The sequence below is a fragment of the Papaver somniferum genome, unplaced genomic scaffold (genome assembly GCF_003573695.1).
Source record: "Papaver somniferum cultivar HN1 unplaced genomic scaffold, ASM357369v1 unplaced-scaffold_154, whole genome shotgun sequence".
Classification (NCBI taxonomy): domain Eukaryota; kingdom Viridiplantae; phylum Streptophyta; class Magnoliopsida; order Ranunculales; family Papaveraceae; genus Papaver; species Papaver somniferum.
In genome coordinates this window covers 5,676,071-5,748,159 of record NW_020624820.1, presented here as the reverse complement: position 1 = coordinate 5,748,159, position 72,089 = coordinate 5,676,071, and the positions used below count along the sequence as shown (strand labels likewise).

The window sequence follows — 72,089 nt, the reverse complement described above, 5'->3', positions numbered from 1 at the left end:
ATGACTTAGATCGCATTTGGGACCACTAGGAAGGTACACATGTGTTCACCACCGGCTCAACGTTGGCCCCACATGATCGATCTCCAAAAAGTAGGCCCACAGCGTGCCAAACCGCTTGGCCGAAGTCGTGAAGGCGTGACTATTTCAAAACCCTAATTAGGGTTTGCGGAAATACACATCGGTCGTGACCATGCATCTTCACCAGCCTAAACGGACGGTGTAGATATAGACTCAAGAGGTCCCAAGAATTTCAACGTGTTCACTATGGGCCCACCTTTGCGTGTGACCGTCCGGCCTATGTAGACTAGGGCCCGGCGCCTCGAAACGCGCGCCCCAAAGGTGGCATGCCACACGACCTTTAAACCTCTTTGCGGAAATATGTTTCTGTCACAAATCGATCACGACCACTCATCTTTACCGGTCAAATTATGTGGCCGAGATCGAATATTTGTGGGACCGAGAGGGGCAGGCATGCACGTCAGTGAGCCATCTTCATGCACACCCGATCGGCTCACTCAAAAATAGCGCCCCTGCTTGGATTCGACCAAGCCAAAGAGGGATGTCGCGCACCTCTAAAAAAACCTTAAAATACATCAACGACATCAAATATGTGTCTTAAATCATCTCGTCCGTCCAACTTTGCCAGCTTGGTCGGACGGCTTGGATTAAAAGATAGGCGATCAATGAAGCGTCTCAATGACTACCGTCCGCCACTTTTCCACAGGGAGTGATCGACCAGATGGTGGCCCGCCCATGCGGCCTCCAAACGATCACTCGAAGACAACTGGACATGATGCCATTTTAAGACGATTAATCCGCGACTTATTCAATCAAGCTTTAAAACAGCGATGCTTCATCCATATCGATTGTCTTGAGATACTTACTTAAAAACGATGAATTACATGCATCGAGCATACACGATATTTCATGAATATCAATTCCATAAATAACTAATTATTTAACCTGATAGCACCGTATGTTATTTCTTGCGACGGGTCCCACGACTCGATCCACTCATTCGAGACATAAAACATGTCACAAACTGGGGGATGATTATTGTGGTATTGTTCTGGTGGTTTACAGCGTGTGGCGTGCAACGCGCCCATTACGAGAACGTGTCAGGAGGCATGGACGGTTAACGATGATGAGGGAAGTGGAAAAATACGTGATAGTGAGACAATCATCTACACGACCCCACTACTCCATAACTTCACTTCCTCCACTTCGTACGAGATGATGGTTTCACTCAATGACTTGTATAAATAGGTTCTTCGACCTATTTTCAAAGAACACAGAGAAACCAAGTGTTGTCACAGTATCCAGAAAACACCTAGAACTGATAGCTTACATTGTGCAAGCCAGTTCAATATTCTGATACAAGTCATAAATATCCAACGCCTTCACAATCTCAACATCTTCTTCGCTTCCCTCCCTAAGATCAACCCTTCTCCTTCACTTTGTGACCGAATTGAATCTGAAACGACCATTTCTTGGTTTAGGACAGAGTCTTACAGATTGATCTCTCGAACCTAAAAGCATTCCCGTGCAGTGCATTTGTTTAGGGTTTGAACTCGTTTCTCATCAACACACCCCAAATTACCAAAACCGGCAGAATCATTTTTTACCCATAAACAACTGACGACCTCAGTGGGAGATTAATCTCTTGGTTGCAAGATCAAATTTTTAGTTTCATTTCAATTTTTTCAAAATTCAAAATGGTGGATCTTAGGTCTGGATCGGCGACCAATTCCGATGGAACTAGCGCTGACAATACTCTCGGTGTTGATGTCCCGGATAGTGGCGCTACCATACAACATATCAATACGATCAATGCATCTCGTGGAAATACGTCCTCTACCACCAATACCAGCGGAGCAGGAGATATTACCTCGATAACACCTCCCATCACCAGGGACAGAGCAGCCGCAAACCCCAACATTTCTTCAAGTGTAACACCTCCAGTCGTCACCAGAGCAGCTCCTACTCCCACATCAGGATGAGGGGCCGGAGGAATCAGAAGATGTCAACCGCCTATCACCATTGTTGATTTGATGGAGAGGCAAGAAATTCTCGCTAAGGCTCAGACGGACATGGCTTTGACCCAGAAAGAGGTACTCACTTTCCGCAAGACATTAACAGAACGATTTCCACAAGAGTCACGATATCCCCTGGAGCCAACAAAGAGTACCTTCAACACGCCTGGCACAAGCGCTTCAGCAGGACGTGCTTACCTAGATGAAGAAGCCCGTATTTCTCCTGAACACCCATGGTAAAGGAACCAGACGCCTAACTTTATCACTCGTGAGGATCTGAAACGACTTCTCCAAAATCGAGGCAAGGAAAACCTGGTGGACCTGCACCAGCACCAACCTCCATATCCTCCTGATGTGTAGAGAGTTCCCCTACCGAGAGGATATTCCTCTCCTCAGTTTTACCTTTACAATGGTACTGGTAACGCTCGCGAACACATTTCTAATTTTCTGGAATCTTTGGGAGAACACGAATACAATCATGTCCTCCGCCTGAAAGAATTCTCAAAATCGCTTACTGGAAGAGCATACACCTGGTATAACAACATCGCGCCAAACAACATATCGAACTGGTGTGAGATGGGCACCGCCTTTTACAAGAAGTATTTCTTCGTATCCGAGAAAATCACTTTCTCGTATTTGGGAAGAATGTTTCAGCGAAATAACGAGCATCCGAACGATTACGTCAAGAGATTCAGAACTCAAGCTTTGGACTGTCACGATCCAAACGTGACCGAACAACAATTGATAGAGTCATGCATTAATGGTATGGCTCCCATATATTGTGATCTACTGGAAAACTTGCGCTTCCAGACGTTCTCTGAACTTCATGAAGCTGCTAAGCGATCGGCTATGACCGCACCAGCGCTTTTAGAAAGAACCAGACTGGCCAGGGGTGAGGATGCACGCGAAACACGAAGGAACAGGCGTCTTATCAACAAGCAATACAACAACGTTCCATCGGTAAGCATGGTAGGCGAAGGAGGGAAAAGGAAAGCTCCAACAATCGAGCAACAATCCAAACGTGCAGCGCCAACGCAGACAACCCCATCCCGGAAAGCCACATCTAAAACTCCTGAAACTGGGGATGCTTCATACTTCCAATTTCCAATATATGAAGTCATTGAACTACTGGAAGCATGGATTCAAGATGATACAATAAAGCTACCTCCTCTTAGGCGTCCACCAACGGAAGAAGAAATGGCGAATCCCAAATACTGTCGTTATCATAGGTTCGTCAATCACCCAACCAGTGACTGCAACAAGTTGAAGCGCATTTTCAAAGAGAAGGTGGATACAAGAGAACTTCAACTTGGAAACGAATGAGTCAACAAAGACCCCCTTCCTGTCAGGAGTTGCATGATTTCTGGGGACTCTGTTCACAAGACTGTGCAGTCGATGATGGAACGGTTGTGTGAAATTCTGTATTTCTCTAAGGAACATCATCAAGACATCTTTGGGGCTCTTAACCGTGTCGTATCAGGTAAGCGTCTATTTCCAGTTAAGGGAGTTTCTCCTGAACCTCAATCCTTCCCAGGAGAAACGCGATATGTAACTGGGGACTCCTAACTGTCACTCGCTTGAAGGATGTTGAGTTCGACAACGTGCTGATTGATGTAGCATCCGATTTCAACATCGTCACCGTCCAGGCCTTGAAAGATGCAAAAATTTCGAAGCAGGAAGCTGTTCATTGCCCAACCATAATGAAAAACTCTGAAGGAGAGTCCAGAGACGCTTATGGGTACATCGACCTCGAAATCAAGATTGGAGATGCTCTAACACACGGTAGGTTTCATATTCATAAAGATTACGCGAACTATGACATGATTCTAGGGCTCTCGTGGGTGCATAACAATAAAGCAAAGTTAGAAGTGTGTCCCTTTCCAGTGTCTATACCTGAAAGGATTACCAACAAGCCGTCAAATCCCGAATATTATCTGTTGCCGTATCGACAGCTTGCCGATGTGATGCAATTACCTGGAGAAAGCCCATCATCATAGTCAGAAGATTTCGAACCCAAGTAAGTCTTAACGAACAACCCTTTTTGCAACCAGTCACTCCTCTTTCTGCTAAGTCCTGGGGACTTGCTCCAATCAACAAACCAACCGTCATTAGGATATGTGAATGGGATGTTGTTCCTTTCAAATGCTTTGTCAAAAGTTTAGAAGTTGTTTCGGTTAAAGATGGCAAATCCAAGGACCAAGTAGTTGCGCAACGCCCAAACCCATTTCAAATTGGAGATTTGGTAATGAAGGCGACCGCGTTTCAAGTTGGAGATGTGACAGTGAAATTCACCGCTTGGTATGATTCGCCTACAGAAGGGGAAGATAAGCCATATCTGGTGGCAGATGTTATCTTAGGCGGGTACTGCAAGCTCATCAACGCCGACGAACTAGAGGGCGTGACAATCCACTCATGATGCCTCAAGCCTTTCAATACCTAAAACGCTGTGCTACCTTTTCTTCCAGTGTTTCCTTTAATATTTATTCCAGCAATTTCCTCTTTCATGTAATGTTTGTAATTCCTCCAAAATAATTGCACTGCTTGCATTCATAATTAGGGTTTCAATTTGTTAGTTAATCGAAGTACTATTTTTTTTAGAAATCTCTTTACTCCTGAATGATGACACAAGTCTTGAAAAAAACCTAAAACCCTCACCTACCCATCAGTTCAAACCAGAAAGAAATGTCTCAGATCTTTCGAGAAACATTAAAGGATTACGCGTAGAAAGAGACGAAGGATTTGTGAAGCAAGTGCACTATGAAGGGCGTTTCATCCCAAAAAGAGGCACTTCTCCAGCATCACGTGATTAGGAGGATTGCAGCACAGGGAAAACATTTTCATGGTTAATGACTCCATCCTTTTCGTTGTTCTTAGGGTTATGGGAAATCATCGTAAAAACAGTGCACAATCACATAACGCATCATAACTTATGAATGTTGTATTCTCTTTGTCCGGACAACGGAATGGAGAATTTCTATTATAACGTGAAAAGTAAAGAAGGGGGAACCATTGTTCAAATAAATCTAAAACTCAGTCACCGCTGAGTATAAAAGAAATGCCTACAAACTATGAAGGAGCGTTCATCTACAAAAAAAAAGATAAAGGAAGACAGGAGGAAAGTCTAATCATCAGTGAGGTCAGCCGTGTATCCACCAGAGCCATCATTGGAAACTGCTTCAACATCTTCATCACAAGATATTGTTTCCGCTCTGGAGTCTGCATCGACCTCCTTTTCTGACGACGTTTCAAAGTCTCCCTCAACAGTTGCTTCAATATTCCCCTCAAGATACACGCAGACGTCATCTTTGGGAGTTGTTTCAACATCTTCTCCAGATGCAGCTATCATGATCTCCTCAGCAGCCGCGTCATCCTTCCCTGCGAAGATTGCTTCAATACCTTTCACGAGAGCTACTTCGATCTCTCCCTCAGGAACTTCCCCAACAACCTTCTGAGGATACTCTGGCTCGTCCATGTCAGAATCGAGGATGATGACTCCACTACAAACAGGGTAATCATACTTGTTTTCACTGGAAGTCCGTTGATGCTCGATCCTTCGTCGCTTTAGATGAGCTGCAAATATTTCACCTCTCGCACTCGGCAACTGAGACGCTTCGCCGCGCCTCCATTCTTCCTCCATGCTGACCTAAGCCAAGAAAGCCTGAGAACGTTCCCGAACGAAACGTAGTTGCAGAAGAGACATACCCTTTATGGCACGATCAACTTCATGAAATGGAGGATCTATTTTGGCCATCACCTCCTCGAACGCGCTAACCTCAGGTTTGTCGACTTCGAAGCTCTTCTCTGGAGAAGTAAAAGAGTAATCATCACCAGTTCCCATCATACACTGCAAAAAGGGACGTTATGATCATACCAATAGCCGGTAAATAAAATTGTTATTATCAATCAAAAATCAAACTGCATGATGAACACGGAACAATACCTGAGACAAAGAAGAAGAGCAATTTTGCGATGGGGAGAAAGGCTCAGCGCCATTTTTATATTCCTCAAATCAGCTAGATCCCGGGAAAAGAAGAAGTCTCTACTTGTCGTGTATAAAGACTCCGTATATGGGATAACAATCAAGTAGATACTTATCCATCTGATGATAACTGACACGCAAAGGAAACGTGCTCTACTCAAGAACCGAGCCAGCCTCTACCCTGGTAATGTGCATCGAACTCCTCTTGAGAATTTCTTTATCTGTCACCATCTAGTGCTTACACCGCAAAAATGTCACTGTTACGTGCTAAGCAGGGGACTTAATGTTGATGGTGGTTTTTAGGTTTGGGGTCAAAATCGTAAAACCCTATATTTAGCGACGTGATCTTGCAAAGGAATAAAGGCCATTTGAAAGTGATGAGTGCTCAAACCTCTTTATTTACACATGTATTGAACAACTCAGTATATATGAAATTCATTCAGAATGGTGCGCACAGTAGTAATCCCAAGTATTCTGTGAATCCTATTTTACGCCAGCATTATTAACCAATGTATGACTCGCCTGATATTTTTTCGTGCTATGTTCCCAGTAGAACTCTCAATACTGACATGACATGACGATGAATGCTCACTCTCAGCAAAGTAGCATGAATCTCCCGAAGTGTTAGTATTGGGATCTGCACAAAAATACTCATACGAGTTACATCTCTCTGACAAAGAGATCGATGTGTTCACATACTTTTAATTAAAGTTGGCGTGATTGAACACACATTTATTCTTAAAGAAAATCAAGATTGTTAACATCAGTCTCAGAAACGATCGCGGCCACACAAGTTAGCCGCACAATTTAACAAGCCTAGCCAAACCCTGTCAAGAATAGGAAATTTTCGTGATGACCATCGGCGGGCCCACTTATGCCCTAGCCGGTCGGACATCACATGAACATCTCCTAGCACCATCAAATGCCAACCCTAAGTTGGGTGGCCGTGCTGCTTTGTAGAGATTCGATCGAATATAGGCTGTTCAAGGCAGTCTTAAAATGATAACGACCGTCCAACTTCACCAGCCTGGTTGGACAGATTAGATCATCCCATGAATGATTGGGGAAGCGCTAACCCACACGTTGGCGGACCCACTCTACCCTTACTCGATCGATTTGCAAACGGCATGGTCATGGAACAATGAACGTTTGCGAGCGTGATGCTTTCAAGGGTCGCGGAAGTCCATTGGCACCTTAAATCGATCACGACCATCCAACTTAGATATCCTATTTGGCTTGGATCCCATTTGGGACCACCAAGAAGGTAGACATGTGTTCACCACCGGCTCAACGTTGTCCCCACATGATCGATCTCCCCAAAGGAGGCCCACAACATGCTAAACCGCTTAGCCGAAGTCGTGAAGGCATGACTATTTCAAAACCCTAATTAGGGTTTGCAGAAATACACATCTGTCGTAAATCGGTCGTGACCATCCATCTTCACCAGCCTAAACGGATGGTGTATATATATACTCAAGAGGTCCCAAGGATGTCAACGTGTTCACCATGGGCCCACCTTTGCGTGTGACCGTCCGGCCTATGCAGACTAGGGCCTGGCGCCTCGAAACGCGCGCCCAAAAGGTGGCATGTCACACGTCCTTTAAACCTCTTTGCGGCAATATTTTGCTGTCGCAAATCGATCACGACCACTCATCTTTACCGGTCAAATTGAGTGGCCAAGATCGAATATTTGTGGGACCGAGAGGGGCAGGCATGCACGTCAGTGAGCCATATTCACGCACACCCGATCGGCTCACTCAAAAATAGCGCCCCTGCTTGGATTCGACCAAGCCAAAGAAGGATGTCGCGCACCTCTAAAAAACCCTAAAATCCATCAACGGCAGCAAATATGTGCCGTAAATCATCTCGTCCGTCCAACTTTGCCAGCTTGGTCGGACGGCTTGGATTAAAAGATAGGCGATCAATGAAGCGTCTCAATGATTACCATCCGCCACTTTGCCACAGGTAGTGATCGCCCAGATGGTGGCCCGCCCATGCGGCCTCCAAACGATCACTCGAAGATAACTGGACATGCTGCCATTTTAAGACGCTTAATCCGCGACTTATTCAATCAAGCTTTAAAACAGCGATGCTTCATGCATATCGATTGTTTTGAGCTGCTTACTTAAAAACGATACATTACATGCATCGAGCATACACGATATTTCATGAATATCAATTCCACAAACAACTTAGTTATTTGACCTGATAGCACCGTATGCTATTTCTTGCGGCGGGTCCCACGACTCGATCCACTACTTCGAGACATCAAACATGTCACAAACTGGGGGATGCTCGCTGGGGTATTGGTCTGGTGGTTTACATCGTGCGGCGTGCAACGCGCCCATTACGAGAACGTGTCAGGAGGCATGGAAGATTAACGATGATGAGGGAAGTAAGAAAATACGTGATAGTGATACAATCACCTACACGACCCCACTACTCCATCACTTCACTTCCTCCACTTCCTACGGGATGAGGGTTGCGCTCAATGACTTGTATAAATAGGTTCTTCGACCTATTTTCAAAGAACACAGAGAAACCAAGTGTTGTCACAGTATCCAGAAAACACCCAGAACTGATAGCTTACATTGTGCAAGCCAGTTCAATATTCTGATACAAGTCATAAATATCCAACGCCTTCACAATCTCAACATCTTCTTCGCTTCCCTGCCTAAGATCAACCATTCTCCTTCTCTTTGTGACCGAATTGAATCTGGAATGGACATTTCTTGGTTTAGGACAGAGTCTTACAGATTGATCTCTCGAACCTAAAAGCATTCCCGTGCAGTGTATTTGTTTAGGGTTTGAACTCGTTTCTCATCAACACACCCCAAATTACAAAACCGGCAGTATCAGTTTTTACCCATAAACAAAAACTCATAGGTATTTCTGTGGGAGACAAATTTATATATTCAATAGATTTTTCTGTGTGAGACAGATTGTTTTATCAAGTCTTCGACTTTGGGTCGTAGCAACTCTTAGTTGAGGGTGAGATTAGCTAAGGGAATCAAGTGCGTAGAGTCCTGCTGGGATTCAGAGGCATAAGGAACGCGACTGTACCTTGATCACTATGAGATTGATTAGGGATCAACTACATTATAGTCCGAAGTTAACTTGGATTAGGCTAGTGTCTGCAGCGGCTTAATACAGTGTGGTGTTCAAATCTGGACTAGGTCCCAGGGTTTTTCTGCATTTGCGGTTTCCTCATTAACAAAATTTCTGGTGTCTGTGTTATTTCTTTTCCGCATTATATTTTGCGTGTGAAATAGAATACGCGAATGTTTGAAGGTGAAAATAGTTTCCGTTGATTTTGGTAATTTCGAGTGTGTGGGTAAGAATCGAGTCTAAACCCTAAACAATGTACTGCAAGGGAGTACTTTGATTCGAGAGATCAATCTGTACAAATCCAGCCTAAACCAAGAAATGGCCGTTCCAGACTTGCTTCGGTCACAAAGTGAAGGAGAAGGGTTGGTCTAGGGAGAGAAGCGGAGAGAGTGTTGAGACCAGAATAGTTGATTCGGGAAGAGTAGTTGTTTGACGACTTGTATCAGAAAGTGGAAAGCTAACAGATGGGAAAGCTAACAAGTGATTTCTGAGTGTTGTATTCTCCTGACCAAAACTTTTCCTTTGGTGGAAATAGATGAGACCTATTTATACAAGCCGCAACAAAAACGTACCCTAGTCTCGTAAGAAGTGGAAACGGTTGAGTAAATGGAAGAAAGCGGTGACGGGTAACCTCTGGAATTGATGTTTCCATAATGAAGGAAACGTTTCACCATTACTTCCTGTATTTACTAACCTCCTCACTCTTATGACCCTTTCTTGTAACGGGCGTAGTGTACGCCGCACGCTGTAAACCGCCAGACCAATACCCTGATGAGCATCCCCCAGTTTGTGACATATTTTGATGTCTCTAGTGTTTTTGTGGAAAACGTGTAGCATGTTGCTATTGTTTGGAAAGTTAAGATTGAGAGGTTTGCCGGTTCAGTGGTGACTTTCAACGTCCGAGATTTCGCATCTTGAGAGGAAGGTTATCCGTTGATTGTGGTTACCTTCCGTTGGTAGACGGTAGCGTGGCCACGGTGCTGGCATGGCTTGCGCATGCTCTTGGCGTGGCTAAATAGGGTTTGGTGCCGTGACCAAGAGCTGGCACCGTAGCCAAGAGATTTCCACTAGTCTTTTGGTGGCAAGTTTGTATGGTTGAGATCTGCATCTCAAGAGGAAGGACAACCGTTGATTGTTGCAACCTTCCTTTTGGCAGCCAGCAGCATAGAGGCATGGACGGCATAGCTTTGGCATGGTTTAGGAGGCCAAGCTAGGATTTCGACATAGTTTTAGGAGCGGACAAAATTAGGGTTTTGGCATAATTTAGGCGCGGCCAAAATTAGGGCTTGGCATTGGGCCAAAAGTTGCCACGCATTTGGTGGCGAACTTGGACGGCTGAGATTTGCATCTCAGAGGGAAGGGTGGTCGTTGATTGTTGCAACCCTTCGTTTGGCAGCCAGTGGCATGGAGGCATGGCCGGCGTGGCTTCGGCATGGTTTAGGCGTGGCCAAGCTAGGATTTTGGCATAGTTTTAGGCGCGACCTAAGTTAGGGCTTGGCATTGGGCCAAAAGTTTCCACGCGTTCGGTGGCGAACTTGGACGGCTGAGATTTGCATCTCAGAAGGTAGGGTGGACATTGATTTTTGCAACCCTTCGTTTGGCATCCATCGTCATGGAGGCATGGCCGACATGGATTTGGTGCCAAGGTGTAGCTGGCATGGCATGCCATTGGCACGATGGTTCGGCTGGCATGGTCGGCATGCCTTTGGCGCGAAGATGTGGCTGGCATGGCATGCCATTGGTACGGTGGTGCGGCTGGAATGATTGTCATGACTTTGGCACGGATATGTGGTTGGCATGGCATGCCATTGGCACAGTGGTGCAGCTGGCATGGTTGGCATGCCTTTGGCGCGGAGATGTGGCTGGCATGGCATGCGATTGGCACGGTGGTGCGGCTGGCATGGTTGGCATGCCTTTGGCGCGGAGACGTGGCTGGCATGGCAGGACATTGGCACGGTGGTGCGGCTGGCATGGTTGGCATGCCTTTGGCGCGGAGATGTGACTGGCATGGCATGCCATTGGCACGGTGGTGCGGCTGGCATGGTCGGAATGCCTTTGGCGCGGAGATGTGGCTGGCATGGCATGCCATTGGCACGTTTGGCTAGCATGCGTGGATAGCATGTGTAGAGATGATGCCAGTCAGTACCGAGGGTTCTGCCGTGGGGCACGGTATATACATAAAAAAGGTACCTCGGTAATTTTATGCATAAATGTTGAACGGTTCAATAAATGTGCTAGTGGAGACATTATTACTCAAGTATGAAGCCAGTGTTTGACTAAGGTTTTACGATTTTAACCCGAAGCTAAAAACCACCATCAACATTAAGTCCCCTGCTTAACTCAGAACAGGGGCTTTGTTGCGAGGTAAGCATAAGATGGTGACAGACAAGGACAGAATCGAAACGGCAAGTCATGAAGAGATGGTAGGGAAGACCTGTCTAACGTTTTTCGGGAGGTAAGGAGAATTCGTGATTCTTGTGTTGGTGGCTTTGCGTAGATTCTGCTCGTGGAGTTACTAGCTAGGCCGAGGAGTGGTAGAGGTGGTTGTTGGTTGAGATGCAGAATGTTGGCATCGTCCTGGAATGGTTGTGCGCCATCTGGGCTAGAATTGTGAATGCAGAACGGATCCGTCGGCATAGACTCGGCGCTAAGTGGAGATTCTAGCATTGGATTGGCTTGGAATGAGCAGTTAGCATTGGATCGGCTTGGAATAAGCCGTTAGCATTGGTCGGCTTGGGATGAGCCGTTAGTATTGGGTCCGCTCGGATTTGGAGTGGCGCAGACTATTGGCTTGGCACGGCGTGGCGCGGACTGTTGGCACCGTGCAGACTGATATTGCGAGCTTGGTTGCCTCTTTCCATGCGTGGCTTCAAATAGGAAATCCATTCTTTATTTACATTCCAAAAGCGTTGCGGCTACAAAAGGAGACGTGATTCTTCCTCCTTATGTCATATCGCTGGTCTTGCTTCCAAGTCTCGGTGCTGGTGGTGGAGTGGTAGCAATAACGTTGGCAAGATTGTTCCCAGTACGTATCTCTATTTTTCTTTACTCTTGATTAGTGTTTTTACGGGAGATTTCACTGAGGCTGAGTTTTTGGATGTAATGTAGGCCCATCTTGCCTGCTCGGCATCCGTTTCTATTTCTCTTTAGGGTTTTCGCAGTATATATGCCGGTGAAATTATATCATCTCCCTCTTTTCAATGCAAAGGTTTCTTCTTGCCGAGTCCATCTTTATTATGTCAATCAGATTCGGATCATCCTCGAGCCAGCTAGATTCTTCAGTCAAGCGCGCGAGGTTTGAATCTCATAACAATTCTCCTACCCGGTTCGTCCGAGTCAAGAAGATTATACCGGTATGCTTTCATTGATCAATAGATGTTTCATTGTTTGCTGACGAGTGACAAAAGATTTTCTTTTGTGCAGAGATACCCTGTTAGAGCATGCGTGACTATCGTTGATGAGGATGACTTGGTTGCACCCATTCCTTCGAGTCCGATCCTGCCAACCGTTGTAGATCTGGAAAACGTTGATTTAGGCATTTCTTGTCATGAGTATCCCAATGCAGGTTTGTCGTTTGAGATCCGCATGAAGTGTTTATCTTCTAACTACCAGAACGTTGGTGGGTTTCTGGTGCGAAAAGAATTCGTGACTCTTTACACTAAGATATGGAAACGATATGACCACATCTCTACCAGGAGTGTGGTGCAACATTGCTCGTTTGCTTTGGTTTCCACAGTGAATTGTCTCTTGCCTATGGTCGCTGAAATGGAAAGTATATTCATCCATGCCGTCGTGGAACCAAATATTCAAAAGTGGGAGAACATGGTGTCTACCTGTGAATACCTAAAGTTCAACGTGAGTTGGTTGCGGCATCGTCTTGACATCGTGAAGGTCGACAAAGCCGGTATTCTCGCTGATGTCGTTCCTGCTGCAAAGGCTATTTTGGAAGAGGAGAAGGCTCTGTCCATGGAGTCACAGAAAGTGGAAGAGTCAATCCAGAACTTGAAGAACATGACTGAAAGGTATAAAAACCGGTTTAAGATGATGCTTTCGATGAAGTACAATTTGTTGGATGGGCTTTTCTGAGTTATGTAGTTGCGAGATGTTTGGTTTCTTTCTGAGTCTCGAGCGCGTGTTTTTCTCTTTTTTCTTGCATCGTTTTTTTTTGGAAGAAATAAGAGAATTTTATTGATTTTCTTCAATTAAACAAAAAAAAAAGAAACTTTATAACTGAGATGTGAAAGGAAGCGGAAAGATGCATGGCTAGTCGTGCTATGATATTGCGAGGTGTGAGGCGACGGTCAGGCGTAGTACGCCTTGAGCCACTTTCCCTTGATGACCGCTTCCATTTTACCTCCGTCTTCTTTAATGACCTTGTAGTACACACTGTTGTACGCTTTCGTGACTATATAAGGCCCCTTCCCATTTTGGGGAGAATTTTGGTGCAAACGCGTCTTGCTGGATGTGTTTGGCAGTCTTCAGTACCAAATCTCCCCCTTGAAAAACCCTATTTTTGTATGCTTGCGCGTGTTCTTCCGCTCTGGATCTTCTGGATCCACATTGTCCAACTCTGCTACACTGGCGCTTAATGCTTCAGCTTCATTCCATCAAACTCCGCTTGCTTCGGCAATCCTAGATGATGGGATTTTAACTTTTGCTGGGAGGATGGCGTCTGCGCCATAGACGAGGGAGTAGGGAGAGGCTCCAGTGGAACTTCTTGGTGATGTCCGATACTCCCAAAGTACCATTGGTAATTGTCCGTGCCATGTCCGAGGATTATCATGCACTATCCGACAGAGGATTCAGATCAAAGTTTTTTTAGTGCTTTCACCGTGTCTGTTTCCTTGGGGATAGTACACGGTGGAGAAAACTTGCTTAATTTCATATTCCTCAAGTAATTCCCGTACTTGCTTGTTGGCGAAAGGAGTGCCGTTGTCGGTGATGATATGTTTAGGCACGCCAAATCAGCAAATGATGTACTCCTTAATAAATGTCACGATTGTGGCTCTAGTAGTTCCTCGTAAAGGTATGGTTTCGACCCATTTGGTGAAATACTCGGTTTCCGTTATTATGTACTCGTGCTGTTTTGAAGACGGCGGGTTGATGTTTCCAATGATGTCGAGTCCCCATCTACAAAAGGGCCATGGACTGCTTATTGAGTGCACAGGAATCGACGGTACATGGATAAGGTTTCCGTAGATTTGACATTTTTGGCATCTCTGAACGAAAACAGCTGCATCATCCTCCATGGTTGGCCAGTAGTATTTCTCGTGTATCTGAAGAAATAACTTCCGTTTTCCTTGGTGTTCACTTTCGTGCATTTCTTTCAGCATGATCGGGACTCCGTCCTCGTTCAAACACCGTATCAAACTTCCTCGAAAGCTTTTACGATATAAGATTACTTCATGGAATATGAATCTCTTGGACCTTTGTTTTATCTTGGCTGCGTCCTTATTGTTGGTGGGGGGTACGTCGTCGCGAAGGTAGCTGATGTATGGCTCCTGCCATTCCCTGGCGTGGCCAATATTAAAGACTTCCAATTGACGCGGCGGCGCTTAACAGTTGGAATAGGTTCTTTGAAGCAACCGAGATTGAGTCTCCATTTCTGGCCAGTAGGATCCAAGGAGTTGCAAACGACGATAGAGTGTTACCCCTAGTGTTAGCCCGCAAACTTCACCATTGACGCGGTTGAGTTGTTATTGCGCCTCTTCCTCTCCGAGGCATCTTGACAAGAAACCGTATGGGTACCGATGGTACAACACTCCTCGGAGCATGAAGAAATTTTGTAAGGTTTCGAGACTGACCTTTCCCTAAGAAAGCGAGCTGTTAAGCTCTTGGATAATCGGTGTTCTCCAGTCGCCAGCTTCAGCCTCCCCGGGTTATGAAATCCATGTTGAAGCCACGGTTCGTGTCTTCACTGTCAGGGTTTCCTCAAAACCTTCGAATTGCAGTTTTGATGCTAGTGTGGCTAGACAATCAGCATGTTTTTTGCCGCTACGGCCAACATGCGTTATGGTCGCATCGGCGAAATAATTTAGTAGCTTTTGTGCCTCGGCTCTATACGGGGCCAATGTTACTTCCTTCAGTGCATATACTCCATTTACCTGGTTGACGAGTAATTTAGAATCACTTCTTATTTCCAGGCGCGTGGCTCCAGCTTGTTTAGCCAATGACAGTCCGATAAGAAATGCTTCATATTCTGCTGAATTGTTGGTGCAAGGGAAGTCTAGCTTGAAGGAGTGCGAGGAGACTTCACCGGCCGGGGATACTAGAACCACACATGCTTCGGTATCGTTGTTAGGAGTGGCGGAGCCGTCGAAAAATAGTAGCCATGTTTCTTCCTTTATGAAAGAGATTTTCGGAAAATCTCCAGGGAGGTCCTCGTGTAGTGTTATGGTATTCTCTTCCGGACCGCTGTTAGCAAATCCGCAACTGCTTTCCCTTTGATAGCTCTCGGGAAAGCGCATGTTATGTCAAATTTTGACATTTGGAGGAGCCATTTGGCTGGCCTTCCTATCAGGGCCAGTTTTGAGAGGAGGAACTTCACATGATCGGATTTAGATATCAGTACCACTTTGTTGGAAAGCAGGTAATGTCTGAATTTTTGAATGGAGTGAATCAGGGCCAAGCACGCCTTTTCTGCTTTGGGATTTCTGAGTTCGGCATCTCTTAAAGTTCGACTGAAGTAGTATATGGGATGTTCAATCCCTTCGTCATCTTCTTGGGCGAGGATAGCTCCGACGGCAGTGTCGCTAAAAGTTGTGTAGAGGAACAACTGTCTTCCCTGTACAGGAGACTTCATGATGGCTGGGGAAGACAATATTTGCTCAATCTTCCGAAACGCCTCCTGTTGTTGTGTGGTCCAGAAAAAGATCGCTCCTTTCTTCAGCAAGGGAGTAAATGAAGCAAAAAGTTGAGCCAACCCCGGTATAAAGCGGCGAATGTAGTTTATTTTACCCATGAAACTCTGGAGTTCTTTCACAGTTCACGGTGGTGGCATTGTGAGGATGGCTTGGGTTTTGACCGGGTCGACTTTAATTCCCTCGGCGGTTACCTAGGAACTTGCCCGAAGAGACACCATCAGCACACTTAAATGGATTCATCTTCAGTTTGTACTCGCGACACCTTTCAAACACCTGCCGCAGAATCTCCGCATGGGCCTCCCGAGTTTTTGATTTAACCACTATTTCATCTACATAATCTTCGACTTGCTTGTGCATAATGTTGTGAAAAATGGTAGTCATGGCGCGCTGGTAGGTGGCGCCAGCATTTTTCAAACTGAAGGGCATCACATTATAGTAAAAGTTTTCGAGAGGAGTTCGAAAATTCGTCTCACTTGCGTCGTGTTCGTACATCTTTATTTGATTGTATCCGTTGTACCCATCCATGAAAGAGAACATACCGTTTCCACTGATGGAGTCTACTAGCATGTCAATGTTAGGAAGTGGAAAATCATCTTTAGGGAAACATTTTTTCAGATCCCTAAATCGACACAGCACCTTATTTGTCCGTTCTTCTTTTTTACCGGAACTACGTTGGCCAACCAGGTAGGATGGTGAATGGGTTTGATGAAACCAGCAGCCAGTAGCTTTTGAATCTCTATCTTGATCTGTTCTTCCAGATCGTGCTTAAACTGTCTCGGGGTTTGTTTGACCGGTTTGGATCAGGGTACTATGTGTAGATGGTGAGTGACCATCTTCTCGTCCAAGCCAAGCATTTCCCCGTATGTCCATGCGAATACGTCTCGATATTCTTTGAGAAGGTCTGCCATCTTTGCGCGTTCGTATGCGCACAGAGTCGAGCTGATTGAGACGGGTCGCGGATATTCCTCACTCCCGACATTGATAACCTCAAGTTCGTCCATGGTAGAGTTGGTTCTGTATTATAGCTGTCGTGGTGCATCCGGTACTTCCTCTTTCGGATCATTACTGCGTTTGCATTCTGTTGGATGGAGAGACTTTGTGGTAGTCTCCCCTGTTAATTTCTAACAATGGCGCTGATATATGGTTTTCCCTTTTTCATCATGACTTATGATAAAATCCATATCTCGCTTGGTACGGGAGCGAGCCAAACTCTGGTTTGGCGGGTGGAGACTGGCGCGCTTCTCTTCCGTAGAGGTGGTGTGAGACCGGGTTTCTCTGTGAAACGATGCAATCCCATCGCTTCCTTCGATTGACGCCCACTTTGGAAGTGGAGAGTGGTGAGTTTTGTTGGATGCGCCCTACGGGCCCTTCTTTGGCTCAAACATCTCCATGCCACAGATCGGCTCATAGGGAGATAATGATGCAGAGATGCGGATGACTTCTCCGTTTAACATGGTTTTCAGGCACTGGTGATATGTCGAAGGAATTATTCTGTTGTCGTGGAGCCATGGCCTTCCCAGTATCATATGGTAATCTGGATCTTTTTCGATTACTTTGAACTTCATCTTTGACTGGACCGGTTCTACTGACAGATTCAGGTTGATGTATCCATACGTGCTGGTTTGGTTGCCTTCGAAATCGGTCATCGTAGTGGGCTGTCGCACGACTTCGCTTGGCCGCACCCTGTCTGTTCAGAGCGTCCTGAGGGTAACGACATTGGAGGACGCTCCTGTGTCGATGAGGGCCCTTTTGAATTCCACATCCTTGATACGGGTTGTGACGTGTAGGGCCCGGTTATGTCCTTCTTCTGCCATCATGTCGTCGTCGGTAAACGTGACATTGTTGATGGACATCTCCGGCATTCTTGACGTTTCCAAACGCGAAGGAACCAGGGATGCGTTTAACGCTATTCGATTGTTGGCAATGAACGTCTGCATCCGTTGATCCTTTGAAAGATGTAGGATTTCACATAAAGTTTCCACCAATGAGGCCGCTTCCTGACCTACTGGTTTCCGATTGGTAGTGAAGCTGTTGACTTGGGAATGATCTTCTGGGACGTTATTCCCCAGTCCCGGAGTTTCCGGGACAGGTGGGTCACTCAACTATTATGTTAAGATGATAAGGAAGTCGAGTATGCTGTTAATCGCCTCTTTCATCAGATCCATATTCCTGGTGTGGATCTCCTGAACCCGTGCCAAATCAGCTAACTTTGGAACTTCTTCGTCGATTACGTTGTTGGGTGTTGCGTTGGGAGGGGAAATATTTTCATTCGCCTGAATGGAAATTGGGGGGCATGGATTCAGCCCTAAAACCGACCATCTTCCTGAGTTGAAGTTAAAAAGCATAATATGAAATTGTTATTGCAACCAAGAGATTAATCTCCCACTATGGTCACCATTTGTTTGAAGGTGAAAACAGTTTCTGCTGATTTTGGTAATTTCGAGTGTCTGGGTGAGAAACGAGTCTAAACCCTAAACAATGTACTGCAAAGGAGTACATTGATTCGAGAGATCAATCTGTACAAATCCGGCCTAAACCAAGAAATGGTCGTTCCATATTTTCTTCAGTCACAAAGTGAAGGAGAAGGGTTGGTCTAAGGAGGGAAGCGGAGAGAGAGTTGAGACCAGAATAGTTGATTCGGGAAGAGTAGTTGTTTGACAACTTGTATCAGAAAGTGGAAAGCTAACAGATGGGAAAGCTAACAAGTGATTTCTGAGTGTTGTATTCTCCTGACCAAAACATGTCCTTTGGTGGAAATAGATGACACTTATTTACACAAGTAGCAACAAAAACGTATCTTGTTCTCGTAAGAAGTGGAAACGGTTGAGTAAATGGAAGAAAGAGGTAACGGGTAACGCCTGGAAATGATGTTTCCATAATGAAGTAAACGTTTCACCATTACTTCTTGTATTTACTAACCGCCTCACTCTTATGACCCTTTCTTGTAACGGGCGTAGTGTACGCCGCACGTTGTAAACCGCCAGACCGATACCCTGATGAGCATCCCCCAGTTTGTGACATGTTTTGATATCTCGAGTGTTTTCATGGAAAACGTGTAGCATGTTTCTATTATTTGGAAAGTTAATATTGAGAGGCTTGCCGGTTCAGTTGTGACTTTCGACGGCCGAGATTTCGCATCTTGAGAGGAAGGTTAGCTGTGGATTGTGGTTACCTTCTGTTGGTAGCCGGTGGCGTGGCCACAGTGCTGGCATGGATTGCGCATGCTCTTGGCGTGGATAATTAGGGTTTGGTGCCGTGACCAAGAGTTGACACCGTAGCCAAGAGATTGCCTCAAGTCGTTTGGTGGAAAGTTTTTATGGCTGAGATATGCATCTCAGGAGAAAGGACATCCGTTGATTGTTGCAACCTTCCGTTTGGCAGCCAGCGACATGGAGGCATGGCCGGCATGGTTTAGGCGCGACGAAGCTAGGATTTCGATATAGTTTTAGTCGCGACCAAAATTAGGGTTTTGTCATAGTTTAGGCGCGGCCAAAATTAGGGCTTGACATTGGGCCAAAAGTTGCCACGCGTTTGGTGGCGAACTCGGACGGCTGAGATAGATTTGCATCTCAGAGGGAAGGGTGTTCGTTGATTGTTGCAACTCTTCGTTTGGCAGCCAGCGGCATGGAGGCATGGCCGGCATGGCTTTGGAATGGTTTAGGCGCGACATAGTTTTAGGCGCGACCAAAATTAGGGTTTTGGCATAGTTCAGGCGCAGCCAAAATTAGGGCTTGGCATTGGGCCAAAAGTTGCCATGCGTTTGGTGGCGAACTTGGACGGCTGATATTTGCATCTCAGAGGGAAGGGTGGCCGTTGATTGTTGCAACCCTTCGTTTGTCAGCCAGCGGCATGGAGGCATGGCCGGCATGGCTTTGGCATGGTTTAGGCGCGGCCAAGCTAGGATTTTGGCATAGTTTTAGGCGCGGCCAAAATTATGGCTTTGGCATAGTTTAGGCGTGGACAAAATTAGGGCTTGACATTGGGACAAAAGTTTCCACGTGTTTGGTGGCGAACTTGGACGGCTGAGATTTGCATCTCAAAAGGAAGGGTGGTTGTTGATTATTGCAACCCTTCGTTTGGCAGCCATCGGCATGGCTTTGGTGTGGAGGTGTGGCTGGCATGGCATGCCATTGGCACGATGATGCGGCTGGCATGATCGGCATGCCTTTGGCGCAGATATGTGGCTGGAATGGCATGTCGTTGGCACGGTGGTGCGGCTGGCATGGTTTTCATGCCTTTGGCGCGGAGATGTGGTTGGTATGGCATGCCATTGGCACGGTGGTGCGGCTGGCATGGTTGGCATGCCTTTGGCGCGGAGATCTGGCTGGCATGGCATGCCATTGGCACGGTGGTGCGGCTGGCATGGTTGGCATGCCTTTGGCGTGGAGATGTGGCTGGCATGGCAGGCCATTGGCACGGTGGTGCGGCTGGCATGGTTGGCATGCCTTTGGCGCGGAGATGTGGCTGGCATGGCATGCCATTGGCGCGGTGGTGTGGCTGGCATGGTCGGCATGCCTTTGGCTCGGAGATGTGGCTGACATGGCATGCCATTGGCACGTTTGTCTAGCATGCGTGGCTAGCATGTGTAGAGATGATGCCAGTCAGTACCGAGGGCTCTGCCGTGGAGCATGGTATATACATAAAAAAGGTACCCGGTAATTTTACGCAGACATGTTGAACGGTTCAATAAATGTGCTAGTGGCGACATTATTACTCAAGTATGACATCACTATTTGACTACGGTTTTACGATTTTAACCCTAAGCTAAAAACCACCATCAACAGCGAACTACAGTTCCGTACCTTTCACGGGTAAACCCGTTCGCAAACAAGAGTTCCGGACCTGAACTAGAACTTCACAGTTCACATACCGACGATACACACTATGATATATCCAAACATTGATAGTAATTATAAACTCTCATTTAATCATTAAACATCCTTAGAAGACAACAATGGTAATCTTACACATACCACTAGCTTCAAGTAATTTTCAAGCGATTAATCAATCAATACGAAACTTCCCAAGTTAACATCAAATGATTGTCTCACACAGATCATGTAAGATGTTCAAGGTAATTTTCACATGATCATCTTGACTTAATATTTTTAGTTTTCAACAAATAAATTGTCTCCAACTAAACTCGTCAAGTAGATGATGAAGTTTAATCTAAAGATAAAAGCTTCCAACATGTATTTCGATAAATATATAAACGAGATAAACTCGGCTCGAAATTTCAAATGTGTATAATGTAAAAGTCTATATAGCTATACGATTTAGTCTCTTTTAGAAGATAGAATAGACTTCTAAGTGATAGATAAGCTTTAGTCTAACATACCTTTTGTTGATGAAGTTCCTCCAAGCTCTTCAGTAGATCTTCTTCTTCAATTGGTGAACATCGTGAAGTCTAAATCTCAACTACACACTTTTATCCCAATCTGAGAGATAGCTATAAGTAGACTAGAAATCAAGTATATATTTTTGATCAACTAAACTTGACAAACAAGCTTGTGTTAGCAACGCTTGCGAGTTCGACCGAGCAGTGCTCTAACAAAGGGGGCTTATTATAAAGGGGAGGAGCGGTCTATTTCGATTAACTAGTTTTTTGTGATGATTTTATATATGAGTTGCATAGGCCAATGAGTCTGAATTGAGGGCTTTGATGGATGGTTCACTTTAGGTATTAAGATATGGTTTGCGTGATTCATGAGTGGGTGCATGTTAAGATTATTGAAAAAACTTAGAACCATAGCTATCTTGAGGACATTTTTCCTTGTATCACTAATGGAGATTTTGATTTTATGACTAGAGTCTCATCTTATGATGAAGTTAGAATTATTATTTTAGTATACAACCTTGGACTAACCATGGTCCAGATGGCTTTCCTCGTGGATTTTATCCGGCGACGTGGAATATTATAGGTAACGATATTATAAGTATAGTTAAGTCTCTTCACTGAGTAAAAATAAGTTTTGAGGTTCTCCGGCTAACATGTGGCTGGGCCACATACAATAAGTATGTGGTCCATCTTTATTTTTTGACACGTATTTAACTTATAAAAGGTGCGTAGGTCCAATAAGAGTTGCGACTGGATGACTGAGGAAATAAAGAATTGATTTCAACAGATCCCGTAGGTTACTATTTAACACAACTACAGGGAAGGAAATCAAGCAGCAGATGGTTTAGCCAATAATGCGGAAGATGGAAGTCAAATGGGAAATTCATCAACAAAAATTTGGGACTAGGCAATCCCGATATTTATTAGTCAAATTTCATATCAGGATTTCGTGGGTACCATATATCCACATCAAATTGTAACCTAATCTTCTATTAATAAAAATGCCTGCTACAAAAAAAGAAAAAAAAATACACTTGGAAACTCGGATGATATACGGAGAGCGATTTTCTATTCTAGTATGTAGAGGACCCTTCCAAATCCCAGTATATGAATTAACTTTTGATAAAATAGGAAGTTAACAACAAAATTTGATAAACCGTTAGGTGATAAAATTGTTTTGGAATTTTATGTTGTACTTTATAAAAGTGAAAACTTTTGAGGAACCCAAGTCTGGTTTCTCTCTCTTTTAGAAACCCTTCATCAAGATGGGATGTATCTGTAACCCAAAATTCATATCCTACGATTAAGATTATTAGTTTAAACATCCTACGTGTAAACATATAAAGATGGACCACATCTTGCACAACCACATCTTAACAGCCACGATCTTAAGATCTAGTTCGGTTCATCCGTAACATTAGAATAAGTCGATATTTGCCTTTTCATGTATCAAGAAAATACCAGTTAACTTTCCCATGCCAAAATCATATATTAGTTGAGTTAGAAAAACTTTGAATTGCTTAATAAAAAAAAAAGAGAAAGAAATTTTTTGAATCGATGGACTTAACCATAAGATTGTCTGACATAGTGCAAGTTGTGGAAGGCTCGACAAACCGGCGTAAAAACTATGTTATATTTTTATGGGATACTCTCTAACCGATCCGGTACTTACTACTGGAAAAGGCTTTAGATTTGGACTTAGCCATAATAACATATTTCATCCGCGTGTCTTGCTTAATATACCTGATCATTTTGCCTAACTTCGGAGGTTTAGTATCACCATAGTACTAATTGATTGTAGTTTTTTTTCTTTACTTTATGTGTTCATGAATTTATTCTAACCCATGTTTTTTAATCACTCATTCTCATACTCTCAAGTAATCAAAGTCCTACTTTGCCATATAACATTACATTAGATTAAAACCCAAAAATAATTTAAAAAAAATAAAAAACGAACAGCGAGTCGGTAGAGACACTTGTTGATCGATGTTTAACAACTTTTTATCATTGGTGCCTATTGAAGGACATAAGAATTAGGTTTATTTAAGGTGGGGAGTTTTGGACAGGATCATGGGGTCACCTGTGTTTGGTTAAATTAGTGCCTACAACATTATAGTATTAACCCTTTTTCTTAAATTGGCATTTAAAGCAAAGAAGAAAGAAGCAAATAACTCATAATGTAGTAGCACGAGGAATGATTTTGAGTATGGTCGGGATATGGGACTTCTCAAATCATTTTGTAGGGCATTGTCGGGCCGGACGTCCTAGGATAGTACTTATATGGTCTCAAATCGCATGTGAAACCCATCAATCATATTCACTGGGGATAGAGAGCTAGAAGTGATCCAAAAGAAGCTTACATAGGGTCGGTCCCAAATCTGTAGGGTTCGTTAACAACTCCAACATGGGGCGTGGCTTGCTTCCTTATTGTGTCTAGTTTCAAAGTCATGGTACACTGAAGTAACAATGATACTCATCATGCTATTGGGTACTGAGTCAGTTTGGAAAGGGGAACGCGACAAAACTACGGCCGCTTTTACAAATCACGAACCTAGTGCGACATAAGTGCGCCAAGTAATCAAAGGGTGCAGAGAACTATTGCAAAATAGATAAGCTAGCAAGAAGAGTGGAGATGCAACAACGGAAACTACTCATGACACGAGAGACCTTTTTTATTTCTTCCAAAGTGGCTCTTTTAAAAATCAAAAAACATGCACAAACTTGCACTCCTATTTGCCATGTGTGCATTATCTTTTGTGTGCTGCGCATGCCAACATGCACACATCTACGGCGGCTTAAAAGTGCACCTGTGACTTAAACCCAAATCCCACTTACCTTTTTTCCACTGATTGCTTTTTGTTCTTCCATTTGAGGTACAGTAGGGACTCTCCTGTCCCATCCAAATTCAGGTGTGCCTATCTATGCATATGACCATATGTATTTGGTCCTAGTTGGGCTGGGGCACCATCAAGGATCCACTGGCATTTTTACGTGGTAGGATACCTATAATAAAATAAAAAAAAATTTTATTTGTTTTATATAGATTTTGCTACTCTACAAAGTAAACTGATATCTCCTACGTAAATTTGAATTTCGTAATTTCCAATAACAATCTTATTTCACCAGATTTGAAAGTTAGTGACAACTTGACCCACTGATGCATAATACTGTTTCCGTTTCTAAAAAAATGTTATTTTCACGTTTTCAATTTGGCTTATGTTTGGGCTAAAAAGGAAAAATAACACATTTTCCAGAGCAGTATATAATACAATTTAGGGATCTTGTCTACCATTCTTTGATTATTTGTTTATTTCAAGCTAATTTAGCAAGAAGCATCTTCCACATACTGTACTCAGTAGTAGCATGTAACAGTCAATGTTGTAGTTCGGATGCTTGTGTTTGGTGGTAGGCGTGCAGCACCAGAGACATGGAAGTAGTGAGAAGAATGAAATCATGATGATGAATGGAGAGGGTGAAAGAAAATCATGTCTGTGTCCTAAATTTGCAAAAATCTTTCATGAACACAGTTCTCCATCATTATATTTCTTCCAAATATGGACGTTTTGTATTTTATTAATTCTTCTCAAAGCAAGATTTTTTTCACGCAGGTTGGATCCTACGGATTGTCCCGGGTGGAGTGAGAGTGAGACAGAAGAGGTGGGACCCATACTTAATCCACCCCTGTTAAACCGCCGGGTCACAAGGGGACCATCCTTCTCCCTTGCGGTACACAAGAGAATTTTCATTTACGAGAACTTTTGCCGCACCTTAGAACAACTGAAAAGTTAATCTACGGAAGAGATCTCCCGAAATTCCGAGAACCCTTTTAAAGCTAGTGGTTTAATCTCAACTTCTATTACTGGAGACCATGGGTATGAGATCGTTAGAGCCGAACAAATTTTTATAACGTGTTCGGTATAAATCTGTTTCAGATTTCTAGAAATCGTTTTAAAATTTGGGAGCTAACAAACTTCTAGCTTTTCAATTTTTAAAATTCAAAAAGCTGGTTCTGAAGTATTATTTGAACAGGCTATTAAGGTATAATCCAAAATCCATCCACATAGATAGGTGCTAACTGCTAAGTTTATTTTATTTTATTTTTTACGGCCGGAAATGTGGACAATATACACCAACGGTGCGTCCCCCAACACTCACACCTTTGGCTGATGTCATAGAAATGTGTATGATGCCATTAATCAGGGACCAACATTGTGGATCATTGTGCTAGTCAACCCAAGTCGTTAGTTTGAGCTGACTAATTTTAAGGTCAAAATCATCTTTCCCAATAGTCCAAAACATGTGAAAAGGATTACCACTCAGTAAAGAAAACAGCATAATTATGTTTGCACTTTGTAGAAATTCAACCACAACAAGAGAAAACATGGTGAAATGGACTTGATACATTTCTTTTTCGGTATATTACATGAATTAACTTGGGTCCAATTGATAGCCATGATAATTTTTGAAAAAGCAAAGAATTGTTTAGTAAAACGGTGGCCTTTTTTTAACACAAAATTAGTTAAAAAGACCAAAATCAAAAATCCCTGGATGAAAAGGACATTTAAATTTTGATCCTGTTTAAATGGACCAAAATGTAATAATAGTCAGAATGTAAACAGTTTCATCCTACCCATTTTCAAATACTTTTTCTTATTTTTAATTTACATCAGGATGCATCCAGTTTCATCCTTGCTATTCTTTTAATTTAAATCAGGATGAATCCAGTTTCATCCTTGTTATTTTTTTGGTGTCCATTTCACCCATACTAATTTTTACTCGTCCATTTAAACCATGTTTTAAAAATATTTGGACAAATGATCCATTTTCCGTTTTTTTTTTTTAATTTAATATCAAACCCATAAAGAATATGCTCTTATTGAGCGCAGTCATCTGTTCATTACTTTGGCACGGAATTTACCTCAGATTTTTCCCCTCGGTAAATCTAGCATTTAAGAGCATCGTCATCGGCCATTTATCATGAAAAATCGTACCAAGACAATCTGAAACAGTTCGCAAGTTATCCAACAGAAAACAGTACAACTAGAAAATTTGTGCACTGTAAAAAATTTCAATTTGATAAATCAATTATCAGTGTTGTTGTTGCTGCTATTATTCAACGACAACAAAAAAACTATAATTAGTGCTCTAGTTATAGTATGTCTTCAAGTTTTAATTTATCTGCAAGTCACGTTTGTTAGGGAGTTGGGAGTTTTCCTTCTCAACAGTGCTTATTACTAGATTCTCGATTGCTACCACCTCTAAAGTATACCTAATTGCCCATAACATAATTTTTTTCTTATGCGAACTTGGTTTGAAGATAAATTGGTGTAAACTATAAATCAAGTTAAAACCAATAAAAATAATCATCTGATACGGGGGAGTTCATAAAACTATAAGATTGTAACTTAAATTATTTTGAGAAACAAATAAATATCGAATACTTCTAAATCATTTTTTATATATCTTTTTAGAATTTAAAAACATTTTCTTAAAACAATAGAAATAAATAAATAATGAACATAAAATTTCCTAAAGTTTTTAAGAAAGAAATTTCAAAAAATATCTTTTAGAAAAGAAAAAAGAAAATCGTGGACTCAATGAATCACATGTTTCGCCGAGCTGATTCATTGAGTTAATTTAGTCGGATAACGACTTCAGTAACAAGTCGAACCAAATCCGATCGTCGTATTGTATAATGATGTACGATATAATACTTTATTTAAAGAGAAAAAGAAATTAATCGAACTCAATTGATCAATTTACTAGAATTTTATAGAGGAATGTGTATTTTGGATTGTATTTGAAATAAATTGTTAATCAATCTGCTTGATTATTTCATGTTTTATTTTGAACTAATATAACAAGAAAATATTTTTTTTCTTTTCCTGAAACATTTTAGGTGATTGGCAGAAGAATAATTTTTGGTCGTATTGCAAGCCTCCTAAAATCGACCTACTTAATATATAACAAATACCATATCAATAGAATCGTAATAAATTTTATTAGATATCAGTATCGATAGCTCGAGCTTTGCCACATGTGCTTATTTAATATTTTCATGGCCTATACTCCCATGAAGTACAAACTCAGACTTATGCATATAAAAGTTTTAAATTGACGAAATTTTCTATAAGCAAACTGGAAAACACGATGTTGTATATGTTGATTTTTCGACGACCAAAATTATGAGTAAAATGGTTATTTGAAATTATCTAGCAGGTTTAAGCCTGATTAACCCGTTAAGGCATAAACGAGTTTCATGGGCGTAATCGAATTTGTGCCTCATTAGCGAGACTCAACTCCCGACCTTATGAAAGTTATTCGATCCTAAGTTTCGTGAGCAAACCTTGAGTCTCAATCTCGTGATCATGACTCAACCACGACTCATCCTCTAAAAATAAGGTTTCAACCCTACAACAACTTAACTCATGAGTTCATGCAATCTCTATAACATATATGAGCTTCACAAGGTTTAAAACTTTTCAACGTCTTTGAGTAACAAACACATCCAAATCCTATAGCACATTCGGGATTTAATGCTTGACCAAACTCAACAACGCCTTTAAGTTTACAAGTGCGTCAAATTTTACTCCCTCAGAGATCAAAAATCAATGCATCCAAAAATAAATAAAACACATCTTTTCTTTATTCCTAAAATCAAACAATCGAAGGATCCTAGTTTATTCAAACTAATTGGTTTATGTAATTTAATATATAAAATTATAACAAAGATTATAGCTAACATAATCAAACCCTGCTAAAGAGTGCCATTCATTCTCAATCGTCATTCTTGTTCACTAGAGAAATTTCAGATAATATTATATGGCTCATGAAATATCCCACACCTTTAAAAACAAAAAAAAACAGAACAGGGGGGGTTGGGGGTTAAAATAGATATGTCAAAAGCCCTCTTTAAGGTCAACTAGGAACATTTTCTAAAAAAACTCTCAAGTCTTTTGGGTAAACAAGCCTCTTATTCTCTTATGGAACATTATATCTCCACTTCTTCAATCGTTGTTCTTCACAATAGAGTGCCATAAACTGTTCCCCATCCTACTCGAGGTCTTCGCCAGGGAGATCCCTTGTCTCCTTATATTTTCGCAATATGCATGGAAAATTTCCGTAGACTCTTTATATCTCAGATAAAAATCAAAATCTTACATAGAATAAAAATATTTCAGAAAAGTAACATATTTCCCACTTAAGCTTTGCTGACAGCTACCTCCTATTTGCTAAAGTTAGCTTAATAGAATGTAAAAATCTTCTATATACTATTGAAATGTTTAGTAGGCCTTCTAGGAAATTGAAAATTTTAAAAACATCTGGACTATTCTTCAGTAAAAGAGTTCACCCAAAGCGTCGATGAACAATGTCTAAACTTCTCAAAATAAAACATATAGATTTGAAAGACTCCTATTTAGGTGTTCCTATCTTTATAGATAGATCTAAGATCAAATTTTTTTAAATAACCGTAAAAAATGGAACACAAAGTCTAGGGATGGAAAATCCAAGTTCTCCCTAGTACAAGTAAAATGGTCCTGAAGAAATCAATGCTACCAAGTATCTCTGCATTCCGAATAGGATGTTTTTTAATCCCTAACAAGATCACACATAAAATAGATGCCATTCCAAGAAACTTGTGGGGCGATAAAATCAAAAACCACAGAATACTATCCAAAAGCTTGGTCTCATCTCTGTAAACCCATTTATAAATGGAGTCTTGGATTTAGAGATGATCATAAATTTAATATGGAAATGCTTGCAAATGTGGCTTGGAGATTAATTAGTGAGCTTAACTCACTATGGGAATATTTACTCAATTCTAAATTTTTAGAAAATCTTCCGATTTGAGAGCTAAAAATTAAGATTTTAGTTCTTAGATGTTGAAATGCATAAGTCAAAGTCTGGAATCAATGATCAAAAGAACACCTGAGAAATAGGAGATGGCAAAAGTATTTGTATCTGGGAAGATAATCGGATATCAGGGCTAGGTAGTAAGCTAGCATTATATTGCAACCTTAATAACATTCATCTAACACTTGTAGATGATCTAATTGATTCAGTTAACAAAAAGAAGAATGTTAACCTCATTAGATCTCTGTTTTCTGAATTTGTAGCAGATAAAATTTTTAGGATTAACTTGTTTGTAGATAACCATAATATTCTTAAGAAAGATAAACTTAAATGAAATTTAACCACTCAATGAGAATTCACGATTAAATCAATGTATGAAAAATTAAATAAATTAGGAATCAAATTCTCTAATTTAAAATGGACGACTCTGAAAATCCTTATGGAATTTAGGAGTATCTCAAAGAATTAAACTTTTCCTCCGGAAATCTCTTCAAAATGCTTTATCAATTAATTCTAAACTTTATGAGATTGTCAAAGATGTTTCACCACTTTATACCTTCTGTGGTGAGTATGAAGAAAAATTAGAAAATTCTTTCTAGCATTGCCCCAAAGTAATTTGGGAACTATCTCTAAATCTTCTGCAAGTGCAGCTGAGCACTTCTATTAATTTTCTTTTATATTTGCAGGAATTGGATACAAAACTGTGAAATGGAATACCTATACATATAACTTAAACCAAGCTTTAACCAAAATGTGGTATATATGGAAAGAGAGACGTACAAAAGCCGTTCAAGAAATGGAAAAATTCTCAAGGAACTAGCTTTAGAAACTCAGAGTCATTTACGGTTCTGGTCTCAGAAAAAAACTATTAAAAAGGTCCCTAAACAAGACACACACACAAAAGAAAAGAATGCATTGTGGAAGCTCCAGACAAAAATAACCATAAGATAAATGTTGATGCAGAAAATAAACCTTCAAGTTTTGAACTAATACGAAGAGATAATGCAAGTACCTCTGAAAGAGGAAGAGCAGGACCAAATTCGACACAAACCTGCAAGAAACAGAAGCGGACTACTTTAAGCAGGATCATGGACAAAGGAAGAGTATTTTGGAAATTTCAGTATAGAAGGTAATTGTGAAAGTCTGGTATATAATCAAAATGGGAAAACAACATTTATCTATTTTGAAAGAAACGAATAAGATAGATAAATCTTATCCCAATTTTCTTGGTTTTTATTAGGTCCACAGAACTATAAATATTACGACACATAAATTAATTAGAAAGGCGAATTTCATGTTGTGCTATTCAGCACAATTACAGAGAAGGAAACCAAGCAGCAGATGGTCTAGCGAACTATGCGGTGGACGGTAGCCAAGCTGGAAACTACTCGACCTCAATATGGGACCGGTCGAACCCGGATTTTCTTAACCATATTCTATTAAGCGATTCCAGGGGAATCACATCCCCTCGTATAATAACAATTTAGTTTCTTTTTTAATATATGCATGCTTCAAATAAAGAAAAACCTAAAAAAACGAAATTTAACGACTTTAATCTCAATTGGAATATTACTCCCTCTCTCTGTATTACTCAAAAACTCCATTATAATATTAGAAAAGCTAATCAACTCCATCTTGTATTAGATAGCTCTGTTAATTGTTAATGATGTATTATTAATTCCGACGATTATTTAAATTTATCAAATCTATAAATAAAAAAAAATGTATATTAGAAAAAACGGGTAGCTAGTTCAGCTAGTCATTCCCGTTCCTCAAAGGTTGATGGGTTCCAGGATGTCCAAGGTTCGAGTCACCGATAGAGCAATATTCATAATTTGATATGGAAGATAGAGTTAATTTGCCCGTTTTGAGCCATAATCAGCTCCCCTATCTTGTTCGGATCCCTTAGTTGATTCCCTCATGATGCTCGCTGGTAGACTAGCACGATAACCTGTTCAACTAATTTAGTAGTACGTTATTGGGGCTTAGCTTGTTCAGCTTCCAACTGGTTTCCTGTAACAATACTATTTATCTAATAATATTAATCTCCCTGATTTCTTGTAAGTAAGTGAGATAGAGATGGGAGTTTGGATTGGAGAGAGCAGGTAGGGAAGTGAATAACATTTCCGAATAATAACTGAAATAAATAACTTGAATACACAAAAGAAAAAAACCTTACTACCCCACTAGCTATATGCGCATGGCCTTAATTTTCCATTTCTCTACGGTTGTTGTCTTTCCGTATGACATAAACATCTCACTAGTCATCACAACCTCAACTGCACAATAACTACAAAATTTCACGCATTATCATGCATCTCCTTCACTAATTATGCCTGCGATCATTCTCTCTGGTTGCCTCACACGCATGCCCTCCCCATTCTCTATCTCACTTACTTACATTCACCAATTCTCTCCTCCTATAAATTGCATTCTCGTTCTCACTACCAAACCATGCCCATCCTAGCCCTATCTCCTGCTCTCTCAGAACCATACCACAGCTCATTGCTCTACCCATCAAGTAATAAGCCAATCTCCTACTCACTCACTCTCTTTATCTATCTATCTATCTAGAATCCATGGCTGTATCGGGTTTTGAAGGTTTTGAAAAACGTTTAGAACTCCAATTCACAGGAGATGATCCAAAGACACTAAGAAACGGTTTCCGGAATCTCAATTTTCAGTCACTTGAAGAAATCTTAGATGCTGTTCAATGTACCGTTGTTTCTGCAGTTGGCAACCGTTTTTTCGATTCATACGTTTTATCGGAGTCAAGTCTTTTTGTTTATCCGACAAAGATCATCATCAAAACATGTGGGACCACCCAATTATTGAAATCTGTCCCTCTATTTCTATCTCACGCTCATCAGATGGGTCTCACTGTGATAGGGTGTAGGTACACCCGCGGTAATTTTATTTTTCCCAAGAGTCAGCTTTTCCCTCACACTAGTTTTAGAGAGGAGATTATTTACTTGGAAAATAATTTACCTGCAAATCTTTGCTTTAGAAAAGCTTCAATTATGCCTCCTCCGTCAAAGAAAACCAAGAAATCTTCTTCTCATTCATGGCATGTTTATACGGCAAGTGATGGTATTGATCATGATAACATGATGACCATACATGAGGATGATATTGATGATGATGAGGTGGTTACTGTAGAGGTTTGCATGACCGAGCTTGACAGAGTTTTGACACGTAAGTTTTTCCGGCGACCCGGAGATGATAACTGTGGGGAAGTAGTTGGAAACGAGATGACTGAAATTACTGGTATAAGAAATATTAATCCGAAGTCAATAATTTGTGATTTTGGGTTTGATCCTTGTGGGTATTCAATGAATGGTATAGATGGTGAAAATTATTCTACAATTCATGTCACACCTGAAGATGGTTTTAGTTATGCAAGCTTTGAAGGTATTGGGTTACAATCTCCATCGTCCCGAAAGAAGTACAACGATAGCTGTACAGATATTGGCAATACTTTAAGGAAAGTGGTTCAAGTTTTCCGGCCATCCACGATGTCTGTATCAATAACATCTACTTCAAATAAGGTAACAAAGTCGTCCCAAGATTTACTATGGAGACATGTTTCTGATTCAGTTGAATCACTTGGACTGAATTGTACAACCTCTTCATTCGACAAGTTCCCAGGTTTCGCTTCTGTTGTTTTTCAAACGTTTACGGCCTCGAGTCGTAAATGATTTCACCGTTATAGTGTTTAACGTTTTAGCAGCCATTGTGTGTGTTAGACAACATAAATTCTATTTGTACGATGAATCATGCATGCATGCATGGGCACAGATGTAGAGGAGCTGGAAATATATATGCATGCATGGATCATCATACATGAATGTTCGAATGGTAGGTGAAGTTAGTAGCAGATATACATGGCATATGTGTGCTTAAACAAATGCATATGTGGTCTCCTTGGAGAGAGAAGTAATTGGGGCTCGGGAGAGAGTGAGAGAGAGGGGTATTTGATGGTGGGGATGATTTCGGTAATGATATTGCACCCCACTTAGGTAATGGCATGCTTACGAAATTTGAGTTGTTCCATTGAGACTAGGATTTTATCGGTAAATTAGCGTCTTCTTATCTCTAAATTTGTGTTCCAAAATGGGTACATTATCACGAACAAATCTTAATACTTCGGAGAGAAAAGAAGAAGAAAAAAAACGAACAAATCTCCGGCATGTCTTCTCAATGTCTTCGTCTTTGTATTTTTCACTTGTCTATCCAGATAGTCATCTGGCTTAACTGGGTTTTGCAATGGCACATATTAACTAGCAGTGACAGAGATGGGACCTTTGCAGTCCTGGGCCCAAGTCCATTTTTTATCCCGTTAGCCATGATTTGTAAAGGTAAGGCGATACCAGGAGTTGAGGGGATTCTAGTACATACAAAGCAAAGTAATCTTGACAGTTGAATATATGGATTAGTATATATATAGTATCAATCCCACTAGTATATATGGATTAGTATAAAGCTGTTTGGAATTGTATTCCTGCTAGCATTTGTTGGAATGTTTGGTTAGAACGTAATGCTCGTTGCTTCAGTGATAAAAGAAGAGTTGTAGATGCTGTGATTACTGAAATTAAAGTCATCTCCTATCATTGGGCTTCGACCGATTCAATTTTTGTCAATTATGTTCTCCAGGATGTTATTGCTAACTGGAGAACGTTATTATTTGAACCTCCTTAGATTGAGCGGATTTTGGGTTTCCTTTGTTTCTCATTTTCCTCCTCTCCCTCTGTTTGGTGGCTTGCTGATGCTGCTTTTGTAATTATCCTTTTTGTTAATATATTTCCTACTTACCGAGCAAACAAAAAAAAAGTATCAATCCCACTAATATTGGTATATCAATCATGTCATTAGCTCCACAGAATTTATTTTATTCATATAAAATTTCATCCACAAAATATCAATATTACGGGAAAATTTAGTGAGCCCTATGAGTTTCACTTGCATCCATTTCCTCCGCCATTAATGTTAAAGGCTTTTTTGAACTCGATTAAATATTTTTTACCGGCGATTGTGATTAGTTTTAAACAAAGTACAAAGTCTCAATTGTCACATAGTGAAAATTCACATGGTGAAGAATTTATAAGCTAAGTTCAACACCTCCAGCTGGTATTATGAAGCTCAACTTTGATGGTGACATTGAACACAAGTTTGCGACTCTCGTTGAGTATGAATGCTGATGCTGAATTCCAAGCAATAGCCTCGACATTCATCTACCAAAGTGACTCTCTACTGGCTGAAGTAAATGTCATTCTGCTGGCTCTAAAGCTATCAAAGAGGATGCAATATGGGAACATCATAATATAGGAAAACTGCTAACAAGTGATCAAGATACTAGATCAAGAAATTTTGGGTACTCTTTGGAGGGTTAGACGATTGATCGAAGATATCATTGCGCTCTCACAACAGAGCGGTGCAATCAATTTTTGTTTTATTGAACAAGATGTTAATCATTTGGCGCATAATCTTGCAAAGTATGCAACATGTCGAGATTTAAATCTATGGTGGACTTCTTCGAGACCTCCTTCGTCCTTCCTTCTTCTCTCAACTAGTCCGGCTATAGTTTTTTCAGTTTTTGTTTCTTTTGTTTTGTTTTTTTATTTATGAATATTTAAAAAAAAAGAACTCCTAATGTATGAATTATATGGTTTGGTTTTGAATTACTCGACCCAACTCTGATCAAAAAAATAATGCATAATAAATTTTGTATATGTCAATGTAGTATAATGGTAAAGTCATTGGGTGATGATACTAGTAACCTGAGTTCGAAACTCGTTAACATCAAATCTTTTACCGATCGAAAAATAAATAATAAGTTTGAAACATAAGATTCAATATTAGGCCCCTACAGTGAGTTCGATACTTCAGTGCCTCCAAAATGAAGTGTATGCTCTCAGGATAAGTTTGTAAGAAGAACAAACTTCACTACTTATAGACCAAGGTAGATTGGACACTAAGGAATTTCTATAGCCGAAAATATTCTCAAGATATGCAATAAACCCCTAAATTCATCTTTGTCTAATTCCAACCAATATCCAACTGTCATATTGAAATCACTGTTAGATACAACTCAATATTATCTAGCACTTAACTAACATATCTTCTAGAGATATGTTTCGCTTGATGGAAAAACAAAACATATATATTATTAAATCTTAATAAAAATATTCTCAAACATTTCGGTTTGGAATCTCACTTTAAATATCAAGAAATATTTTTGAACAATACAAGATAAGATTTGTACACATGTTCAAATTACTCACTATATCGACATCTTAAATTTTCACATTTTGCAAACCCAATTTCCAAAATTACACAAATCTTAAAGTGTATGTGATAACAGAAATCGGTTTTGCATATGGTGATAGGTTCTACCATGACTCCCAATGTATGTAGGGATCGGTTATACCTTAGTTCCCTATAAAGGTATGGATCGGTTCTACCTTAGTTCCCTATAAAGGTAAGGATCGGTTCTAGTTAGTTCCCCAAGAAATTAGGGATCGTCCTTCCTTAAATCTTCAATAAAAACTGGACTACAAATCCAGTAGATTTCTTTCAACTACGAAACAAGTTTGTAAGTATAATTACTTAAACTCATGTAATTAAACATATTTTTCTAGGCATGAAATCAATCATGAGTTCACTACAAAATCTAGTAAAAAATAACAAAGATTATGTCTTTGTCGCAATCATGAAGTTTAAAAGATAAGCATTATACTTCATAATTCACTATACCTAAGTTATAAAACAACTTGTATATTCTTCCTGGAAACTTTGATCATAATAAGATGATAAAGTCTTTAACACTAGAGTTTCATGTATATAAATTTGCATGTTATGTTTTCATTCTAAATTACTTGAAAGCAACGTGATAGAATTGGAGACAAGTCAAGTCTTGTATTATTAACCTCAAGTGGAAGGATGATGTCTTCGTTGATATCAATACTTCTTAGGATTTTTCGGGTCTTCATAATAATACTTGTATGTCTCAATATTTTTAGACTTCCTAGTCTAACCTAACGAAGTTGACTAAAGTAATCAAAAGCGTAGAACATCAACAACCCTAGGCTAAGCATGCTCTATAAAAATAAATCACAATTGCTTAATAAAAATCCTCAAATCATTTTTAATCAAAGAAAATAATCATAAAAAGAATGCAATAATTGTAGGCTAGTGTCTGTAGCGGCTTAATACAGTGTGGTGTTCAAAGCTGGACTAGGTCCCAGGGATTTTTGCATTTGTGATTTCCTCGTTAACAAAAATTTTGGTGTCTGTATTATTTCTTTTCCGCATTATATTTTGTTATACAATAGAAATATCACAGGTTGTGCGTCAAGTTCAATCAGTTCTTGAATCCGACCTTTGGGTTGTTGATTGAATTGATTCACACTTGGATATTGGTTTGTGATATCGTCCAAGTTATTTCTCTTATTCAATCGGTATCGCCAATTCCTATTTGTTTGACTGCAGATTGAATTGAGAAATTGAGATATAACTCTTTAATATACTTTTCTGTAGATTGAGTCTGACTGTCTAAGTTGATTCTCTTGAAAGTATATTGGAGTTTGTCTATTCATATTTTCGAACGACATATTGGGTGTGGTTGTTAGACCCCCGCTTTTTCAAGATGTCAACATACTTTTGAACATGATCAGTAACTCTTATCTTTTATTGTTCAAAGATATTCCTTAATAACTCAAGGAGATCCCGGACCGAAATAAATTAAGAATCTTTTAATTAAGGTTGTTAATTTTATATTCTTTAATTAGTAATTAAATGCATATCTCTAGGAAATAAAAATTGGTAATGTGCATTTACTAATTGGAGATTCTCTAGTGATATTTCGGAAATATTGGACAAAGCATTTCCAGGAATTATGAAAGCCGATTTTGAGCATTTATTGCATATCTTGAGAATGTTGGGTTTTGGAAATTCCTTGATGTCCAAACATCCTTGGTATATAAATACCCAAGTGTGCATTTCTAGCAAACTATCCTAAGAGCCAGGAAAACTTCATATTTTTGTTGTTTCTGGTGGAGCCGTCTATCCGGAGAGGAAAGTACCCTAATTAGGCGAAATATATTACGACCACTCGTTTAAAGACTTTTGCAGGATCAAGAAACTCTACGAGTACCGTTGGTGAAAAACTAGATAATTGCAGTTTATTTTAGTTTTCGATTGATTTGATTGACTAACGGTTGTTGAACTTTGATTGCACCTAATTTCTTTATTCTTGAGAATCTTCTCTTCTGATTAAGATTTACTCAAACTAGATTGAAGTGTCGACGGGATCTTTAGAACTGTTTGTAGATCCAAAGACATCTTGTGATAATCCATTGTTAACAGACTTCGTTCTGTGCGTGATTGATCACAAGATATTCAAGTGGTGTTGTGCAGGTGTTTATTGAAGATTAAAGAAGATTTGAAGACAAAGAAGATTTCTGATTTGGTTTCTATATTTTTGGGTGTGCACAAACCTTGATCAGCTGGGATCCAACTAGAATCGCATTTATTCGATTGTTTAGTTGTGTAAGATCGGAATCACCTTATAGTTTCTTGTTTGCATCTATATTGATTGATTGCAAATCTAAACTATGATACTTCGGTAATTGTTGGATAGATTGATCTGACAAGGTAAAGGAGTTTATTTATTAAATAGAAGATCCTTTGCTTATGACTTGAGATATCTTATCTGAAAGAATCAAGATAGTTGTCACCAAACAAATTTTTTGTTCCTTTACTGTTTGGAATACGATCCAAAGGAATTGTTCCAGTGCATGCACTTATTGTTTTCACTTTATTTGGGTAACACCATCTTATCTTATGCACATGTAGTAATTTATTTTGATTTTGTATGTATCATGCGATGGGAGATGATCTTTGTCCCCCTTCAGTGCAATGTATGTTCGTCTGAATTTCTAATTGTTAGTTCCATTGCTGGAGCAGCTACTCAAGTGGAATGGATGATAAGGACATTCAAAAGCTTTCTAGTTGTAGGTACACATTTCATCTTCCGCCACGTGTCCACAAAGACACACGTGGAGGACATGCGGCTGAGAACATCAAGATATGATATCACACGTGGACAGCCAAGAGACACGCCTTATCAAGATAGCGTCGCCACCCACCAGATCCAACTGTAGGGGATCGAGGAAGACGGAAACACTATAACACTGCGAACCACTGAAGGATAACCCGAGATCCACTTTATCCTATCCCCAGAAAGATCTAAGATCTACGGCTGGGGATAGTCAGACTGACACAGACAAGACAGGGGCAGAGGACAACTGTCTACCACGGACAGACATCTCAACTACCCGCATTAAATACCCTCAAACAGCATAAGTGTCAGTCAGCCTGTTGAGGAAGCGCAGATAGCACTGAATATTCAGACGGAACACGCAGAGAGGACCAAGAAGACGAAGACCTCTGCGTAAGCGGCACAACACACAAGAGGATAAAGTTATAACGGGCTTCAGAAGTGAACCCCATGTAACCACCCTATAAATACCCCTCTCTCCCAAGTGAAAGGGGGGGGGGGAACATTGATAAGAGAAGAGGGGAGAGACATAGAAATAGAGAAAGTGTAAGTGAGGTTCCTCCTGCTACGCAGGCTTATATTAGTCTCAAAGTCATTCGACTATTTCGGTAATCCCCACCATATAATGAAAAACCCAATCTCAGAGACAGGGATCTGAGTGAGAATCATATAAGTTAATCGTTTCTTCTATGTTCATACATCCATACTTTATATATTCAATTCGTTACTTATAGCATATCATGTTCGTACATTTTATACTTCGTCCATTATTTATCTTATTGTATGAGCTAAGGACAATGATTGTGATTGATGAGACGAGGAAGAGTATTAGAACTCTAAGTCAAGGATTCGACATAACCAATCCGTTCCCTTCAGGCGCAGCCTATTTATTGTATTGTCATGAGTCTGCGCGCATTATTTGTGAATACTCAGATGACTTTGATCTGCATGTTCACACTAGTTCTCCGGGATTGGCAGGATCATGAAACTTGGAGATTGTTTGGGAATTTTACGTTTGTCCCAGGTTCGGGTTCCACTTTAACAAACTAAATATTTTGTAATTTAAATCCTTTCATATCATTGTGGCCTATTGAAAGAAGAACAAAGTAAGGACAAGCAAGCCAGGGTAACTGTACCCTTATTTTTGTACTTTTTATACTTTATGCAGTGCTATGAACAATTCGGGACTAGATTGCTCGACATATTTTTAATTTAAATTGTAATTATTGATTTAAATGTGATTAAAACTTTTTAAATTTAATTAGAACAGTAATCATAAATCGCAATTCGGGTTATTTTAATTAAAGGTAGCTTAGAATTGTAATTAGGATTCATTTGTTATAAAGGTACGCCAGGTAATTTGATCGTCCCCTTCTTGCTTATGTAGCAGCAACTCCCATCTCCAAAATTTACTTGTCCGTTTTCATAGTCATCTGAAGAAACATACCAGGTGAGATCACCAGTCATATGTCTGCTACATCCACTGTCAAGAAACCATTGAAAGAGTGATGTTGATTTTAAAGCAAAAGCTCCCATACTATCAGTATTTTTCTGTATAGGGTTTCCTGATAGTTTTGTGTGTCTTTTTAGAGAAGCAGTAAGTTGTTTAGTTTTCTTGTGAAGACTTGCAACTTTTAGACTCTTTTGGAAAGACACACAAGCATGTTGAAAGTGATTGGAGGAATCACAAAACAAGCATGGGCCAACACCTTTTAGATTGGCTGAGAAGTTCTGAGTCGTATCAGTTTTCACAACAGAAAATCGTTGTTGATCACTTGACTTATGACGGTTCTTCAGAGAGGAACAACTGAATTTACTCAAATCCATCAAAGGATTTATAACAGATTTCAAATCCTTAAATATTGCAATTTCAGCAACAATATCAGAATTGATCCGGATTTGTTCATCCAACTTTTTCTGGAGAATAACCAGTTTATCAGAACTTCTTCTACGATTGTCTTTTAAACCTGGTGAAGCGTTAATAGGGACTTTATCGTCCACAGAGTCAGATCGCTACAAACACAGACTTGTAAGGTCTTAAACGTGTTTGCCTGCTCTGATACCAATTGAAAAAGCGGGGGTACAACAACCACACCCAATATTTCGCTTAGCAATCTGTATGGACAAACTCCGATATACTTTCTAGAGAATCAACTAGACAGTCAGACTCAATCTAGATAAAAAGTATATCAAAGAGTTTATATCTCAATCTCTCGATTTGATCTTTACTCAAGCAAATAGAAATCTGCGAGTTTTTATCAAAGAGAGATAACTTGGATGGTACCAAAGACCAATATCCAAGTATCAATCAATTTAAATCAACAACCAAAAGGTCGGATATTCTAATTGATTGAACAAAGCACAACCTGTATATTTTAATTATATAAACAAATATAATGCGGAAATAGAAATAACACAGACACCAGAATTTTGTTAACGAGGAAACCGCAAATGCAGAAAAACCCCGGGACCTAGTCCAGATTGAACACACACTGTATTAAGCCGCTAAAGACACTAGCCTACTCCAAATTAACTTCGATTTGTACTGTAGTTGAACCCCAATCAATCTCACACTCATCCAAGGTACAATTGCGCTCCTTACGTCTCTGATCCCAGCAGGTACTACGCACTTGATTCCTTTAGCTGATCTCACCCACAACTAAGAGTTGCTACGACCCAAATTCGAAGACTTTAATAAACAAATTTGTATCACACAGAAAAGTCTATGGTAATAGATAAATCCGTCTCCCACGAATATACCTACTAGTTTTGTTCCGTCTTTTGATAAATCAAGGTGAACAGGAACCAATCAATAACCCGGACTTATATTCCTGAAGAACAGCCTAGTATTATTGATCACCTCACAATAATCTTAACCGACGCAGCGAAAAAAGATATTGCGGAATCACAAATGATGAGACGAAGATGTTTGTGACTTCTTTTTATCTTGCCTATCAGAGATAGAAATCTCAAGACAATTATTACAATTGTACTCGTACGATAGAAACAGCAAGATCAGATCACACAACTACGAGAAAGTAATATCGGTATGGCTTCACAATCCCAATGAAGTCCTTAAGTCGTTAACCTGGTTTAGAGAAGAAAACCCAAGGTTAAAGGAGAATCGACTCTAGCTAATACAACTAGTATCACACAGAAGGTGTGGGTATTAGGTTTCCCAGTTGCTAGAGTTCTCCCTTATATAGTCTTTCAAATCATGGTTTGCAATCAATGTTAGCTTGGTAACAACGCATTCAACATTCACCGGTAGATGAAAACCTGATCAGATTCAAGCTAATATTTCTCAACCGTTAGATCGAAAAATTAGCTTGTTATACACAAAAGAAATGCACGTTTCTAGGCTTGTGTAACCGTACCCAAACATGTACATTTGTTGGTTCAATAATAATTAACCAAATGGTTAGCCATATGAGAAATTTCATATCAACCATATTCTTCTTCACCATAACTATTACAAATGACTCAAATGAACAAGTTAGAGAGTTGTTCAATTTCTTAGATCTTTATGTAACTACACAAGACACAATCGAAGCAAAAACTATTTGATTCACTAGAATCGGTTCATGAACTTTATAGCCACGGTTTGCAAAAGCATTCCTTAGCTTATTTAAACATGAGTTCAAGAACAATCGTTTTTAGATATAACCAACTCAAGTTCACGGACTTAAGTTCCTGGAAGGAGTTCACAAACTCCAGCAGAAATTCTCGGGACGAGAACTTCCGCCAGTTCGTGGACTTGGCTCACGCCACATTCCAGTTCTCTAGATCAACAAAGTTCGCAAACTTTGGTTCAAGGAATAAGGACTTACACATATATGTGTTTCCACAACAATGCTTATATCCTACCAATGGTTATGTAATCTAAACTCTCATTTCAATCATTGAAACATTTTCAGAGGACGTTATATAGTTGTTATTCACAAACCATTTTTCGTCAGAGAAATTTTCAAAGTGATTGAAACATAACATGACATAAGTCACTAGGTAAAGATGAATTTGGCTAAAGAGAAAGCTTACCAACATATTTCGGGAAATAGATAGGCGAGATAAACTCGGCTCGAAATACCAAATGTGTATAGTCTAAGTCTATATAGAAAAACGACTTTGTCTCAAGATAGGAGATAAATAGGCTTTTGAGTGATAGATAAGTTCAAGTATCCACATACATTTTAGTCGATGAAGTTACATCGGTTCCTTCAGTAGTCCTTCGTTTTGTATGATGATTTCCATGGAGTTCTTGAGCTCAACTACACTTTCTATCCTAGTCCGAGACCTTAGCTATAGTATACTAGAAATCAAGACTTATAGTTTCGATCACTAATATTGACAAACATGCTTGAGGTAGCAACGCATGCGAGTTCGACCGAGAAATGCTCTAACAGTATCTAATCCAAAAAGTGAAGAGAAGAAACCATGGATACTCCCTACACTTACGATAAGGATTCTGTCATTGCTAAAGCTTGGTTGACTCTCAAAGAACACTTTGAGTATCTAGGAAATGACATTGATCAAACATCCGAACTTGGTGGAACCGTTTGTGGCGTTAGACGGAAATTATAACTCAAGGTCTTTGAAACTCGTCAAGAAAGGTTCGAGGAAATATTCAAAGAATGCGAAGCTTTCAAAAAAGAATTGAAAGCCTTGAGGGAAGCCGAACCCGATATGTTAAGTGTTAGAAGGGTTAGTATTTAAACACATGCATATCTATGCAATCCAAAGTTTTGAATGATACTAACTTACTAAATTATTTATGTTTTGCGTTCTTAGTTGGGGATGGCGTACGCTCGATATGAGACTATCCGTGGGAAAATTTTTGAGATCGAAGATTGCTACCGTATCTTGGAAGGCACTAGATATAATTACAACCTTTTTTATTAAGTGTTTAATGAACCGTAATTATCTATTTTTTTCTTCTTTTCCTTCAATGCAACGCTATGCAAGATGTACGCCTTTTATAATTCAATGAAATGATTCTATGAAATCAAAAATTATGACATTCCATGGAAAGAGTCCTAAGTGATTAAACTATCGAGCCCTAACGACTTTCACAAAAATTGTTAATGGTTGGTTAGGGTTGTTATTGCACATGAATAACCAAACGACGACCCATTAAATTTTTTAAACAGAGAGTTCTGGTTTTAGAGTCGTCTGGGTGTTAACAAAACAACATAACGATTCTAAGTGACCTAGATAAAAGGGTCGTCAATGTTTATCACACTACCATAACGATTTTTCATGACCTGGAAAAGTTGCAGGTTTTAGTCGTCATTGTTAGTGCCGATATACTGACGACCGTAAAGAGTCATTCGGGTATACATCCCACGAAAATGACGACTCTTACACTGAGCTGTTTCACAGTGTGGATGATTCGACCACTTGGAGCAACAAACAGACAAATCGAAGGGTATAAGATGTTTACCTGATTGTTTTGAGCTTCGGGTTCTTCATTTTGAGGGTTGGTTATTTCATCTTGAGCAATATGATCTTCATTAGCATCCTCATTTTGAGCTTCATCTACTAACATGTCTTCATCATACATCCAATCCAAATGGGAATGTAAGATAATCTCACCATCAACACAATCATGTTTTTTATTTGAAACTTCACCAACATTATTTCCTCCACTTGAATCACTCATTTCCAAAAACTCATCTTCTTCTTCTCAAAACACAAAAACACAACTTTCTTTTCCCCCAAAATGTTAACCTTAAATCTGATTTTTACCTAACATTACTAATTTACTTAACTTAACAAATTATTAACACTAATTATTTAAGGGTAGTTTAGCCATTTAACAAAAATTTGGTTAAAGGGTTCCGAAAATTAGGTTTTAACATCTTTTTTGTCCTGTAGTGAGAGACCCCTAATTGTTTTTTAGGCCCCCCAATTAAACTAGGTTAAATACCACTAGGGTTTTAGTTTGGCATTCGGACCTGGTGTAGTGGCAATAAGACCTTCACTTGTAATCACTTGTATAACATCCCTTAACTAGACGGAACATGAACTGAAAGAACCCAAATCAGCTAACCAATCGAGCTACATGTAGCCTAACTGCCCCTTTCTTCTCGACTATGAAACTCTCTCATGGACCATTGATAGCACTGCTCGGACCTGAGCTTGTCAGTATGAAGTAGCTTGGCATAGCTACTGATTCAGAGATAAAACCTGGCAGCAAAACTGGTTCATGCCTTCATACAAGCACTTGTTGTGCATTTTGATGTTGCCTCAGAGACGAACTCCCTGTTGGTCTAAGATCATTCAAGGGTAGTTTAGCCATTTAGTTTTTGTTTGGTAAAGGGTTCCCAAAATTAGGTTTTAACATCATTTTTGTCTTGTAGTGAGAGGCCCCCAATTAAACTAGGTTAAATACTACTATGGTTTTAGTTTGGGGATACCTAGAAGTAAATCAATCTTGTTCTTAACAACTCTAACCAGTTTCTCATCGCCGCCTCTACTAATCTGTTGGAGAAAATCTGTTCATTGTTGGGTCTATAGTTGCAGCTAGCTCGCAAACTTCATTGAACAAGTATGGTTTTAGTTTGTGTGATGCTTGTTTTAACTGATTTTTGTTATACTTATGTGGTTTATGATGCTTGTAAGTTTGTTTTTATTTGGTTGCAGGCTTTGAGATCTACAGCTTGGAGTTTCAGATCTATAGCTTGGAGTTTCACAGGCCTCTCTTGTATTGATTTTCTTGTTTTTATGATCTTCAGGTCAGGGGTGCACATACCCTACCCATATCCGCCATTTCTATCCTATCCGTCCCTGTTCTACCTGTATCCTACCCTACCCGCTGTTTGATGGGTAGGATAACGGGTAAAAAATTTCTTACCCACCGTCAGACGGGTAGGGTGGCGGGTAAAGCTCGAAATTAACCTACCCTACCCGTCTACCCATTAATTACGAAATGACTTAATTATCCTTGCGTTGTTTTTTTTTCTTTTTGTATTTTTTCGTTATTCCGAAACATATTAGGGGTAATAAATGAAGTTGTTTATTTTCTCTCTTCCTTATCTGTTTTCTCTTCTTTCTTCTTCTCCCAAAACCATATCTAAGTTCGAACAGAGAATAGCCTTCTTCCCAAATCAAACTCATTTTCAAATCTAGAAGTGGAGAACTCATTCAGTTGGATCTTTTGAAGAAACCCTTTCTACTGTTCTTGCTCCATCTCTGTCTAAAGAGGAATTTCAAAAGGTAAATTCAGGTTTGATTATTTTGTGAGGATTTTGATTGATTTCATCCTCTGCATGTTTGATTTTAGAAAAAGAAGAAAAACTAGTCCGAATCATCAAGTCGCGCTCATGATTTTACTCTTTGTGCTATGAAATCAAACCCTAATTCCTAAATAAATGAGATTTTATGAAAACTTAACATGCATGTTAACTGATTGATGAAAATTCTCAAAGGAATTTAGTTTTTCATATTATTGTTGTAAATGTTGAGGGATGACTTTCTGGATTTTCTTTTCTTAAAGGTAATGAAAAGCAATTAACAACTGGGTCAAGCAATATGAAAAAAAAAAAGAGTCCTAAATCTGTTGTTGGTGTTGAATGGTACTTCATGATGCTTCTCCATGTTAAACCACTAGCTTCCAGGTAACTACTTCTATCAGTGATGGCTTATAGTGAGAAAATAAATATTTGTTCTTAGGGGTGTTTTCTATTATTTGGGTTTCAATTGAATTGCAAATTGTGCATTTTTAATTAGGATGGTTTATTTGATGTATTCTAGTAAGTGGGTTTCAATTGAATTGCAAATTATTCATCTTTGAATTGCTATGTAGTCGATTAGAATGTATTTATTTGGTGTTATCAAAAATGGGTTTCAATTGAATTGCAAGTTATTCACTCTTTATCAATAGCTATGCTACATTATTTTGTTTCATTGTTTTAAGCAGTGTTGTTCGCAGCTTAGCAAAATAAGTACTTGAGAATATTTATTGGTATCAATGGTACGCAAAGTGTGTTGTATTTTGTTACTAGTAATTAACTTTGTAATTTATTTGATGATGTAGTATTTGATGCAGAGGTGAAGATACAAAACTGTTGTTGTAAATGTTGAAGAAAAATTGCCATGTCAAATGATGAATTTAGATGAAGATGGTGATATCGTTCTACCTAGACGTACTAGTAAGTCCTTTTAAGGTTTTCCATGGATTTTTATATGTATATGTATCTCCTACATTGTTTGATCCCCAAACAGTGAATCGGCATATTGCTAAAGCTCTAGTTTTAATGCACGACTGTCAAATTACTTGGAATGGTATTGATCTTTTCTTTAAAACAAATTTCTTATATAGTACAGTGTGTGCAGGACAGTCGAATATTATTAGAATGACTATCCAAGATAGTATCACATTATCAATTCCAAGTGTTGGACTGTAGGTAATGCATGAGTTACACTGATTCTTTGTAGTTAATTAATGCCTTAATTCTCTCACATATTTCTTCCTCTTAGGTGTGGAAAGAAGAACTTGTTTTGGCTGATTTCTTGTTGCATAGTATGTTCTCTTCATCTGACTTTGACGGAGTTGTTGCTTTAGAACTTGGTGCTGGAAATTATTTTTTGTTGCATAGTAATTTAATCATTAATGGACAAAACACTGATTAGTAGATGATAATCATTGAAATTATTTTGTTGGACTACCATGTGATACATCTAACGGAGCATATTTAATAAGAATTAGTTGTTATTGTTCCACATTTTTCTAGGTGCTGTAAGTGAGCGCAAGTCGAATGACTCTATGCTTATTGCAACCAGTGGAGGACTAAACCAACAAAGAGCGGAGGTAATTAAAGCTTTCCTATAATCGTGGATGACTAATGAAGACCAAGTTTACATGAAGAACATGGAATTATGCTGGGATTCGTCATAACGTCAATCCACTGGGGAGAGCTTTAAACCTTTAGAGATTTTTTTGTGTTGTTGGTTGGGTTCTGCTTTACCCCCTACAGATTTTGAAAAGAACGAAACTTTTGTTTCTTGAGACTACAAATGGATTTGTGCCTACCAGGATGCTTTTGTTCATTTTTACTTAGATTGGCAGTACCGTTGGGTACTTATGTAGATATACTAGCTTTTATTTTTATGTGTATTCGAAAGATTTTGTATGTAAAGTCCACAAGTTAGAAACCAGAATATCAAAAAAAGGAAAAAAAAAAAAACAAAAAAAAACGGTTATACCCGCCACCCTATCCTACCCGACCCGCCATTTGTTGGGTCGGGTAGGGTCTTACCCGTTTAATGGTGGGTAGGGTGGCGGGTATAATATTTCTTACCCGCCATTCAGCGGGTAGAGTGGCGAAATAGGCCATATCCTACCCATCCTACCCATTGTGCAACCCTAATCATACCTATTGAGATCGTGATTGTGCAGAATTAATTTTGAGAATATCGATCAAATCACACAGGGTTCTGAAATTCCGAGGTTTTTTTTCTTCTTTTTATTTTTCTGCTCTTAAGGCCTTAAGGGTCGAGTGGGAGAAGTAAATGAATCGTGGCAAAGTACGAAAGCTAATCATGTGGGGCTAAAATTAATGAAAGAGTATTTTATTTTATTTTCTTCTTCTTCTCAGCATGAAATTTATTAGATTAGACTGAAATTACACGGGATACGTAATATTCATAGAGTCTGCTATTACAATAGAACTGATAGATTGCGAATTGTATGTTCCCATACTGCTGTCGTGAATCTCCATATGGAGCAATCATCCGCTACTCGGTTTGCTAAACCATCTGCTGCTTGATTTGCTTCTCTGTAGACGTGGCTAACAGTGTGTTACTGGATTTGGGTGAGCCTTTGTTTGATCTCTGCAACCAGGTTAGATATATACCAAGGGAGGTCTGTATCTGAGGTTATAAATCTCATTAAATTTTCCGAATCCGTTTCAAATTGGACTTTTGACCATCCTCATTCCGTCGTCGTTTTAGAGGCTATGCGCATGGCCCAGGTCTTCGCTGTAAGTGCTGTGGTGATGCCTAGAGGTTGTACTTTCTAATACTCTCACATAATTATTGTTGGTTTTCCCTATTTCTCATCCCCAGTTTTCCTATTTCCTATCCTCATAAATCATATCCCCAATTATCCTAAGTACCATTCATTTTAAGTTTCACTAGTTTGAGACCCGTGCTACGCACCAGGATTACTGGAATCTCTTACACCATTGGTCATGTCCACTAAGGAGGGGCTTCTCCCCACACCCATCCCAATAAAATAAGAGTTCTTATAACCTATTATAGAACTACTATCCAACAGATTGACAATTAACATTTAAAACTTTCTAATAATCAAATATGTATCCCTATTATAATCTAAACATCTCACGTAGTTTTGAAAATTAATTTCAAGCAATCTAACAAAACAATAATAATTTTACAAATAAAATAAATAGATTTAACTAATCTCTAAAATAAAATAATATAAACTATATATATTAAAGCATAATTAGATTTTTTTTGTTAGTCTTCGTGTACGCATCTGGTACGATGAGAATTGATCCCAAATTAATGAGGCGGGGATTCACTCCGTACCGTCCAAGAAAGGGTCTTAGTTAACAATCGTAGTGCATAATGAAAACACCCATTATCATTTTGTAGTTTAACACCTGAAACCAAAGTATTCACCCGTCCAAGAAGGAGTCCCAATTAATAAATATATAGTGTATAATGAAAACACCAATTATTATTTAGTAGATTAACAGTTGGAACCAAATTATTCACCAATTACGCATTGTTTAGAGTGTTGGAGATTAAGAAATCATTTTAATGAAAATACTTTTGAAAAATTATGTCAACCTTTGAAATCATTAAGTAGTTCATTACATTGTCAATATTAGTATTATTGGTTAAATGAAAAATCATACTTGTTATACAGTTGTATCAATATTTGATATTGAAGGCACTAAAATTTTTTTAATATAAAATAGATTGCCAATTCTAAATAGCGCACAACTTATGAAGTGCTTCCCGTCAAAGAAGATATAATCAAGAAAATACATTGATATGTCTTTATTGGAAGATCTTATATTTGCGTAAGAATCAATGGACCAACTCAACTTCTCTTCCAAGGTCCAACTTCTAATAGTTTAATGAAAAATCACACTCATTATTTAGCTATTGATTTCTGATTTTAGAAAAACTAACAAAAATCACAATAATAATGTAAAATAGATTACCAACTCTAAATAGTACTAAGCATATGAAGTGATTCCCGTCCAAAAAGGGTCCAAATCAACGAATGCAGTTGTAAGGACCCTCGAGCTCGTCAACGTTATTAGACCGGTCAAGTGATGAATTAGACGATAATAACTCAATCAGCTAATATAGATGTCAATTATTAGAAATTAATCTAACAACGATCTAGGTATGAAAATAGTACCAATGGATAGATCTCGGAAAGTTATGCGGAATGGACTGCTCGAACGTGTCAATCGGATACCGTACGAAGAAGATATCATCGGAATTATGAGAAGGGCAGAATAGTCATTTTGAGGCTTAGCCGGCATGGTCTCCCCATATCATTTTGTAGAGTACCTTTGTCATTTGTCTTTGACCTTATCATACCAAGTCGAGCAGATAAGATCATTCGGTTTTATTCTTTCTCTTTCTTTCTCGTTATATCTTCTTTCTTCTTCTTCTTCTTCTTCTTCTTCTTCTTCTTCTTCTTCTTCTATTCTTTTCCCCTGTTCATCTTCCTCTGGGAGTGATGAGAGTTGTTTTGAGAGAGAGATACAATCGATGAGTTAGAGCAGATGAATTAGAAGATGTTGATGGAGAGATGAGGATGTTGTTGAGGTTTATTGAGTCCGGGAAAAGAAGAAGAGATGATATCTGAAGAAATCAGATTGGGGTTTAGGTTGGTTTTTGAGTTTGATCAATTTGATATGATAATTGAGTTCCTGATGGATGAATATTGAATGGGTAGATGGTTAATTGTAGTTTTGAAGATGAATCGGTGATGAATCAAGAATTAGGGTTTCTGTTGAACTGAGATTGAATTGATAATGGAACTTAGTAATTAAGGAGAGGGTTTGAAGTATATAGCCGTAGGAGAAGATTTCTAAGTTAATATGAGGATTCAATTACAAGTAAATATGTTAATTGAAGATTTAAGGTTTCATACAGAATTTCAGAGAAGTTGCAAAAGATGAAATTGATATCTAAGGAAGTGATTAAAGATGGTGATGAGGATCGAGGGATGTTGTGGTTAATCTTGAGGTGAGTTGATAAACTGAGTTAAGTGAAGAAGGATTTGAATCCAATTGCCAGAGAAATACATATTTGAGGTAATTGTTAATTTCAGTAAAGATTAGTTCAATTACAATCATTGTGTTTATAAGCTTCTCAGTATATTGTGAATGGAGTTTGTTATGGTTTGAAGATTTAACATTGTTGAGCATGGAATGGACAAAAGTAGATGTATGTCTAGGAGATGATTTGAGTGTTTCCCTATGAAGATGTAACTGGTGGTGATACTATTATGGCTGAATGTTGTTAGTCAGAACAGGTGGTGTTTTAGAGAAGTGAGTGCAGGTTGAATGTAATTGGGATTTGAGCTATGTATGATTGAAGATAGTTATATCTTGAGTTACAGAGAGGTTGGGTTGATAATGAAATTGAAATGAGGTTAAGGCAGGGTTGTCGGACTTAGAGTTGCAGATGGAGTTAGAGTTAAACTGGTTACGTAGTTGGAACTGAACTTGGTTGTGCAAGTATAATCTAATGATGGTGACAGTTGGATGAATCTGTAGTAGTGGTAGTTTGATTGAGTTGCATTTGAGGATAATATGTCCGGAGGTAGAAGTTGATGTCTATTTTGGAGTTAAATTATTGTATGTGAGTTATGAGTTGCCTGAGCTGGTGGTGTTGTTACTCAAGAGATTTAGAATGGTGAACATGGATGTATTAGGTAGTCCGGTGTGGTCATTGCAGTCTGATGGGAGTTGGTGGTACTGATAATGGTTGTATGGTTGAGTTGAAGTGTATTGTGATTGAACCAAGTTGAATCTGTTGTTAGTGCTGGAAGGAAATCTTGGGAAAAGCTGCAATTGCAGGTAGGGATTTCCTGATTGGAATTGGAATTCAAAGTTATTTAGTATAATTGTATTGAGTTTGTTTAGTATAACTGAATTGAAATTGAAATTGTACTGAAGAAGTTGTTTTAGAGTTTTAGTTTGTGTTATGGTATTGCACCTTATGGTGAATTAGGATGTGCAGTAACCTTAGTATATTTAACCTGGATCAGTCTTAGTGACTGAGTTAACTCTCAATCCTAACTCGTTGACTATGTATTGACTTTAGAATTGATTTGACCAATTGACTTACCCTGACCATTGACTGTTGACCATTGACTATAACTTGACTTTTTAACCAGATGTTGACTGTTAGTTGACCCGTTTGACCGTCAGTGACTGTTAATAGACTCATATGGACCAGGCCTTAGGGTAATGGGCTGGTTTGATGGACTTGGCTTAGGTTTAGATTTCCTATTCACTTGTATTGGACCTTACAATCTGATTTAGCCTTGGATTCCTTCGACAGAGTTGTAGAGATTCTTAAGACTTAGATAATGGATTATAGAACCAATCTAATTGAATTAATAACTCTTTGATATGCTAAAGATGGATAATAAAAGGTATAGAACCATAAATGGGCTTAGAACTACTAGATTGATTTGTATGCTTCTTGTGTGAGCCTTTTTGGCTAGATTCTTAGAATTTTTGTGTGATTAACGATTAGTCTATATTAACAACGATCGATTCAAAGGATGAACCAGTGGATCGTGGATCTCGAGGTAGGCGTGGCTTGTCATCAAAAGAGGTGGGAATACATTTGACTCTTTGGTAACCATTATCGTTTTCCTTTACAAAAGTTTATGTTTAACAAACTCATGTGTTTCTGTTTGTGCGTTCTATGCATTGTTTGACTTGTTTTATGATAATTCTGTTAATCTTTCCATGGTTTGGAAAGGACTTGTAATGTGTTGTTAATATGGATTTTTATGGGAAATAAGAATTTCCACGTGTGGTATATATGATACGCTCCTTCACATTTATACCTAGAGCATTTATGATATATTGGTCGGCAGTTTGCGAGTTCGGAATTGTCGATATCAATACTTACGATTAGGTATAGATTTGCGAGTTCGGAATTGCACAACCATAGTATAAATTGTTTGAAGAAGGAGTTTGTCCATATACATGTTTGTTTACTTCTGTGAGGATATGCTCTTTCACATTTATATCTACATGAATTCAGCTTTTATGCTTATATCGGTCGACAGTTTGCGAGTTCGGAATTGTCGACATCCATATTTACGATTAAGTGTGGATTTGCGAGTTCGGAATTGCACAACCATAGTATACATTGTTTGAAGAAAGAGCTTGTCCATATTCGTGTATGTGTATCTCAGTGACTTGGTCACTATTTAATGTCTGGGAAGAACATTATTGTTTTTCTTAATCTTTTTTATGATTACTTAGAAGTTAAATGTTAATTATTCCCACTTTCAGTTTTCAGAGACAGATCAGAGTTGCGCAGCGAAAGCCACAAGTGTTGACTCCATTAATTAGTTAACTTCTGTTATGTTTATTATGTTGTTAATTGTATTTGTAAACCAATTGAATATTGTATATGTATCATTTGAGAGAAGTTCATGTATATATATTCTGAGCGGGGTTAGTTTTGGGATAAGTTTTGTAGCAGATTTTTCAATTGAATGTTTAAGTATTTGAATTAGATTTGTGGTGCCTCTTTTTTTAGCTAATCTCTTGGATTAGTCAGTTGCTAACTTAGGGGGCGCTACAGTGTTGGTATCAGAACTCACTATTAGATCTTACATGGGAAAAGATAGGAATAACCAGTGCTAGTTAGTGAAATAGATTAGTTTAGAACTGGGTTGGGTTGCGAGATAAATCTTAATCACTAAAAACTATCTATAATTAAAAGAATTATTTGATTGATTGATTTGTTTGTTTGTAATGAAGTATAAATAATAGGGTACACCAATAGATTTAGCTGATATGGATTTGAGAATAATTGATCTAAATAGTATGAACAGGTACACAATACAATACTAAAAAAATAGTGATTAGTACTATTGATAAATTTTGAAAGTCATATATATATATATATATTTTTTATTTTATTTTAGGCACCTTGACTTATATGTAGGGTCAATAATTTATTATCACATAAATGTTAATAATACTTTTAGGACTCAGTAATAATTGGAAAACTAGTTAGAATAAGAGTTCGACCATCCATGTTAATAATAAAAATATTATTACAATAATTATAGGATAGTAACAACAAAATGTAATTTTTATTAATAGTACAACTTAAGGATTATTTAGCAATAATATAAAATTTAATTACGATTAACTTTTATCGGCCTAAGAAATAAGAAATAAATGTTATAATGATAATAAAATATTAATACCAAACGATTATGACAAATTGTTAGTGGTTATTTACTTATATCCAGTCACATAATGAAATAAACAAATAGATACATTGAAGATAATATATAATAATTTAGATAACTAAATTGTTTAAAATGTTGTGAACTATTTATATATTTTACGAAATAAATATAACACTTACACCAATTACGATAAAATTTTAGAGACTAATTAATTTTAATAAATTAATAATTAGTTAATCCAGCACTGGGGAATAGTGAAGGTTGTGTTTTCTCTGTTCGTAGGAAGGAATTGTTGGGAATGGCCAACCTTGACAGGGCAACTGTATTCAGAGATGACTGATCATAGAAGTATGTTATGATTACTTTAGAAACCGGTAGATGTAAATTCACTTAGAAAAATTCGTAGGAATCTCCCTTGTAATTAGAGACAAGTATTTTATAACATAGGAATTAGTGTAGAAACTTAGACTTATGTATTTGATAGAACTTAAAATCAGCATAGTTGAACATAGAGCTACAAATTTTAGTTGTAGAAAACCATTTAGGTTTATGCTTTGTTTTTGTATTTGCACTTAGACGAGAGTTAGGATTATTCTATAAGGTGGGGAGTTTTGAAGACCAGAATGATGGTTTGATTTTTCAGGACGAAAATGAATAAGGTGGGGAAAATGTAAGGACCCTCGAGCTTGTCAACGTTATTAGACCGGTCAAGTGATGAATTAGCCGATAATAACTCAATCAGCTAATATAGATGTTAATTATTAGAAATTAATCTAACAACGATCTAGGTATGAAACTAGTACCGTTGGATAGATCTCGGAAAGTTATGCGGAATGGACTGCTCGAACGTGTCAACCGGATACCGTACGAAGAAGATATCACCGGAATTATGAGAAGGGCATAATAGTCATTTTGTGGCTTAGACGTCATGGTCTCCCAATATCATTTTTTAGAGTACCTTTATCATTCGTCTTTGACCTTATCAGACCAAGTCGAGCAGATAAGATCATTCGGTCTTATTCTTTCTCTTTCTTTCTCGTTATATCTTCTTTCTTCTTCTTCTTCTTCTTCTTCTTCTTCTTCTTCTATTCTTTTCCCCTGTTCTTCTTCCTCTGCGAGTGATGAGAGTTGTTTTGAGAGAGAGATACAATCGATGAGTTAGAGCAGATGAATTAGAAGATGTTGATGGAGAGATGAGGATGCTGTTGAGGTTTATTGAGTTCGGGAAAAGAAGAAGAGATGATACCTGAAGAAATCATATTGGGGTTTAGGTTGGTTTTTGAGTTTGATCAATTTGATATGATAATTGAGTTCCTAATGGATAAATATTGAATGGGTAGATGGTTAATTGTAGTTTTGAAGATGAATCGGTGATGAATCAAGAATTAGGGTTTCTGTTAAACTGAGATTGAATTGATAATGGAACTTAGTAATTAAGGAGGGGGTTTGAAGAATATAGCCGTAGGAGAAGATTTCTAAGTTAATATGAGGATTCAATTACAAGTAAATATGTTAATTGAAGATTTAGGGTTTCATACAGAATTTCAGAGAAGTTGCAGAAGATGAAACTGATATCTAAGGAAGTGATTAAAGATGATGATGAGGATCGAGGGATGTTGTGGTTAATTTTGAGGTGATTTGATGAACTGAGTTAAGTGAAGAAGGAATTGAATCCAATTGCCAGAGAAATACATATTTGAGGTAATTGTTAATTTCAGTAAATATTAGTTCAATTACAATCATTGTGTTTATAAGCTTCTCAGTATACTGTGAATGGAGTTTGTTATGGTTTGAAGATTTAATATTGTTGAGCATGGAATGGACAGAAGTAGATGTATGTGTAGGAGATGATTTGAGTGTTTCCCTATGAAGATGTAACTGGTGGTGATACTATTATGGATGAATCTTGTTAGTCAGAACTGGTGGTATTTTAGAGAAGTGAGTGCAGGTTGAATGTAATTGGGATTTGAGCTATGTATGATTGAAGATAGTTATATCTTGAGTTACAGAGAGGTTGGGTTGATAATGAAATTGAAATGAGGTTAAGGAAGGGTTTTCTGACTTAGAGTTGCAGATGGAGTTAGAGTTAAACTGGTTACGTAGTTGGAACTGAACTTGGTTGTGCAAGTATAATCTAATGATGGTGACAGTTGGATGAATCTGTAGTAGTGGTAGTTTGATTGAGTTGCATTTGAGGATAATATGTCCGGAGGTAGAAGTTGATGTCTATTTTGGAGTTAAATTATTGTATGTGAGTTATGAGTTGCCTGAGCTGGTGGTGTTGTTAGTCAAGAGGATTTAGAATGGTGAACATGGATGTATTAGGTAGTCCGGTGTGGTCATTGCAGTCTGATGGGAGCTGGTGGTACCGTTAATGGTTGTATGGTTGAGTTGAAGTATATTGTGATTGAACCAAGTTGAATCTGTTGTTAGTGCTGGAAGGAAATCTTGGGAAAAGCTGCAATTGCAGGTAGGGATTTCCTGATTGGAATTGGAATTCAAAGTTGTTTAGTATAATTGTATTGAGTTTGTTTAGTATAACTGAATTGAAATTGAAATTGTACTGAAGAAGTTGTTTTAGAGTTTTAGTTTTTGTTATGGTATTGCACCTTATGGTGAATTAGGATGTGCAGTAACCTTAGTATGTTTAACCTGGATCCGTCTTAGTGACTGAGTTAATTCTCAGTCCTGACTCGTTGACTCTGTATTGACTTTAGAATTGATTTGACCAATTGACTTACCCTGACCATTGACTATAACTTGACTTTTTGACCAGATGTGGACTGTTAGTTGACCCATTTGACCGTCAGTGACTGTTAATAGACTCATATGGACCAGGCCTTAGGGTAATGGGCTGGTTTGATGGACTTGGCTTAGGTTTAGATTTCCTATTCACTTGTATTGGACCTTACAGTCTGATTTAGCCTTGGATTCCTTCGATAGAGTTGTAGAGATTCTTAAGACTTAGATAATGGACTATAGAACCAATATAATTGAATTAATAACTCTTTGATATGCTAAAGATGGATAATAAAAGGTATAGAACCATAAATGGGCTTAGAACTACTAGATAGATTTGTATGCTTCTTGTGTGAGCCTTTTTGGCTAGATTCTTAGAATTTTTGTGTGATTAACGATTAGTCTATATTAACAACGATCGATTCAAAGGATGAACCAGTGGATCGTGGATCTCGAGGTAGGCGTGGCTTGTCATCAAAAGAGGTGGGAATACATTTGACTCTTTGGTAACCATTATTGTTTTCCTTTACAAAAGTTTATGTTTAACAAACTCATGTGTTTCTGTTTGTGCGTTCTATGCATTGTTTGACTTGTTTTATGATAATTCTGTTAATCTTTCCATGGTTTGGAAAGGACTTGTAATGTGTTGTTAATATGGATTTTTATGGGAAATAAGAATTTCCACGTGTGGTATATATGATACACTCCTTCACATTTATACCTAGAGCATTTATGATATATTGGTCGGCAGTTTGCGAGTTCGGAATTGTCGATATCAATACTTACGATTAGGTATGGATTTGCGAGTTCGGAATTGCACAACCATAGTATACATTGTTTGAAGAAGGAGTTTGTCCATATACATGTTTGTTTACTTCTGTGAGGATATGCTCTTTCACATTTATATCTACATGAATTCAGCTTTTATGCTTATATCGGTCGACAGTTTGCGAGTTCGGAATTGTCGACATCCATATTTACGATTAAGTGTGGTTTTGCGAGTTCGGAATTGCACAACCATAGTATACATTGTGTGAAGAAAGAGCTTGTCCATATTCGTGTATGTGTATCTCAGTGACTTGGTCACTATTTAATGTCTGGGAAGAACATTATTGTTTTTCTTAATCTTGTTTATGATTACATAGAAGTTAAATATTAATTATTCCGACTTTCAGTTTTCAGAGACAGATCAGAGTTGCGCAGCGAAAGCCACAAGTGTTGACTCCGTTAATTAGTTCACTTCTGCTATGTTTATTATGTTGTTAATTGTATTTGTAAACCAATTGAATATTGTATATGTATCATATGAGAGAAGTTCATGTATATATATTCTGAGCAGGGTTAGTTTTGGGATAAGGTTTGTAACAGATTTTTTAATTGAATGTTTAAGTATTTGAATTAGATTCGTGGTTCCTCTTTATTTAGCTAATCTCTTGGATTAGTCAGCGGATAGCTTAGGGGGAGCTACAGCAGTGTATAATGAAAACACCAATTATCATTAGTGTATAATAAAAACACCAATTATCATTTGGTAGATTAACTGTTGGAACCAAATTATTCACCCGTCTAAGAATCGTTCCCAATTAACAACTGCATTGAATTATGAAATCCTGAAAATACTTTTGCAAAATTATACCAAGCTTTGAAATCATTAAGTAGTTCATTACATTGTCAATAATAGTACTATTGGTTAAATGAAAAATCACACTTGCTACACGGTTGTATCGATATCTTATATTGGAGACATTAAAAAAACGATATTCATATGAAATAGATGGCCAACTCTAAATAGTGCACAAATTATAAAGTGCTTCCCTTCAAAGAAGATATAATCAAGAAAATGCACTGGTGTTGATGGTGGATTTTTTGCAAAGGGTAAAATTATAACCTTACATATTCCTGATCCAGTTGTCAGACGAATATTGAGACTTATCTCTCGTTAAAGCGTGAAATCTCATGCCATAGTGATCTCTGATCGAGCGTATTGCCTCTCAGAACATCTCTAAGAGCCTCTGATCGAGTATATTACTTCTCAGAGCATATGTATGCAGTCTCTCAGCTGAGACCACGACATATTTCATTAACTGAGCAATTTCAGTAATCACTTCTGTATAGAATCGAAATGATTGGACGGCTCCTAGATGTATTACTCACTAGTATAGAGCACTAACGTCTTCAGGACGTCGCAATGTTCCTTGAATTTACAGAATAAACATTCAAATCGAGTATTACACTTCAACTAGCTCAAACCTCGATTTCCGAATAATTATAATGCTCCTAGACATCATGCCTGCTAGTATAGATCCATCAATTAATCAATTAATTATTTCTAGTCGCAAGATTCATGAATTGAATTCCTAGAAAATATTTTACGTTCTTCATAATATTTCATTACTTCAATTTATGGTTCTTCTCAGAAGAATTCCATGGGTTAGTAATAAATTTTCAACGTACGGGCATTTGAGCCACCATCGATTAAGCCCTGAGAAAATGGTGCAAGTGTACTTAGAAATAATTTACTAACGAGCACCTGAATGTACGAACGAATATTCAAAAACTCGAAGGCACGATGAAACCATGGAGAGAAAAAAATATATTTAAAAGAGGCGTCTAAGGGGACCCAGCCCATCGGCAGGCCGGTCATGCCGCCGTGGCCGGTCCCACGCCTCTTTCATTATTTTATCATATTTTATTATTTTTCCTTGATCCCATGAAAATCCCTTCATTTGAGAAAAATCCTTTGTTTTATTGAAACTCCACGTTTTCATGATATGTCCTTCACATCAAGGAAATTACATAAAATTAGGAAAGGTGTCACGGGACCGGGCTTGCTAGCCGGCCGGCCGGCCATGCCCTAGCCGTAGCCGATCCCACACCTTGTAATTCTTTATTTTATTATTAATTATTTCCATCATCTCATGGAAATTCCATAATCTTATGAAACTCCACAGTTTCATGATATTTCCTTCACATTAAGGAAATTACATAAAATTAGGAAAGGTATCACGGGACCGGGCTTGCTAGCCGGCCAGCCATGCCCTAGCCGTTGCCGGTCCAACACCTTGTAATTCCTTATTTTATTATTAATTATTTCCATCATCTCATGGAAATTACATAATCTTACGAAATTCCACAGTTTCATGATATTTCCTTCACATCAAAGAAATTACATAAAATTGGGAAAGGTGTCACGGGACCGGGATTGCTAGCCGACCGACCATGCCCTAGCCATGGCTGGTCCCACACCTTGTAATTATTTATTTTATTATTAATTATTTCCATCATCTCATGGAAATTCCATAATCTTATGAAACTCCACAGTTTCATGATATTTCCTTCACATCAAGGAAATTACATAAAATTAAGAAACGTGTCACGGGACTGGGCTTGCTAGCCGGCCGGCCATGCCCTAGACGTGGCCGATCCCACACCTTGTAATTACTTATTTTGTTATTAATTATTTCCATCATCTCATGGATATTCCATAATCTTATGAAACTCCTCAGTTTCATGATATTTCCTTCACATCAAGGAAATTACATAAAATTAGGAAAGGTGTCATGCGACCGGGTTGCTAGTTGGTCGGCCATGCCCTAGCCGCGGCTGGTCCGACACCTTGTGATTCCTTATTTTATTAATTAAATGTTTCCATCATCTTATGAAAACTTTATAAGTGCATAATTCATATGATTTTAGTATCCATTCCATACTTGTTTTAGTTATTATTCCTGCATATTTTCGTGTTATTATTCTTGTTTTCTCTTATGTGTCTAAATTAGGTGAATCATCCACAAAGGATCTACAAAGTGATGAGAATATCTAGGAATAGAAGTATTCCAAGTATCCAAGTGCCCAAGTCCAAGAGAAGTGGAAGAAAAGCGACGAATAGGAGCAAAACGCACAAAATCAAGAGAAGGGACAAAGACCGATCTTAACTCATTAAAATTAAGGATTTCTCATCACCATCTTGAAGATAATTTAAATATAAAAAGAATGCAAAAATAATGAGGTCATTCCGAGTTCGGATGAAGAAGTTGTGGCCAAAACATGCTTTTATTGAATACCTAAGACAGTAAAGTATGCGGACCGGGTACGCATACCTTAATTCCGAAAATTTCTGCTGGAATTTGAAGTTTGCGGACTGAGTACGCGTACTTAGCAAGTAGGAAACGTGTATTAATACTTTGGAAGGCCTAAGGTCACGTTTGGAGTCGTTATTTCATATTTTTGGGTCGGGTTTTTGAACCGAACTAAATACGTGAAGGCCAAGCAATGTAAACCTATAAAAAGGTATTAGGTTATGTAAAATGATATCCACATAAATAAGTCACGAAATTGTAAGTCTTGGATAGGAGAAAAATCACATGGAGGGAAATCTAGGATTTCGGAGCGATTCTCAATCGTAATGATATCTCTAACCTTTTCTTATATGTATATCATGGGTGTTTCTACATCCATGAGTAGCTAAACACCTATTGATTGAGGATGCATTCTAAGTTGCAAACAATATTTGAGTTATTATATTAATCTACTTTGAAGTTCTTCATATGATTATCGATTGTTTATACTATTTGAATATTTATGATTGATTGATAGATTGTTTAGGTGGCCAACTAAATTGATTTGTTGATTCAATCTATTGCTAGTATTGAGTCAGGAGATAAGTTATCGTCGAATAACTTGTACACAAGTAGATAACACAAAACCTTGCAGAGGGATTCTGTGGAGCGATTGTGTGTATAAACAACACTAAAAAGTGGACCTTGATCTAAGAGTCTAACTAGTAGGATCAACCTATAAATTCACAAAAGATAAAGCATTCGATTGGATTACACCTTGAGTGATCTACTACTTGGTGGTTCGTTGAATAGAATCTGGTAGGAGAGAACTTATGTATCCAGTGATATAAGGAATCTAGGGGATAGCACTGATCTAGCTGTTATTCCACGGTTGGTGATAAACTATGATTAACGACGAGTAGGCAATTATAATAACTCATTGATGGTTTATTAACGAATAAGGATTCCTCGATCATATCTCTCTCTATTTATTACAATACAATTTTATTTTCTTTGATTATTTATTTTGTTCACAATTTAAAACAAAACCCCCCTCTGTGACACTTTGAAAACTAAAACTCACTGCTCTTCGTGGGAACGATCCTTACTTCCATTATATTACTAGTTAATTGGGTGGAAATAAATTATTAATTCGATTGCACTTACGACAGCCATCAAATTTTGGCGCCGCTGCCGGGGAGCAGTCGGTAGCTTAGTTGTTATTTTTATTAGTTTTATTCTTGTTTTTAGAATTTCTTGTTAGTTTTTAATTTTTGTTTTCTAGATTTGTGGTTTCAGGTACTTAATCTCTAGCACCTAAAGACAGGGAATACCAGAGGTGCGGAATTCAAACTCGCAGAGGAACAGTACTACAAGCACGTCAGTAGACGCAACAAGAATCTTCAGAAGAAATGGTATACGGTACAAATCCTCCACCTCCTCCAGAGAAGAAGCTACAAGAGTTGACATCTCCATGCTTAGATTCGCAACCACTGTGTATTACAATCACTAACCCAATGGAGATGAAGTTGAATCTTCTTCACCATCTACCAAAGTTCAAGGGACTTCCAGGTGAAGATCCTAATCGTCATCTTCGGAAATTCCAACAGAAGATGACAAGTACTAGGCAAAGTACCGAAGACAGTGATACAACATTGTTACAATCTTTTGAATTCTCTTTAATATATTCAGCGGAAGAATGGTTGTATTACCTTCCTCCAGGGAGTATTACAATATGGGATGAGATGAAAAACCTATTTTTAGAGAAATATTTTCCTGCTTCGAAAGCAGCCTCTGTTCGTAAGGAGATTAGTGGTGTTCTTCAGATTACTGGGGAGTCTCTCTTTGAATACTGGGATAGGTACAAAAAGTTAGTGGAAAGCTGCCCCCATCACAAGTTATCCACGACACTCATCATTCAATGCTTCTATGAAGGGTTACTTCCAGATCAACAGAACCTAATTGATGCAGTCGTTGGTGGTTCACTTACTGAAAATACAATCTCGCAGGAAACCCGTTTGATTGAGAGCATGGCTTTGAATTCTCAACAATTTTACACCAGAAATGACTCAAATGTCAGAAGAATTAGAAATATGGAGGAAACATCACGGTCAGAAAAACGGATGCACAATATAGAGAAGGTAGTACAAAGGATGGCAGCAGTAATCATTTCATCATACGAAGATGAAGCCGAGATAAATGCCATATTTCCTAATCAGAGGCCAAGGTATGATCCCTACTCTGATACCTACAATCCGGGTTGTAAAGACCACCCAAATTTTAGTTGTGCTAACAAGCAAGCTGCAACTCCTAATCCATATGCGAGACAAGGTGGTTTCCAACAACAATTCCAACCACAACAACAAGCTCCAAAGGAGGACTCCTCTGAGAAGATGATTACCATGATGCAAGGTCTTTCATCTATGTTTCAACAAAGTTAGCAGAAAACTGATCAATTCATACAAAAAACTGATCAACTCATATAGAAAGCCGAACAGAATCAGTTAAAAACTGATAATGCTATTAGCGATTTGCAGAATCAAGTGGGGAAATTGGAAACTGATATGAATCTTATGAAGGCTCATGCGTCAACAACACTCCTATCACAACCTTTTGTGAACCTAAGAGAACACGTTAATGCGGTAACTCTAAGAAGTGGAAGACAAAATGAAGAGCCACATCTACAAAAAGAGGTTAGTAACGACATCGAAAAGGAAGTAGAGGAGGAAACTGTCCCAAAGGAAAATCCAACCGAAAACGGCTAACCTAAGGACACAGTTCCCACTTTTACCATGCCACCTCATTTCCCTAGTCGTTTTTCCAAGTCGAAGAAGCAAGCTCAAGACAAGGAGATCATGGACATTTTTAGCAAGATACATATCAACATTCCATTTATTGAGGCCATCAGAACCGTACCCAGGTATGCCAAGGTTTTGAAGGATTTGTGTACAAGGAAGGATAGGTTGATTGCTAATGAGATTACTCAGGTGGGCGAAAGTGCTACAGCTATGTTACTAAAGAAGATGCCTACAAAATGTGAAGATCCCGGAGGCTTCACAGTTCCTGTTACCATTGGTAACCGACGATTCGAGCGTTCTTTACTTGATTTGGGAGCATCCATAAGTGTTATGTCAGCCGATGTTTATGATTCTTTGAATCTTGGACCTTTGAAAGAGGCAAAGATGACTATTTAATTGGGTAACAAGTCCAACATATATCCTAAGGGAGTCGTGGAGGACGTGTTAGTTCAAGTGAATCAATTAATCTTTCCGGTTGATTTCTACATTATGGATATGCATAATGGAGATAATTGTTCATCTATTTCGTTACTTCTTGGGAGACCGTTCATGAAGACTGCAAAAACGAAGATTTATGTTGATAGTGGTGCACTCACTATGAAATTTGATAAGGAGATCATATGTTTCAATATTTTTGAAACCATGCGCTATCCTAGTGATGTTCATTCTGCTTTCTCCATTGATGTTATTGGTTCATTAGCGCAACAAATGTTTGATTTGAATGTTGAAGACGAAATTGGATTTGTGTTACGCAATAGTATTGATTTAAAGATCTGGTGGAGATGTATGGTTCCTTAACAACACTACTGTAGCTCCCCCAAAACTAGCAGCTGACTAATACAAGAGATTAACTAAACAAAGAAGCACTGTGAATCTAAATCAAATAATTAAACGTTCAATTAAGAAATCTACTACAAAAACTTAACCCAAAACTAGCCCCGCTCAGAAATATATATATATACAAGAACTTCTCTCAAATGATACATATACAATAGTCATTTGGTTTACAAATATAATTTGCAATATAATAAACAAAACAGAAGTTAAACAACTAGCGAACTCGACCCTTGAAGCTTTCGATGCGCAACTCTGATCTGTCTATGAAACTGAAAGTAGGAATGGGTGAGCACATCATCCCCAAAAGGGGTGCCCAGCAGGAATAACATTTAACTTTAAAGTAATCATAAGCAAGGTTGGAAAACAATACATGTTTTCCCAAACAATAAATAGTGACCAAGTCACTAAAATAAACAATATGTGTATGGACAAACTCCTTATTCAAACAATGTATACTATTCGTGCTAACCACACTCATTAGCTATTGATATCACCAAGACCATGATGACCCACTCTAAGTAAATAAAAGCTGAATTCATGTAGGTATAAATGTGAAGGAGCGTATCCTATATACCATACGTGGAAATTCGCATTTCCCATAACAATTCATAATGACAATCAAAACATTACAAGTTTTTTCCAAATCGTGGAAAGATTCACAGAATCAACAAAATTATCATAATGCATTTAAAACAAAGCATGGAATGCACGAACAGACAATGCATGAGTTTGTTAAGCAAATAATTTTGTAAAAACAACAATAATGGTTACAAAAGGGTCAAATGTAATTCCCACCACTTTTAGTTACATGCCACGCCTACCTCGAGGTCCACGATCCACTGGTACATCCTTTGAATCGATCGTTGTTAATAAGACTAACTGTTAATCACACAATAACTCTAAGAATCTAGCCAAAAGGCTCACACAAGAATCATACAAGTCTAACTAATGATTTTAGGCCCATTTAGGGTTTTACACCTTTTAATTATCTATCTTTAGTAAATCTAAAGTTTACTAATTCAATTAGATTGATTTCGTAGTCCAATAGCTAAGTCTTGTGAATAATTACAACTTTGTAGAAGAAAACAAAGGCTAAATCATACCATAAGGCTCTAACTCATCAAACTAGTAAAACTAATCCTAAGCCCAAGTCTACTGAACAAGCTCATTACACAAAGTCTGGGAAAACAGGGTCAAGTAATGGTCACTGACGGTCAAAAGGTTTAATTAACAGTAAACGTCCAGTCAAGGTCAAGTCCTGGTTAATGGTCAAACTCGGTCAATTGGTCAAGGTCCACTGAGTTAAGGTCTGGTCAACTGAGTCGAATCGAGATCAAATCTTAATTACCGAATTAACTCAACTCAGTCAGATAATTGAGTCAGCTAAGAACAAACCGAGTCAGACTGAATAAGCTCAGTCAGACAAACCAAAGCTCTACTACAGACTTCATTTCTCTATTCTAACAATATCAATATCTATCTCAAATTAGTTCTAACAATCAATCAATACAACAATACATATCCTTAACTTAAACTTCATAAATCATTTACAAGCTATCTTCTCAACTAGAACAAACCGACACAACTAAACTGCCACTGCATCTCTAGAACTCTCAATTCAACCTTTCTTTTACTACTCAGTTTCATTATCATTTCTCAGATCCTTGTACTTCACCATACCATACCCCTGCAACATCTCAATTCAGTTCCATTCACTCTACAAAGTGACCACCAAACTCAATTACAATAACTTCATAACCACAATCTTCACAACTGCGACAACGTTCATTTAAACCTTCTTTCAGTACCCCCATTTCCATAATTGTAACATCGTATCCATACAACAAATCCATACATCCATATCCCCTGACCTTCCACAATACTGCCATACCAATCTTATCACAACCATCACCCATTCTGACAAACCACAATCTCAAGTAATGCATATTCATATCAGTCTCAGCTCTACTCTGACTACGACTTCATCACAAACGTTGAGCAATTCCGTTCCTCTCTAAATATAGTTCCATATGTAATACCAATTCATTACAAGACAGTTAACAATTCCGATCAACAACACCAACCATAATTCCAACTTTATCAGATTATTCATAACCATAAAGCCTCAACTTACAATTCCAGTTACATATAGCTCATACTCTATACATTTAAGCTTCAATTATATCACTCACTGCATCCCGAATTTCTCCCATATCCTGTAACTGACAAAACCATTACCACCAATCAACAACACTGACTCATGTCACTACTCATCTATTGAGCCATCCCACCTGACTCAATCTCTGACAGCATTAACATAAATTAATAATCCTCATTCATCACCATATCAATGTTACCATCAAAATCAAAACCACAATGACAAGAAATACTCTTACTCAATTTACATGGGAAACAATTACCTCAATTCACTTGCTTCAACACCATCACCTCCCTGCCAGTTCAAGTCATATACCCTAAGAAAATTCTCATTCCTCTTCTTTCATAAATCGAGTTTATAACATCAACTCAAGAGTAAACCCATCTTCTAATTTAACTTCTAAACCTTCAATTTCATCTTCTAACGATTCTCCCGAATTTCTTCCAAACCCTAATTCAAACTCTGAGAAAACCCTAACTTCAGAACCACTTCATATCACCAAATTAATAAACCCCTTATCCTTTAACATCTATTAGCAACTTATAACAAACATCAGATTATTCAAATCCACATAATTTTCCAAATCGACTCAAGAAACTTAAATCTTTAATTAGTCACTTTGAATTGAAAACCAGTTGTGAATCCTTCCTTCCTCTTTAACTCACAATACTCATCACCAATTACTTAATTTCACCTTCGAATTCATCTCAGAATCAAATCTCAGATATCCAAAATCGGTTTGATAAACATCAACACCGCTTCCATCTCTTCAGTAAAATCTTCTAATTCATATGCTCTATCTCAACGAGTGTATCTCCCTCTCTCAAACAAAATCCTCTAATATCTCTCAAACAGACTCTCAATCACTCGCAGAGGAAGAAAAACAGGGAAAGAGAAGAAACAGAAGAAGAACGAAGAAACGAAATAAGAATAAGAGTTATCTTCTCGACCGGGTGAATATAAGACCAAGGATACTACAATTGTGCCCACTCGCTTCGCTAAGTGGTGGGCCCGGAGAAGCGTGAAAAATTAAGCGTAATAAAACGCGGGCCTACAGTAATACCGCAAGTGCACGGTCGTCGGTTGTAGCTCGTGCAAGTACGGGTCGATCCACAGAGACTGGGTGTGTTTGGAGTTTCTAGCTATTTTGGGTTCTAAATTGCTATTGTTGGGCTTTGAATACCCTTTGAGTAAATTGGGCCTAATGGGTTTTGTTTTTAACAATGAAATGAACTGAGCTTGGGCTCAGTTGGTCTTGAAGTGCACTAGGCTTTGGGCCTTTGAATGATGAGCTGTGAACTGGGCTTTTAGCCTTTCATCTGGGCTTTGGTTAACTGTGAACTTGGGCTCAGGCTCAAACAATGAACTGGACTGGGCCTGAAGTGACTTGGGCTTTTAGCCTTTGGCTATAACCTTAAGAATTTACAGTGGGCTTTTGTGACAGAAAATAGAATTGAATTTGGACAGTGAACAGAATCAAAAGTAAACAGTAACTATGAACAAAATGAACTAAACAGAACAAAAGTAAACAGATCAATGAAACTAAACAGAATGGAACAAAGTGAAACTAAACAAAAGCAAAACAATGAAACTAAACAGAATGGAAGTGAAACTAAACAATGAGACTAAACAGAAAATAAAAGCAAAACAGAGTGGAACAAAGTAAAAGTTAAGGTGACAATGAAAGTGACAAAATGTGAGATAATGAACAAGTAAACTAAAAAAAAAAACATCAAAGAAACTACTAGGTGATGACAGTGACAGGAAACAGTTACATACCAAGGCCTAAGCCAAGGGCAGTGAAGATGAGAAGCTAACAGTGGTGACAATGCAAGGCCAAGGCAGTGGCTCTAGGCATACGTAAATGGAATGGGAGGAGAAGAAGCTTGTCCAACTGTTTTTCTCCTAGAATTGACTGTCTTTTAACAGCACAGTCAATCACAAGCAACAATGGACACTAATTTCCCCCCATTTCTCAATTAGCTCAATTTCCATGAATTCTAACCTAAATTTCTACCACTAACAGTGAACAAAACATGTCATTTAAGACTTAACCTAAACAGTTGACACTAACAGACATTTAAACAAACCCTAAACAGGAAATTAACTTAAATTAAACAGGAAATTAAACTTAAAAATGAAACTTAAATTAAACAGGAAGACCTAAACAGGAAATCAGAAAATTGAAAATGAAATTCACATGAGATTAAAACTAACATAAACCTAGAATTAGACTATAACAACATGGATTAAACAAAACAACTAGCTATAAACATGACATGAAATTAAAGAAAACAGCAAATATAAACATTAACAGTTAACTTAGCAGTGAGATAAACATGAACAGGGCATAAAAATGGAAGAAACATTGAACAAAAAGATTGTAAAAGAAAACTGAAATTACACAGAACATGAAAGTCCTGGACGCCGGCTATTCCAGGCATAAGTTTTTTACATCACACCCACAGTATCTATTTATAGTTACAAGCACAATTAGGGTTCTACACAAAAAATCCCCAATTGACAGTAGACTAGGGTTTTGATTTTCGAGCTTACCAAACGTGATAAGACGAGTCCGTCTTCAACCCATGCTTCTTCTCCCTTCTCTGCTCCTTCCCATGCCTTCAATTTCTCTTTCTAGCTTCACTAATTCGTCAACCATTCACCTAGGGTTTCGGCAGGGGAGAAATTGACGAATTAGGGGGCTATAAAGATGGGTAATAGTTGTAGGAAGGTAGGGGTGATGATGGTGGAGGTGTGGTGGTGGTAGAGGAGTTGGTGATGGAGTCAGAGCAGGTGGAGAAGGTGGTGGTGGTTCTGCAGAGGGATGGAGAAGAAGGAGGAGGTCGATAGAATGGGAAGAAGGGGTTGTTTGGCGATGGGGTATAGGTATTGGGTACTCGGGTGTTGAGCGGCTTCATCAAATTTTGATGTTCTGTGACTCTGAGCTGCGGGATGCGAAGATGGTTGGTAGATCTAACGGTGAGATGAGAGATGAATCGATGCAACCGTTGGATTTTGAAACACAACGAAGTCAACGGTGTTAGATGATGTTAGGTACTGTAGTGTTAAGCGGAAGTATCGAGATTTGATGCGCAGACAAAGAAGCGACCGTTGGATTCAACTACAATTTAATCTGAAGGCTTGGAATTTAAGCGCTGTGGTGTTTGATAGAGACTTCAGATTTTGATGATCTATGAATGAGCGACCGTAGGATGATGAGTTGGATCCGATCTAACGGCTGAGAATGGAGGCGGGTATGGATATAGAAAATGGGTTTGGGTAAGGGTTTTGGGCCTTGGGTATGCCAAGCCCATATCTTCTTCAAGAACAATTCTTCCTTCTTGAGCCCATTCCTAGCTTTTTGGACTTGTGCGCACCATTCTTTGCGGCTTCCTTGCGTAATTTCTTCCGGCTTTTCACTACTCTTCAACTCTTTTCCGCTCCGCAAGTTATCCAGACTTTATTTATTACCTAAAAATGCAAAATTAAGTAAGAAAAATATTTATTCTTGAAAACAATGAAAATACAGAATATGGGATAAAATGTAGAATTACTGCACAAAAGATGAGTTAAATGCCAACAAAAAGGGATAAATATATACAATATTAGGCACTCATCACTAAGGGAATTCCAGATCGGTCTACTTGTGAAAAGACTATTTTTTCCCTTCAAATCAATCTGATGATATCTTCTTCGTCCGGTATACGATTGACACGTTCGAGTAGTCCATTCCGCCTACTAGTCTAGTATCTAAACCGTTGTTAGATTAATTTCTATAAATTATCGATCGTGTTAAACTAATCGAGTTATTAGCGGCTAAGACGTCTCTTGACTAGTCTAATAGCTTTGACGAGCTTGAGGGTCTTTACATTCTCCCCACCTTATACATTTTCGTCCTCGAAAATAAAACCATCCGTCTAGTCTTCAAAAACTCCCCACCTTATAAATTAATCCCATCTCTTGTCTAAGCGCAAATACATACAACAAAGCACAAACCTATATGACTTTCTACAACTAAAATCTAAAATTTGTAGCTCTAGGTTCAATTACGCTGATTTAATTTCTACCAAACAGGTTAGTCCAGGTTTCTTACATCAACTTCTATGATGGAGAACCATAAACTATAATCTTTAAGCTCTCTACTCTAATTTTTGTCTATAATATGTTCGTCTCTAATTACGAGGGAGATTCCTACGAATTTATTTCTAAGTAAATTTATATCTATCGGTTTCTAAAATAAGTACCACATACTAAACCTCTATGATCGGTCATCTCTGAATGCGGTTTCCCTGTCAAGGTTGGGCCAGTCCTAACAATGCCTTCCTACGAACAGAGAAAACACAACCTTCATTATTCCCCAGTGCTGGATTAACTAAGTATCAAGTTATTAAGATTAACTAGTCCCTAAACTTTTATCGTAACTGGTATAAGTCTGATAAATTTACTTCTTAGAATATATAAATAGTTCACATCATTTTAAGAAATTTAATCATCAAAATTTATTTTATTTTATTTTTATTTACCGTTGTTATTATTTATTTGTTTTATTATTATAAGTAATCCAAATTCGATTCACATCAATTTATAATACATGATATTTTAACTTTAGTGTGGTACCATATATAAATTCCCCAGATATTATCAATTATAAATTTCTTACAAATTTAATTACTCGAATACTTTTATCAACTGTGTTATTATTCTTATTATTCTTAAGTTGATAGTCTAATTGATACACTAAGCCTTAATATTGTAAATATAGTTCTACATTCACGTAAAGATTGATATAATAGATTTTATTTATTCATATTGAATCTGTATATTATATTTTGTTAAATACCGGCGTTGGTAATTTAGTGTGATTTAAATTTAAAGTCCGCATAAAATTTTTAATACGTTTTGATAGTCTATAGATTTTTGGTGTTAATACTAAGTATCTCGTTCATGTGAAAATTTACTCTCCTTAAAGTCTAATTTTGTGCTAAGCATTCAAGTACTATAAATATCACTTCATGTGTAAAATTTAGTGATTTAGTGAATCATTTATTAGACTAAAGATAATATGGTATAAGATCGTTAACAAGTTTAGACTTTACTTTATGCGTTCTATGTCTTATATTAACTACCTGGTTTGAATGCAAAACTCATAATTCTAAATTGTTATTAGTTAACTTTGCAAGCTTAACCATAGGTGAGCACTTGTAATTTTCCATAGCTATTTAATCCTAATCATTATTTTATTTCTATACATTTGTTAATGATATTTTAATTTAAGTTATGCTCAATATAATAAATTCTAACAGTCTAACTTCATCATCCTAATTTTCATTTTCCATTTCAAAAGATGATTGAATCTATTTAGGAAGAAGGATCCTAACAATATACAAATTTTATTTTCTTTCTATTCTAATATTACACCAAGCATCTGAATACTATTATTATTACTTCATGTATATTTATTTCATTTTATAGATTTACTGGATCATTCGTTAATTTAAAAAAAATTCGGTATAAAATTATTAACAAGTTGAGTCTTTTTATTTTATACATTATGTCCTAGTTTTCTTAAGTCTAACGCTTACTAAGTATCTTATTAAACTTCTAGTTTTCTTGAGTCTTATTATTAGTTTAATTTACATAGATAAGCGTTATTAATTTCCGTAACTATTTAATCATGATTATTATTTCTACTATATCTTTAATGAAATTTTAGTTAAGCTAAGTTCAATATGATACTAATTGATAAATATTATTCATTACTTTTTTCAAATTATTATTGTTGTTATTGTCATCTATAATTACTATTATAGTATTTTTA

The 72,089-nt window shown here is 38.2% G+C and overlaps 1 protein-coding gene across 1 annotated transcript; it reads left to right on the top strand.

The window, feature by feature from the left end:
* Positions 1 to 31,440: 31,440 nt before the first annotated feature.
* LOC113336739 (S-adenosylmethionine decarboxylase proenzyme 4-like) lies at positions 31,441 to 33,799 on the top strand. The gene has a single exon (XM_026582407.1). It carries the CDS (start codon positions 31,755 to 31,757, stop codon positions 32,871 to 32,873), a length of 1,119 nt encoding a protein of 372 aa, XP_026438192.1. The 5' UTR covers positions 31,441 to 31,754; the 3' UTR covers positions 32,874 to 33,799.
* The last annotated feature ends 38,290 nt before the right edge of the window (positions 33,800 to 72,089 follow it).

Bases quoted from the DNA above. Each gene is read 5' to 3' on its own strand.
- LOC113336739 (XM_026582407.1), top strand. From the start codon at position 31,755: ATGGCTGTATCGGGTTTTGAAGGTTTTGAAAAACGTTTAGAACTCCAA.